The sequence below is a fragment of the Phoenix dactylifera genome, chromosome 13 (assembly GCF_051530095.1).
Source record: "Phoenix dactylifera cultivar Ajwa chromosome 13, Ajwa_hap1_PhDact_Kaust_v1.1, whole genome shotgun sequence".
NCBI lineage: Eukaryota > Viridiplantae > Streptophyta > Magnoliopsida > Arecales > Arecaceae > Phoenix > Phoenix dactylifera.
This window is the reverse complement of record NC_143202.1, coordinates 19553666-19625754: the sequence shown is the minus strand read 5'-3', so window position 1 is coordinate 19625754 and position 72089 is coordinate 19553666. Positions and strand designations below refer to the sequence as shown.

Here is a 72089-nt window from a genome sequence, read left to right as displayed (position 1 = left end):
TCTCCTCATCCGGGACTCTACATCTATAACGAGGGTGGGAGCAAACCGAGCTAACCTGTCAAACTCTGCCTCATACTCATCCACGGTCATAGTTCCTTGAGACAGATTTAGAAATTTCCTCTCTAGCTCCCTAAGGCGACTTGAAGGGAAATACTTGGAGTAGAAGGCTGTACGGAATCTCTGCCAGGTAAGTGCCTCCTATTCGGGTACCAATGTGCGCTCCACAGACATCCACCAATGATGAGCTCGGTCCTGAAGCATATAGGTGGCAAATCTGACCTTCTCTTCATCGGTGCACTCCATTGCCCTGAAGGCTTTCTCCATTTCATCTATCCAGGCTTCGGCCTCTTGAGGACTAGTGGTGCCTTTGAAAGCCGAAGGTGCCATTCTCTTGAATTCTGCTATACTCCTTCTTTGCTCAGGAGGAGCAACATTCTGCTGGACTGGTGGCTAAGGTTGTTGCCTCTGTTGGCGTACAAACCCGACGACCTCCTCGATCAGTTCGAGCACTCGAGTTTGATTTCCGACGGTCGTTTCTGGAGTTGATTGACCCTGGGGCCCTGAGCTATGCGATGCCTCGCCCGCTTGGTTAGTGGGGGCTCTTCCTCGAGAGCCTCCAACCATTCGATTCAAGCTACGATACGGCAAGGCGGCATTCTGATTCAGTGAAAATTTATAAATTTTATAAATTTATCCAAACAGAATAATACAAAATAGTTAACAAAATAAATGAACATTATCCCTTTGTCTAGTTACTACCCCATCTCTCAACCTTTTCGACGAATCCTAGGAATCCTTTCATTTAGGCTCTAATATGACTGTTTTACTTATGGTCCCTAGTGATCTTAACCTGAGCTCTGATACCACCAAATCTGTCACGCCCCGAGCCCGAGGTGCGGCAGATGCCGCACGCCCGCACGGCGGGCCGCGCAGGCGTGCAAGGTATCGGAACACATCAAAGCAAATACAGGTGTTCAAAACTTATTTGAGGATAAATCACAGATGTTTAAAGATGATATAATTATTTAAAGTCATTCAAAAGCAGTCTTACAAAATTCCAAAATAACATATGCCAATATAATTCAAATGTCCAAGCTAATCTAACTAAAATGCCAATAACTGAAGAAATCATCGAAAAATCTAACGCACTCCCCCAATCCCGTATGATTAAGTCTCTGGATCTGAAAAATAGAAAACAGAATAATGAGCTACACTAGCCCAGTAAGTAACAAAATATCCCAGAGTGGGGTCAGAGCATATCAGATTAAAATACAAAATAATGACTGAAAATAAATCACAAATAACATCGTTTTACTGTTTTCAAAACTTATTATCATTTTTACAAAAACTCTGATATTATAATCTCAACATAATAGGCTACGGCCACGTAACTCAGTGGCGTGGGTTGCACACGGTGTCCAAATACCACTATTATTAAGCACCGGTGGTACGGTATCCACTTACTGAGGATGATAGTGTTATTTTGATGATTAATAAGCAATTATCTAGAGTATGTAATAAGTTAAATCGATACTACATGCTTAAGTCTGTTACTCTCAGTATATTTGTTTAAATTGATATAGATACATTTCATTGTTTATTTGAATGAATCTAACCTTGAGATGCAGCAAAGTGTGGATTGAGTCGACCCAAAGGATGATTGGGTCGACCCCGGCATATCAAGAAATCATTTGGCACACTTCTGCAAAAATGGCACAGATGAATAGTGAGTTGGGTCGACCCAAGGAAAGCATGAGTCGACCCAAACATAAAGATCCTCAAAAGAAGACAGAAAATGGTTCTCTGGATTTACTGAGAGGGTCGACCCAAGATATAGTTGAGTCGACCCAAGCTTGAGTCGACCCAAACCCTGAAAGGGTCGACCCAAAGGCAAGACAGAAAAGAAGACAGAAAAGGTTCTCTGGAAACCCTGTTAGGGTCGACCCAAGAAGAAGTTGAGTCGACCCAACTGAACCTTGAGTCGACCCAAAGAAAGGTTGGGTCGACCCAAGTGAAGGAAGGCTGAATTGCAAGTTTCTGTGTTTCTGAGAGGGTCGACCCAAGGAATGTTTGAGTCGACCCAAGTGAAAGTTGGGTCGACCCAAGGACAGGTTGAGCCGACCCAAACACGGGCAGAAGCATAACGGCTAGTTCTGCAGATGTACTTTTTGTCCTTCCAAAAGTGAGTAACGGCTAGTTTTTGAATTCTAACCATTGGGGCTTGTCCAATGGATGTAGGAAGCTATTTAAAGTGGCACTATTCATCAGATAGAATATCTTTTCCAAAGAATATCAAAGAGTACACAAGAAAGAGAAAGTGCCCTAATCTTCTTCATCCAAGTGCTTCATTCAAGAATCAAAGAAAGGGGTTGAGCAGATTCAAAGAGTCATCAAGAGCTCCATCCTCCCTTGAAGAGTGAAGCATCCTTGACAAAGAAGAGAGAAGTCACTTCAAGCGATAAATACTTTCTAAACTCTTCTTTGTAGTTTATATTGTTTTATTTGCTCATCTAGGAGTTTAAATCTTCTTTCTTTATTTGTTAAACTACTTGTAAATGTTGCTTGGTTAGCCCGCAAAACCAACGGAATAGGTTGATTGGTGAACCCGGAAAACCAATTGTAAAGGTTCGTTGGTGAGCCCGTAAAACCAACAAAGGTTCGTTGGTGAGCCCGTAAAACCAACAAAGGTTTTTGGTGAACCCGGAAAACCAAAGTGTAAAGATTTTTGGATTGTGAGCCCGGAAAACAATCCAATTGTAATCCGCGGGATTATAGTGAATTCCCAAGGGGTCGCTTGGGGAGTGGACGTAGGTGCTAAGGAGAGCACCGAACCACTATACTTTGTGTTGTTTGTATTGTGATTTGCTTTAGCTCACTAACCATTCATTTGACTCGAGTAAGATAGTTAAAATTAAAAGAAACCAATTCACCCCCCCCCCCCCCTCTTGGCTTGTCACCTTGGGCAACAAGTGGTATCAGAGCAAGGTGCTCTAATAGTACTCATTGATCTCACAATCAAGAGTTAAAGATCATGACAACCCAAGTGGGATGTTCTATGAGTGAGGGGCAATCCACAAATAGACCTCCTTTATTTAATGGCACAAACTACACATATTGGAAAGCTAGAATGAGGATATTCATTCAAGCTTTAGACTATGAATTATGGTACATCATCACTAGAGGACCTCACACACCCACACTTAACATAGAGGGCACTATCATACCCAAACCAGAAATGGATTGGAATGAAAGTGATAGAAGATTAGCACAGTTAAATGCAAAAGCTATAAATGTACTTTACTGCTCATTAGATGTAAATGAATTTAATAGAATATCTACTTGCACTACTGCTAAAGAAATTTGGGACAAACTTGAGGTCACTCATGAAGGGACCAATCAAGTTAAGGAGTCAAAGATAAACATATTAGTACACAAGTATGAATTGTTTAAAATGAAATCTACTGAGTCCATAACTGATATGTTTACTCGTTTTACTGATATTATAAATGGGCTTAAGAGTTTAGGAAAGTCTTACTCTAACTCTGATTTGGTGCGAAAAATTCTCAGGTCTCTACCAAGAAATTGGGAGGCCAAGGTAACCGCAATTCAAGAAGCTAAGGACCTCAACACACTGCAATTAGAGGAGCTTCTAGGATCACTCATGACCCATGAGTTGACAATGAGGCAAAATTCAGAAGATGAGGTCAAGAGAAGAAAGCCCATTGCCCTGAAGACTACCACCCCTAAACAACAAACTGAATCGGAAGATTCAGATGATGATGAAGAATTTGATGAAGAAGGGATGGCTATGTTTAGAAGAAAATTCAGAAAATTTATGAGAGGTAAGAATAGATTCTATAAAAAGAAACCCTTCCTCAAAGGTAACTCAAGCAAAGAAAAGGGTAAGGACAAAGAAAAGGAAAAAGAAACTCCCATTTGCTATGAGTGTAACAAACCCGGGCATTATAAGATAGATTGCCCGAATTTGAAATGGATGGCAAGAAAACTGAAAAAGAAGAACTTAATGGCTGAATGGAGTGAAAGTGAGGAATCAAGTTCGGAGGAGGAAGATCATCAAGAGACGGCCCAAATGTGTCATATGGCTAATGACGATGAGGTAGATTCTGAACTTGACTGTGATTTTACTGTTGATGAATTACATGATGCATTCTTAAAACTCATGGAAGAACATAAGAAACTAATTAATAAAAATAAAGTTCTAAAAGAAGAAAATCAATCTCTTACCAAAGATAAGTTAAAACTGTCTCATAATTGTGAAACATTAAGTAGGAAACTTACAAATGAAACCAAGAATCTAATTGCTGAAAATATCAAGCTAAAAGAAGATGCTAAAAAATATAAATCCTTGGTAGATAAATTTACACTTAGTTCTACCAAATTAAATATGATTCTTGATAGTCAAAAAGCTGTATATGATAAGGCTGGTTTAGGATATAAAACAAATAGGAAACAAAAATTCTTAAAGAACATTTTTGTAAAAGCTAAAAGTGAAAATATTACTTGTTATTGCTGCAATAAGTTAGGACATAGAGTATATGAATGTAACTATAGAAAGTCCAGTCAAAACAAATTAAGTAATAATCAAAAGATTAAATTCAAGAAAGTTTGGGTTCCAAAAGGAACATGGAGTACTAACCCTAAAGGATCCAACTTAGTTTGGGTACCTAAAGTTTCTTCTTGATCTTGATTGCAGGAGTGTCTTGCAGCTGATAAAGTGGAAAAACGATGGTATCTAGATAGCGGCTGTTCAAGACACATGACCGGTGACGTAGATCAATTTGTCACCTTGGAATCAAAGAAGGGTGGAGTAGTAACCTATGGAGACAATGGTAAAGGGCATATCATTGAAAAGGGTAAAATTTTCATTACTCCATCTATTTTTATAGAAAATGTCTTATTAGTTAAGGGTTTGAAACATAACCTCCTTAGCATAAGTCAATTTTGTGATAAAGGGTTTAAAGTCACATTTGAAGCATCTGTATGCATAATCACAAATCCTAAAGATAATAGCATTGTACTTGTAGGACAAAGGCAAAGAAACATTTACTTAGTAGATCTTCATGAGTTAGGCAAGAAAAATGGATTATGCTTAATTACTAATGAAAAAAAGAAAAATGAAACTAGTTGGCTTTGGCATCGAAGACTAGGACATGCTAGTATGGAATTAATATCAAAACTAGTCAAGAAGGATTTAATAAAAGATGTGCCAAAATTGATCTTTGAAAAGGACAAAATCTGTGGACCATGTTCATTGGGAAAACAAACTAAATCATCTTTCAAATCAAAGAATATAGTATCAACAACTAGACCATTTGAACTCATACACATGGATTTATTTGGACCTACTAGAACTGCAAGTCTAGGAGGGAAGAAGTATGGACTAGTTATTGTTGATGATTTTTCAAGATATACATGGGTTTCATTTTTGGCACATAAGAAAGAAGCATTTTCAGAATTCTTGAAACTGTATAATAATATCATAAATGAAAAGAAACTCACCTTAGTAGCAATTCGAAGTGATCATGGCACTGAATTTGAAAATCAACACTTTGAAAAATTTTGTACTAAAAATGGTATATCACATCAATTTTCAGCACCTAGAACACCTCAACAAAATGGGGTTGTTGAAAGAAAAAATAGGATATTGGCAGAAATGGCACGCACGATGTTGTGTGAGTCAAATCTTCCAAAGTACTTTTGGGCTGAAGCTATAAGCACTGCTTGCCATATTCTAAATCGAGTTTTAATACGACCAATAACCAAGAAAACTCTTTATGAACTTTGGAAGAATAAGAAACCAACTGCTAAATATCTTAAAGTATTTGGATGTAGATGTTTCATCAACAATGGCAAGGAGGATCTAAGTAAATTTGATGCCAAGTCAGATGAAGGTATCTTCTTAGGATACTCCACATCTAGCAGGACATACAGAGTATTCAATAAAAGAACTTTAGTAGTGGAAGAGTCAGTCAATATTATATTTGATGAGTCTGATAGTGAGTCTGCTAGGAAAGAAAATATTGTTGATGATGATACAGGAATTATCAACTTTGAAAAGTTGAATATTGATGACGTGCCAAATCAAGATAAGGGAGATGATTGCGTGCCACCACAATCCCAAAACTTGCCAAAGGAATGGAGGTATGCATTTGGACACCCTAAAGACTTAATCATTGGTGATCCTTCTCAAGGGGTAAGAACTCGATCATCTCTTAGAAATTTAAATGATTATCTTGCTTTTGTTTCACAATTAGAACCTAAGACTTATGAAGAAGCTGAAAAAGATACTAATTGGATAAATGCCATACAAGAAGAATTAAATCAATTCAAAAGAAGTAATGTATGGACATTAACTGAAAGACCAAAGCATAACTCAGTAATTGGAACAAAATGGATATTTAGAAATAAATTAGATGAAAATGGATTAGTTATAAGAAATAAGGCTAGACTTGTAGCTAAGGGATACAATCAAGAAGAAGGAATAGATTTTGATGAAACATTTGCTCCTGTAGCTAGATTAGAGGCTATTAGATTACTTCTAGCATTTGCATATTTTATGGATTTCAAATTGTATCAAATGGATGTGAAGAGTGCATTCTTAAATGGTTTTATTGAGGAGGAAGTATATGTAGAACAACCTCCTGGTTTTGAGAATCATGAATTGCCAAATCATGTGTTTAAACTACATAAGGCATTATATGGATTGAAGCAAGCACCAAGGGCTTGGTATGATCGATTAAGCAAATTTCTGCTTAATAACGACTTTAGAAGAGGAAATGTAGATAAAACTCTATTTCTCAAAAGAAAAGACAAAAATCTATTAGTGGTACAAATATATGTAGATGACATAATCTTTGGTGCCACAAATGATACTCTTTGCAAAGAATTTGCTGATTTAATGCATGGAGAATTTGAAATGAGTTTGATGGGAGAACTAAGTTTCTTTCTAGGGTTACAAATCAAACAAACTAAAGAAGGCATTTTCATTCATCAAACTAAGTATACAAAGAAAATACTAAAGAAGTTTGGGAATGAAAATCATAAGGGAGTAGGCACTCCAATGAATCCTACTAGTAAGCTAGACAAAGATGAAAAAGGGAAGAGTATTGATATTAAGCTCTATAGAGGACTAATTGGATCCTTGCTCTACCTTACTGCTAGTAGACCCGACATCGTATTTAGTGTAGAAATATGTGCTAGATACCAATCGAATCCTAAGGAGTCACATTTAAGTGCTGTTAAGAGAATCCTTAGATATTTAAGAGGAACTACCAATATAGGATTATGGTACTCAAGAGACTCCTGTCTAGATTTGCTTGCATATTCAGATGCTGATTTTGCCGGATGCAAATTAGATAGGAAGAGCACAAGTGGCACATGTCAATTCTTAGGAAATAACTTAGTATCATGGTTTAGCAAAAAGCAGAATTCAGTGGCACTGTCCACAGCTGAAGCTGAATATATAGCTGCTGGTAGTTGTTGTGCTCAAGTATTATGGCTTAAACAACAACTAGAGGACTATGGAGTTAAGGTAGATAATATTCCTATTAAATGTGATAATACTAGTGCCATCAATCTTACTAAAAATCCAGTTCAGCATTCTAAAGCCAAACACATAGAAATAAGGTATCATTTTATTAGGGATCATGTGCAAAATGGAAACATATGTATTGAGCATATATGCACTGAAAAACAATTAGCCGACATATTTACAAAATCATTGAGTGAAGATAGATTCTGCATGCTAAGGAGGGAATTAGGCATATGTGATCCTTTTTATTGAAGAAATATAAAAGGAAGCTATTAGTCTCGTGATACATTCCTCCAATTTCTAAAAACCCATGAAACATGAGTCTAACTTGTTATCTATAGATTCCTTACTCATGTATCATTGTCCCAGAAAGAATTTATAAGGATTGGAAGCAAGAAAAATTTTTAGAAGCAAAAGGAAGAGAAAAGAAAAAGTCTGCACTTGGGTCGACCCAACCCAGAATAGGGTCGACCCAACGTTGAGTCGACCCAAGAAATTTCTTGAGTCGACCCAACGTCGGGACCCCACTGTTAAAAGGGGGACCCGAGAGCAATGTTAGGGCACTGTTTGCCCTTGTCCTCTTCTGAATACTCTAATCCCCACTCTTCAAACTCCTCCAAACTACTCCAAACAGTAGATTACCTTAAGATCTTAGAGAAATGGGACCCAAAAGAGCCGTAGCCAAGAGATCCGGAAGAGTCTCACGGATCCAATGTGAGGAAAGGCAACCTACGGAGCTATCTACAGTGTCTCCACAACGTGCGGCACGTGCGGAGCCACCTCCTCCTCCTTCCCCCTCAGTTATACTTGCAAGATTTGCGGGGAGACCAGTTACAACGGGGAGAAGGATCCATTCCGAGTTCTTTGATCAAGAAAGGTTTCGGTTGAGGGAATGGATCCAAAGGCAAGGTTGGGAGTATCTTTGCTCCCTAGATGTGATGATCTACCCCGGATTGATTCAGGAGTTCTATGCCTTCCTTAAAACTGGTATGGGAGGGCTTGTTTCGGAAGTTCGAGGAGTTCGAGTTCGAGTTTCCGAGGAGAGCTTGAGTGAGCTACTTCATCTACCCTGCGAAGGAGCCACTCCGGAAAAGCCAGAAAATAAAATGAGAGCTCTGCAGTTGATTATGGAAAATGAGGATTTCGACTTTTCAGAAAAGGTAATAGCAAGCTCTTTATCTGCTGAAATGAGATTATTGCTCAGTATCATGAATAGAATTTTATTTCCAAAGACTGGGAGATTCGATCTCATCACAGAGCGAGATCTAGCAGTGATGGAGTATATTATTCAGGGTATTCCCCTGAATCTCCCGGCCATGATACTGAGACGGATGAGGAAAGTGATCTGCAACTCTAGGGTATCACTACCTTATGGTATGATACTCACGTTGATTTTTCGACAGCACGGTATATCTGTCGAGGGGGAGGCATCCAAGAGTCTGCTTCATACTGACACATACACTGCACGGACACTTATACGCATGGGATATGAGAAAGTGAACGGGCAGTGGATTCATACTGGAGCAGAGATTCAGAGTGAGGGACCAGAGGGTGATGCACCAGATATTGGAGACCCTATCCTTGAGGATGAGGAGCATATGGATCATCCTACTGCACCTTCAGAGGCTGGACCATCGTCATCTGTTCCTCTGAGAGATACAGATGAGTTCTGGAGTAGGATGACTGAGATCATGTCAGCTCAGGCGAGGATTATCACTGACGGGCTGACGAGCAGATTAGATAGTATGTCCGTTCAGGCGAGGACTATTACTGATGGGCTGACGAGCCGACTGGACATCATGTCTGCTGAGATCAGTGATCTGAGGCAGCAGATAGGAGCACTCCGGAGAGAGAGACCCATGGACCATCTGTGCCACAGGCTGCTGAGTCAGAGATATCGGCACAGAGTCATCCAGCTCGTCATGCTCCACGCCAGACACAGTCTCACCAGACTCGACCTCCCCTCGCCACGTACACTAGGAGGATGAGGACTAGATCCCAGCCATTAGATTTTTCCTAGGCTGATTTTAGCATTTCTGTTTAGAGCCTAGGCTAGATATCTAGTTCTCATATGCATTTTGCTTTTATCATGTATCTTTAAACTTTGATTAAGGAACATTGTATTTGTTTTCGTTTTGGGCATGAATGTACTAAAATGTTCCTATTTTGATCAATGAAGTTTGAATGTTTGTTATTTATTGCATCTTTTCCCATGTACCTATTTGATGATAACAAAAAGGGGGAGAAGTAAAGAAAGAGTAATAGGGGAGAAGTAAAGATAAAGTAAATAGAGTAACAAAAAGGGGGAAAAGTAAAGAAAGAGTAATAAGAGGAGAAGTAAAGAAAGAAAGAGAAATAATTTGTAAAACAAATTGAAAATCATATAGGAAAGCATATACATCCAAGGGGGAGCAATTTGCAACAATGAAAATGATCAACTCAAAAATTTATATCAAATTTCAGAATTTGGCACATATAATTTCAGAATTTGGCACGCACCTTTCACACCTCGATACATAACCTGATACTCATGTTTTATCTCAAACTTTTGGAGTTTCATCTTTAATGAATTATAAATGAAAGGGGGAGTAATTCAAAAAGTCAAATTGGCAGCATTTAAATGATATAGGGGGAGACTTCACTATTATATATGAAAAGCTGAAATTCAGCAAGTTAAGCCCTTTCAAAAACTGATTTTAAAGACAAGTATCAAAGGCTCATACTCTTTATTTTGTAATCATCAAAAAGGGAGAGATTGAGGATGATAGTGTTATTTTGATGATTAACAAGCAATTATCTAGAGTATGTAATAAGTTAAATCGATACTACATGCTTAAGTCTGTTACTCTCAGTATATTTGTTTAAATTGATATAGATACATTTCATTATTTATTTGAATGAATCTAACCTTGAGATGCAGCAAAGTGTGGATTGAGTCGACCCAAAGGATGATTGGGTCGACCCCGGCACATCAAGAAATCATTTGGCACACTTCTGCAAAAATGGCACAGATGAACAGTGAGTTGGGTCGACCCAAGGAAAGCATGAGTCGACCCAAACATAAAGATCCTCAAAAGAAGACAGAAAATGGTTCTCTGGATTTACTGAGAGGGTCGACCCAAGATATAGTTGAGTCGACCCAAGCTTGAGTCGACCCAAACTCTGAGAGGGTCGACCCAAAGGCAAGACAGAAAAGGTTCTCTGGAAACCCTGTTAGGGTCGACCCAAGAAGAAGTTGAGTCGACCCAACTGAACCTTGAGTCGACCCAAAGAAAGGTTGGGTCGACCCAAGTGAAGGAAGGCTGAATTGCAACTTTCTGTGTTTCTGAGAGGGTCGACCCAAGGAATGTTTGAGTCGACCCAAGTGAAAGTTGGGTCGACCCAAGGACAGGTTGAGCCGACCCAAACACGGGCAGAAGCATAACGGCTAGTTCTGCAGATGTACTTTTTGTCCTTCCAAAAGTGAGTAACGGCTAGTTTTTGAATTCTAACCATTGGGGCTTGTCCAATGGATGTAGGAAGCTATTTAAAGTGGCACTATTCATCAGATGGAATATCTTTTCCAAAGAATATCAAAGAGTACACAAGAAAGAGAAAGTGCCCTAATCTTCTTCATCCAAGTGCTTCATTCAAGAATCAAATAAAGGGGTTGAGCAGATTCAAAGAGTCATCAAGAGCTCCATCCTCCTTTGAAGAGTGAAGCATCCTTGACAAAGAAGAGAGAAGTCACTTCAAGCGATAAATACTTTCTAAACTCTTCTTTGTAGTTTATATTGTTTTATTTGCTCATCTAGGAGTTTAAATCTTCTTTCTTTATTTGTTAAACTACTTGTAAAGGTTGCTTGGTTAGCCCGCAAAACCAACGGAATAGGTTGATTGGTGAACCCAGAAAACCAATTGTAAAGGTTCGTTGGTGAGCCCGTAAAACCAACAAAGGTTCGTTGGTGAGCCCGTAAAACCAACAAAGGTTTTTGGTGAACCCGGAAAACCAAAGTGTAAAGATTTTTGGATTGTGAGCCCGGAAAACAATCCAACTGTAATCCGCGGGATTATAGTGAATTCCCAAGGGGTCGCTTGGGGAGTGGACGTAGGTGCTAAGGAGAGCACCGAACCACTATACTTTGTGTTGTTTGTATTGTGATTTGCTTTAGCTCACTAACCATTCATTTGATTCGAGTAAGATAGTTAAAACTAAAAGAAACCAATTCACCCCCCCCCCCCTCTTGGCTTGTCACCTTGGGCAACACTTACCACTTTCTAATCACCGATGGTACGATGTCGAAATCGGTTCCTCACAGATACAAGTCGACAGGGCCAACGTATAATTCCCATTGGCGGCGCCAGAACATAATAGAACAGACATAGCCATGCTGAGAATGCATATATATAAAAATAGATTTCATAAGTTGCTCCGACATATTTTACAGTTTTCAGAGCATACAACAGAATTTTCAAATTATATTTAATATGCTCGACCCGTTTTTTACGAAGTACAAAACATATCTCAAAAATCAAATAATTTGGAAAACACAATTGAAGTATCAAGTTACTTACCTCTTCTTGCTTAATTCTACTTTAGATAGGCGGATCAGGTTCACCTGTTTAAATTTAATTAATTCCTTTGTTAATTTCAGATCTAAGCAAAACTAAAAATAATATTATTGGACACGGCCTAACAGGGCCCAGAGTTGGCCCATAATGAGCATGGCCCGATAGGGCCCACATCGAACACAGCCCAATGGGCCCGCATACCCCGGCCTAGTAAGGCCCCCAAGGTTGGAATCTAATTGGTTCATTTATGCAATAAAAATTCATTGCAGGGACTAATACTTAATTATAGGGTACTGTTCTATAATAAAACTTGAGTAAAGGGACCAAACAAATATATTTGAGGGCATTTATGTAATAAATATTTCTTATAGGGATCAAACATAATTTACAGAGGGCTCTTTTGTGTAATAATATACTATCAAGGGCTTAACTGTAAAATTCTATTTATTGGTCAAACAGGTTCGGGTTTCGGGTTCCAGGCTTTGGGTCTGAACTGGATTTCGAATTTTGGGTTTCCGGTCTGAACTGGATTTCGGATCTGAACTGGATTTCGGGTTTCGGGTTTTGTTCTCTCTTATTTCTTTCTTTTTTTTCTGGTTTCGGGTTCGAACCGGGCCCAAGTTGAGCCCGTAGTGAATAGGGTCCGCGAACAGGGCCCTTCTTCTTCCCCAAACCCCACGAACAAGGAAAGAAGAAGGGACCGGCTGGGGGGGGGGGGTTAGCCTAGGCGGCTGGGGGTTGTTGCTGCGGCGACGGGCGTCGAAGAAAAACCGAGTGATCTCAATTTGGGGCCAAAGCAAAGGAAGGATATCAAGCATGTTCAGGCTAGATCGAAGAGCAAAAAGGGAAAAGGGATTACCGGCAGTCGACGGAGAGGCAGATCCTGGCCACGGCTGCTCGATCCGGTGGACAAGCGGCAGCGGTAGCAGTGCTCGGAACCGAGAGGATGGAACTCAGAATAGGGGAAGGCCGCGAGAGGAATCCGGATGGCACTCGGTCGGAAAGACACGCCGGTCACTCGGGAGGTAAGAACAGAGGAAGGAGAGGGAGGAGAGGGAGGAAAGGGAGGAGAGGAAGAGGATTCGGAGGTGGTCCTAGGGAAAAATGGGGGTTTTTTATCACCCCCTTGTAACGGCTCTCCGCCGCGTGAATCGCGGCGGCCGAGCAAAATCCGGCCGGGATTGGCCGTGGATTGACTAGAGGGGGGGTGATGCGGGTACCCGCGGCGCCCTTGCCCCGTTTGTCCCCGGAGGAGCCCCCAGCCGACTTCAGCCCGTATCTCACAACCTTAATAACAATTAATAGTTTCATTTCATATACACAACCATCCGTTGCCACAGAATCACTTCAGCAAAGTCCATGATGCAACATCAAGAGTAACTCAACTATGCTCAAACCATAACAAAAATCTTTAAGAATTGATTAAAAGAAATGCTGGAAAAGCAATTTTTACTCGTTTTTTTTAGTTTTATTTTTGCAGTATCTATAATTCATTAGAATAAAAAATAAACATGGAGAGCCATTAAAGAAAGAGTGGTATCTTCCTGGCTTACACAAGATGGAAGTGAGAAGAAAAGACCAATTGGAGAAATGTCAGGGGAAGAGAAAATTATTCTAATCTTGAAACATCCTAATCTAAGCTTTGTGCGAGCAGAACAAATGGGAAAGTGTTGAGATAAAATTATTTACAGATCCCTGTGTATAATAAAAATTACTCAATCTCTAATTCATATGCCTCGTATAAAGTTGGAAAGGCCTGCCATCTTTACCATATACAGTAATATGCGGAGGCAAAGTTACCTAAAATTCATGGTTGATATAATAGAGACACAATTTGTATTATTCTTTTAATTCAAAGAAAAACAGGGGAATATAGGTAGCATTTTTTATTTTTTTTGATACAATGGTGGCTCACATGTGATGGATGTGAATGCGGCCAACAAAATCAGAAAGCAAAATGCTATATAAAGACATAGAAAGCATCTTTGGAGAGACAAATTGTACTATGATTCTACTGGTTGTATTTACACACAATACAGCTGAGTTACAAGTTCATCGGTAATACCGAAGAAAAACAAAAGAAATATCATGCTTCAAAATATGTAATATCTTCCTCAAGCCTTCGTCAACCAGCAAAGCCTTATATCCTGGATGAACCCAATGGACGCTCTTGATGTCTCCCTTCCATGGACCAGGGTCCATCGTGGACCTACGGCGAAATCATCCTAGGTAGATTCATTTCACAAAAGATGAAATTATTAGGTGAATCAATTTCTCCTTAGGTCCATGGTGGATCTGGTCCACCTAATAATTTTTCCTGGTAAAAAGGTGCTATCATATGTTGTATCACTTACTTTGTTCAAATTATGTTGTTCCATCATGATATCTACTGGAACATATTGTATCCTTCGCGTCCATCCACCATTAGATCATTCATTGCTTACTTTGTGATCTGTGCACATAGATGAATGATGGAGTTAGGATCACTTCGAGATCCATGCAGTGGGTGATCCAATGGTGGAAGGTAAATCCTTCTTTTCAAAGGATACCACCGCGATCCTTAGGAGCTATAGGACACAATAAAATCACATTGGATAACTCTGGCAGTAAATCATCCTCTCATGTTCTTCAAGCTATTTGGTCATAGAAACTTACAATTATTAGAATGCATTCCTGATGAGGATCATGTGTGACATTTAGTCCCATTATGAAATAAATGATAGGAGGGAGAAGGATTAAAATGGAGTCCCCATCTCCTCAAAAAATTCCTCTATTATCCTTTTTTTGATTTCTTTATTTTCCTCCTCTTAAAATATTGCATTCCACCAGTTTGCAAGCCCAAAAACAAAGATGAATATGACCAAATGTAAGAACAACCTCGGAAGTTCTAGAGGAACTTTTAATTGTACACAGGTTGATTCAATAGTTCAAACTTCAAACCAAATCCAGATGTCGCCAATTTCTAGGCAATCCTTATCAGCAATTCATTAACCATCAATGCTATCAGAAACTCAAGAAACGACATTGAGTGCGAAGGTGGAGGTCTGGTATGGGGCCAGCATGTTAGGGACACATCATCAATCAGAGCTTGAGACCCTGAACATCACACCATTCAATGCGAACTAAGGATAGCATTGGTTATTCCCCTACCAAAATCAACATGACCAATGGCCACAACGTTGATGAGAACTTGTTCATGCTAATATGTTATTATATAGGTTTGTGAGGGTGTATATTTAGTCCTACAATAGTTATTTATTGAATAATCTTAGATACTTTTATAGGGCTAGAGAAACCAATAATAACTTTCAGATAGTTTTTTTGGATGAGGACTTAGTTGTCACAAATGGTATCAGAGCGGACCTGGCCTATAGTCTATATGGACTGTAGCATGGATTCATAGAAACTAATCACAAGTTGATCGTAGTACTTATGATTAGACTTAAATAGATTTGAACTCTTAGCCTAGCGAGAGCGCTATGGCTTAAATGAGGGGAGTATGTGAAGACCTATGTGGGCATATGTTTAGTCCCACATTAGCTATGCACTAGGTAGATTTTAGGTACTTGTACAGGGCCATGAACTTAAATAATATCTTCTGGCCAGCTTTTTTGGATGAGATCATAAATTGTTACAGTTATGGCTGGAAGTGACTGATAAAAGATGAAGGCAAGAGTAGCCATTCTGGAACAAGAAAAGAAGTAATTATAACATCAAAGATTAGTTGAAGAAATTGCCTGGGAAAAATAAAATCAAACAATTTGAGTTTGAAGTCGATAATGTCAAACCTTGGCAGAATGTTCCCATAACAATCATCAAAATGGCATGTGATATATACCAAGAAAACTAATACTGGCCAAAGCAAATTGAAGCTTCTGATTCTCTGATTGAATATAAATATGTAATTCAACTAGATCAATTGGATCAACTAGAGTGAATTTTGTGAGTTCTGCAAACATATGCATCCTGCCAAATATTTAAGCTCACAACAGAGGTAACATGCACCCTTCCTTATCATGATAACACAGGAAGTCGTGCCCTTCCTAGGGATGCGTAGGCACAATTACTTCTGGAATTATGAGCTTCATCAATTCCAAGGTAGCTAGCTGGTCTTCCAAATTTCTCCCACCGAGGCTACTCAGGCCTATCTCACAGCCGTTTTTTTTAAGCACCAAGCAGAAAAAGAAAAAAAGTTATATAGGAGATTCATCTTTGATAACAAGTAAAATTAAATAATTTAAAATTGGAAAGACAACCATGCCCTTTCAGTAGAGGAAAATGCCACTGAACACAATGCATGGGGAATCAAGGTTGTCATAAAATATTCCTTGCATTGAATATGTCTTACCTACATTTCCTAGTTGTGAGGTGGATCATGTCACATCTTATCAGGCTATAAGTATAGGGAGGAAGGAGACGGGGCGAAGGAATCCTAACTCTCCTTCCTAATCTTTTTAATGGCTAGCCCAGGAAAAGATGTACCACCATTCCATAAGAACCTCCTGCAGAGTGATGCCCTTCAGAAAGTCTGTCATTTTTCCTCCTTTTCTTGTCCCTGAAGAGAACTTTCTGTTCATTTGGAATCTCTTTTTCCTTCTAATTAACTAGCTGTTTCCTTCTTGGCAGTACATCTTAGAAACAAGTGTTCACCCACGGGAGCATGAACAGCTCAAGGGATTGAGAGAGGTGACTCTGAAACACATGTGGCAAGTACTAACTCTTTTAAACACTGCCAAATGTTATTGGCCTATTACCAGCTTAGTTCAAACACAGTAGCATTTGCTGGACGTGATGATAGTTGTTAAATTGTAAACGTTAAAGTGGCTACGTGCGTCGTTGCGAATGCCATGCATATAAAAATAGTTCCATTTACTAGTGGAAAAGCAACAAAGATATAATTATTTTCGTAGAAAAAAAATGAATGGTTCTTTTTATATGGCTGAGGAGAGGATGCCTGTGGTGGGGATTGTGGTTGTGGCTCGTTTGGTTTGGGTTTCATGCGGAGGTAGTGTTTTATATGGCTGGTTCTTATCAGATAAAATCCGGTTAGCTTACTTAAAGCAGGTTAAGGCTGTCCTACCTCTTGGTCCCGGCTGCTCTTAGGGGGATTCACTGCTACCTGCCTCACAGGTTGAGGCCTTATCTCGTTTTTTCCCTCTCTTCTTTTTGGCTTCCTCTTCTGTTATCATTTCATCAACTTATTTAATGGTGGACATCCCTTCACTCTTTTGCTCCCAAAAAAATGGGACATCTTCCTTGTGAGCCAAGAAACATTTCCGCAGCCTTGCCAATAGTTTATGAACACAACAGGAGATCATTCTCTCTCTCTCTTTTTTTTTTTTAGTACAAAGATCATTCTCTTTTAATGGTGGTGTCCTTTTCTCCACTTTTAGATATCAGAAACATGTTCTTTTCCTATTATGTTATATAGATCTGATATTGCTGTTAAATTCTTACAATATCTAAGTACATCGTGTCAAAGTAAGATAAGGGTTCTCCGCTCATCACACTAGTGTCTAACTATGATCCTCAATATTTGAACACTGGACCTTTGTCATAGCATTAAGTGATAATCTCTGCTTCCTCAACTAATTTAGCTACCCAAATCCATATAGACTTTAATTAATCATGGGCAACAAATGCTTAAGAGCCCAACTTTTGATCTATGTTGATTTTAATCTCACATGAGATGAGATGATTATACTTGGTTCTTAACACCTTATTTCAATTTCTTGATGTAATAGGGGTTTAATGAGCTTACCTCCGGAAGAAGGCCAGCTTCTCTCTATGCTTCTAAAGCTCATGAATGCAAAGAAGACAATAGAGATTGGGGTGTTCACAGGTTATTCGCTCCTTGCGACAGCATTGGCATTACCAAAGGATGGCAAGGTGTGCTTCAACCCTTTATTCTTTCCTTGACATTCTATTTCTTATCTACATTATCACAATGCTTTTGTTGCCCAGCTAAGCAGCCTAAGAAGGGGGTGAATTGGGCTTTTTGAAAACTTAAAAGTAACGCAATGGAATAAAAGTTTGATAGGATGATACTAATTTAAGCACCTAACTAATAAGTAAATATGCAGAAAATTAATGTAAACAGATCAAGCAACACAAACACATAAAATTTATAATAGTTCGGTGCCAACTCTGCACCTACGTCCACTCTCCAAGACACCCTTTTTAAAAAAAATTACTATGATCTTTCCGGAACTATAGTCCGATTGTTTTACATAGTCTCACAATCAACCTAGTTGATTTTTATAAAAAATCAATAAAACCATATCGAGCCCATCTGCAGGCTCAACAACCGATTGTTTTTTTCGGGCTTACAATCAACCTAGTTGATTTTTATAGAGAATCAACCAAAATCTCGGCCGAGCCTATCTCAGACTCAACACAATCCAATTCAAGATTTGGATAAACCTTTTTCTAAGTTTCAGTTCTTGAAACTTGTTATAATAGAATATAGAATGAATAAAGTGTAAGCACAATAAAGTACAACTCCTGAACAATAAATTCAAAGTAATAAGTGGAGCTTGACTCGATTCGATTGGCTTTGATTGATCTTGAATGCACTCTACCAACTCTCAGTTATGGAAGATGTGATCTTTTAACTCTTAGTAAATGCTCTTAGATTTTTTCTTTGAAGCTCTCTTTTCTCATTCTTTTTGTCTATATTTTTTTTTCTTCAAGTTGTTGCTTTCTCTTGGTGTTTCCAAGTATTTGTACCATTTGAAAGTGGTTGGAACACTCTTCTAGCCGTTAGATAGATTAAAAGAGCCATTATGAGATAAAAATAATCTTTTTGATTTATAGAAAACTACCCGTTACTGTTGTTAAGTGCAGAGGGATCGACTCGATATTTTCAGGGGTCAACTCGTGATCTCCAAGAGTCGACTCGATATCTTCAGGGGTCATTTTGAACTTATTGTTGCTTCTGCCATGCTCTCTTTCTTCAATGACCACTGTGCGGTTGGCTTTCTCAGTTCAAGGGTCGACTTGTCTGATGACAAAGGTCGAATTAATAATTTTGAGGGTCAACGGACTAAGTTTTATAGCTTTCTATCTTTTTACTGTGGCTATTCTAGGGATCTACTCGCTTGTTTCTAGGGTCAACTCTTATTTGACTAGAGTCGGCTCATATTTTTTATGGGTTGGCTCGCCAAAGCAATGAAACTTTTAACTCTCTGTCTTTTCTTTGCGGCTATTCAGGAGTTGACTCGTTTGTCTCTTAGGTCGATTGTTGTTAGACAGGAGTCGGCTCGTATTCTTTATAGGTCGACTTACCAATATATTGAATTCCACATTTTTCTTATTGTCTTTTGAGATTGTTCTGGGTTGACTCGCTATCTGCTAGAGTTGGTTCATGAAAGCATATCATCTAGAGACAGTGTGCCCGGGTCAACTTATTGCAAACTTAGGGTTGACTCTTGAGATAGATCAGAACGAAATTTTTTGTATTTGCATGTGAGCTTCCAAGGATCGTTTTACGATCTTTTAGAGTTATATTTATTGATGTAAAGCTTCAGATAGATGATCTTCATTAAAGAGTTACTAAAGACTTTTTTCTTGATTTTCTAAAATCAATCAAGCATACTCAAGGCAATAGATTAGTCAGGTTTTTATCCAATTGTTTTGCATCATCAACATCAACCCTTTAGGGTCAAAAGCTTTAGTCTTGTCACTTCTTTGTGTTTAGTAACTTTTATTGACTATCTAATGGAAAGAAAAGCATTATATATTAAATATATTTTTCATTTGTTTTGGCATTTGATAGCTTGTTCATAAAGTTTGTACCTCTGAAAACTTTGCAAAAGATATTTGCCCAAAGTCACAGCATGGAATGACAAAAAACAAGGTTTAATGTTAGTTTTAACCATCAATATTTTTGAAATGTTTGAGGTATAAAAATATGCTTAATTATGTATCCTTCTTGTTCATGCTTTTCTTGTAGATAATGGCAATTGACATTGACAAGTCCTGCTACAAGATAGGACTACCATTTATTCAAAAAGCAGGAGTCGAAAACAAGATTAATTTCATTGAGTCAGAAGCAATCCCTATTCTTGATAAAATTATTCAGGAGGTGAGCTTTCATTGTGTCTCAAAAATAACTAAATATGGCAACCTTTTTGGTGCACAATAAGTTCTTTTATATTTAAAAAGTATCTTGAGAATACGTGTGTCAAATGTTACTTATTTTTGAAAAAGGCTTGACATAGACCAAGCTACATAGATGCCCTCTATAAAGGCATTGTATGATTGGAGGACAAAAATTCATAATTGATTACATATAGTCACATAATATTTGACATTGAACAAGGGTGAGGATGTTTGTATTAATGGTGGAGCTAGGTTATGATGATATAAATTAATATAATTATCAAATTTATTAGATTATGTTTTAGATTGCTCATGAGGAGTGAACTATGAAACAAATCTATCTGTCTCATTTGTATAACAAGATATGTAAGTTCTTGTTGGAAGCAATATTCCTGTACAATGTAGATTCTGATAGTAATTATATAGTTTACTTATTAAATAGTATAAAACTATTTTATGCTCCAATATTAGACCTCTTATCTAGAGGACCTTGCTAATTAGAAATTTACTTTATGTTTAAATATACAAATGATAGTTCAAAGGATAGATTCCATTTAATTAAAGCCTGGATTAAAAGTGCACTAAACCATGTTCAATACCACCAATATAAAAAGTAAAACAACTTAAAAATTATCATTCATTTAGCCTCTCTTCTTATATGCTTTTATCTGTTAAAATATGTTTTTATGTTCTATTGGCGAGCAAAATCTACTACTTTAATGAATGATATTTGACCAATAGAACTTCAGTTTAACTAATGTATATAAGGAGAATTTACAATATTGGTTGTGACTGTGTAACTTCATGGATGAGCTTGCAGGAGAGGGAAGAAGACTCCTTTGATTTTGCATTTGTGGATGCTGACAAGTTAAATTATGAAGAATATCACGAACGTTTGCTAAAACTTGTTAAGGTTGGTGGAGTTATTGCATATGATAATACTCTTTGGTTTGGTACTGTGGCTGCTCCGGTGGATCCTTCCCTTCCTGAAATGGTTATTGAAATAAGAAATTTCTTGATGAATTTTAATGATCTCTTGGCTGCTGATTCTCGAATTGAAATATCACAAGTTTGTATTGGTGATGGACTCACCATCTGCAGGCATATTATTTGATGAGGTAGTTCATGTTTGATCCACAGAGGCAAGGCACTAAAGTCTTTTGCTATCGCTCATGTTAAGAATCTTCACTATCTAAGTGAATCGAATAAATTTTCTACCAGCTTGAAAGTGTATTTTCTTATTTTTGGGGCAAAAACATATCATTCTATTCAGAGGCATTTTGTCTAAAATTTCTATTTTCAATTTTACAAAATCATCTAATTTTTTTTTTTTGCATGATTATGCCAAATTGATTTTGAGTGGATAAAAAAGATGCCCTTAGATATTATCTCACTACCATCATTAAATTAAATTAAAGATAACTTAAGAGAAAAGAAAGATAGGGAGGAAGAGAACCACTCATAATCCTCTTCTTTCTCACCATCTACCACTTAGGTTGCAAATTGGTCGGGTTGACCCGTGACCCGACCCAACCCAACCCATTTTGGAGGATATGCGGGCTAGGTCGGGTTCTAAAATTTGACCCGTTCTATTTTCGAGTCGGATTTGGGTTTACTAAATTCAAACCCGACCCGACCTGAACAACCCGTATATAAAATATTAAAATATTTTTATAAATAATAACTTTTCAGAGTGTGCTAGTTTCAACCTGTAATGTAATAAATGCTAATTCCAACCTATAATGTAATAAAGTTTATGGTTACCGTTTATTACACATAATATAATAAATGCATAGCTGGGCAAGTATAGGGGCATTCAAGACCTATTTGTTACCATTTATTACTATTTTTTCTGAGTATCCTGTTCGATCCTGCTGGAAGATTTTTTCGCTATGGCAATCCTTCTCCCCTCTTCTCTATTTCTAACCTTCTTCCAACTCCCCACCTAGGGAGAAGAGAAGCTGAGAGCAAGAGAAAAATAGAGCTGGCGTCGCCTCTTCTGCCAACTCTCCTCTCTGCTCTTCCTCTATCGCTTCCCCCTCGCCGGCGCCGCTGACATCCCCCTGGGCTCCATTCTCACCCCCTCCAACTCCTCCTCCTGGACCTTTGAGAAGTGGACCTTCTCCCTTGGCTTTGTCTCCCTCTTCCTCGCAGTCATCACCTTCTCCGCTACCATCTGCATCTGGATCGCCATCGGCACCGTCGGCGTCGACCGCGCCCCCACCGCGGTTGACTCTGTGCCTCACTCCAGCTCCACTCTGACGATGACCTCCACCTAACTAATGGCTCTGGCTCCGTCGTCTAGCAGTCCAACACCTCCTGCAAAAGCATCGCAACCACTTTCCTCAGCAAGACTGGCAACCTTATCCTCAAGAACGATGGCAGCTCCGCCGTCTGATAAAGCTTTGACAACCCTACAGACACCATCGTCCAGACTCAAAATTTTACCGTTAAATAAATAAATGTTGTTGAGTGCTCGTTTAGAAGGAGAGGAGTGGGAGAGAGAAGCGATAGAATAGACATTGGGTCCAAAATAAGTGCTAAATGGATCCGACCCAACCTGAATGATCCGTTGGGTTTGCTGTGGATCCAACTTAACCCGACCCAATTTTCTATCGGGTCGAGTCTGGGTCCAAAATTAGGACCCGGGCAAGAAACCGGATCGGGTCGGGGTCACTCAGGACCTAGTCTGACCCGACCCATTTGCACCCCTATCTACCACCACCCACACCACAACCAATCTCTACCACTATCCACTTCCATCGATGATATTCACCACTGCCCACCACTATTAACAAAACCCCAATGTCACCCATAACCACCAAGTATTCCCACCATCGTCACCAACATCGATAACCCTCAACTCGATCTACCACCATCGACGATCTTCACCACCACTTGTTGCCACCTACCACTATCTCCACCACTTACCATCTCCATCACCACCCATCATTACTCACTATTAGTCCACCATCATAGATGATCGTCATAACCATGTACTATGGCTAGCAATATTCACCATCACCCACTATAGTTAATGAGCTTCACCATCTCACACCAACGCTTATAATCTCCACCATTAGGTATCGTTATCCATGATTTTCACCACACACCACCACCCTAACAATTTATAGTACTTCCTACTACCGCTCACTAGAAAATAGAATGGCTTGGCTTGTCGATCTTTTTCTCTCTTATCATCCACCACTATCATGATCCATTGCCACCTACTAACATTAGCAATTTTTATCACCAATCAGTGGAAAAGAAACCACACTAGCCCTATAATTCTCTTTTTGTTAGTCCCTCCAAATTACCAAATTTTCGAGAAGAGGTGAGAATCAACAAAGGGGATCAATTACATTCTTTTAGAGAGAATGATTCAACAAAGTCTTTGAAAAAGAATCAATGAAAACTATGAACTCATTCTTCTATATTCCAAGCAAAGTCAAGCTAACAAAGTTGTTGTGTAGTTAGAAAAGTAACAATTCTTTTATATATAATAGTCACTCGACAAAGGAAAAGAAGCCCACAAATAAAAAATGAGAGGAATAGATTCTACGAATACTATCCCTCTACTACTATAGTTGGTGCTACTTTAGTCGTCGCGAACACCATTCACCAAAAAAGGAATAGAAGTCCACAATCCTTTTTCTCTCTTTCTCTCCTTCAATGGGAAATCACCATCTTGTAGCAACACTACAATACCGATTGTCATTCTTATTTAAAGCCAGCCTCCCCATGATGTGACTTTGATTTCAGTTTCATTTTTGTAATCACCATCATTCATCAAACAAGAATGAAAAAGATATGAGAACCATGATGTCTTCCCTTACTCATTTCCTTTCTTCCTTCTACAATTTTAAGGTTATCGCCACACTAGAAGAAGGCAGGATAATATCAATAATTACCATAGTTACCCTTACTGGAGGAAAGGAGGAGTTTATGTGACTACAACATTCTCATTTTTATATACCTTCTTGACATTTTATCCTTGAAAAAGAAAAGGAGATAAACAATATCATGCACACATTTATAATGTTCAATGCCATATTGAGATTACTTGATGCATAGGTCTAAGATGAGTAATGCACTATCAAAGACTGATACGCATATAAATAATAAGCAATATCCACTTTCAAACAAGTAATATACAAGACCTAGAGACCCATGATCTTAGGATGTATTGCATATATTAAAGTCTTTGCATATTATAGATGTGTGTATCAGTTGGTTGATATGTATGAATTGTTCATCTTAGATATACGCAACAAATTATCTTGATATGTGCATAAACTGTTATAAATGCATGCATAATACTATTTCTGTTATCTTCTTTTTCAATAAAAATATTATTCAAGGCATATGATAACAACAACAACATAATTTTTTGTGTTAATTGTAAATTTTACATATATGCAATGAAGGTTATAAAGTATGCCTTGTCTAGCAAAAGGAGGTGTAAATTAATTAATTAGGTATATGCATCACATGTTTTAAATGTGTATGCATCCCATACTTCAAATATTTATACGCATGTCTCTTAATGTGTATTACATATTTTAAAGTGCACATTGCATATTATGGATGCGCATGCGTATTGGTCATTGGTATATATTTATTGCTTATCTTAGACATATGGATTGAATATGTGCATGAATTGATGTAAATATGTCTATGATATTATATGCTCCTTTTTTCTTTTTTAGTTATAACATGTCAAGAAGCCATTATAGTCACATAAGATGTCTTACACTTCCTCTTTCAACAATATAATAGTAGTCGCAACCATAATTATTAGCCTTTCTTTTTTCGAGTAGATGGTGGTTATTGTGGTACGGAAGTAACCACAAAAATGATCATAGAGAAGAAAGGGAAGGAGGAAGCGAACTTGTCATGGTTCCCACATCCTTCTCATTCTTTTTCAATAAATTGTGATGACAACAATGACATTGATGGTGGTGTAGGAAAAGGAGGAGGAGGGTGGTGAACAATTATGGCAATGAAGGGAACACTAATGGTCATGGAGGAAGAGAGGGGAAGAGGACTGGGGACTTATCTTCCTTTCGTAGTGAATAGTAAGGATGATAATGGTGGTAGCTAAAAGAGAGAGGAAGAGGATTATAGACTCAATTTAGTTAATTTCTTTTATGGTAATTGATGATGAAAACCACTATTATTGATGGGTGGCAATAGATTGTAATAGTGGTGGATGATGAGAAGGAAGAGGAGCAAGTTTCATTTCTTTTCTATTAGGCAATTGTGGGTGTAAAGAAGAATGTTGGAATAATTGAGATTATCAACGATAGTGGATGGTAGTTCAGATTGTCGATGGTGGTGCATTGTGATGAAAACTATCAACAATATTTAGTATTATTAGAGATCATCGACAATGGTGGAATTTATTGTCAGTGGTGGGAGATGGTGGATAGTGAGAAAATAGAGAGCCATGAAAGGTTCTCTTCTCTATCCTTTTATTACTATGCCAAGTTATCTTTAATTTAACTTAAAGATAGTAGTATGATAATATCTAAGGGTATTTTTGTCCACTTAAAGTCAATTTTGCATAATTTTGTAAATAAACTCCTACCTAACTCCATAAAATTGAAAGAAGTGTTTTTATGATTTTTTTTTGTAAAATTAGAAAATTGGATCTTGATGAAAGATGCCCTTTGTCTTAGATGCAAAACTAAAAGAGAGCAGGAACTATTAACTAAAAGTTAATTTTAAAAGCATAAGCTGAGAAAGAATAAGCCAAAAAAACATATTAGGACGAACAACTCTATCATATATGGCTTGGATCATATATACGTAGAGGCTGAAACAAGGCAAGATGATAGTTAACTTAATTAAATAAATAATTGGTATGAAGGAAATTCAAACTCATAACCTCCAACCACTTGAGAGTTTTATGATACCATGTTAATCTATCACCAAACCCAATGCATAAACTAATAGGATGTAATGACCTAGCCCTCGGCCCATGTGGTTAGGGGATATTGCAACACATGCACTTTTGGAGCTAACTATAGGTTGGTCATGGTACCTGTGAATGGATCCTTCTTCCAATAATGAGGCTTAAAGGTGAAAAGTATGTAAAGACCCACATGAGCAAGTATTTAGTCCCATATTAAGTGTATTAGGGAGGTCTTGGTACTTAAGAAAGGCCAAAGATCCTAACTAATAACCTTTTGGTTAGCCTCTTTTAGATAAGCTATCAGATAGTTATAAGTGGCACTAGAGCCAACTTAGTCCATAACTCATATGGTTAGGAGATTCTACTACATAGGTTCTTTCAGAGCTAACTATAGGGCAATATGGTATTTGTGATTAGATCTTTCCTTTGGTGAGGATGTAAAGCCTACACCATATTTTTCATGGTCTATATCATGCGAGTTATAGCAATAATCTACTTGGCAATATATTTAGTCCAACATCATTCCTATTTTAGAGAGGTCCTAGGTACTTCAGTAGAGCCAAAGACCCTTACTTAGCTAGGCTTTTTTAGGTAAGATCCTAGATCATTACATCGGGAATATCCTCGTTAACTCATCAACTAACCTCAAAAGCTTAAGTTTTATAGGAATGAATCAACAAGGTGTGATGGCCTGGTCTAGGCTCGATCCACTCGATCGTTTCGACCTAAGGCCTAGCCCATGGGGAGGCTAAGCACAAAAAACTCTCAAAGAGGGTCTTCTTCTCCTTCGGCGACTCCGACTAGGAGTCGAAATCCTAGGGTCGCCGAGACCTTAGGGCTCCTCTATAAAGGAAGAGCTCTCTCCCTCCATAGCTCTCCATCATGAGCAAATCCTCCCTTTTCCTTTCTTTTTTTTTCGTTGAGTTCACGGTTGCCCGTTATTGAGCTCGCTAGAAATTGGGGTCGTCGGACGCCGTCGGAGCCTAGGTAATGCCCTGTCCTTCCTTTTCTTTTCTTCTTCTTCTTTCCACGACTAGAAATCGTGGCCGCTGTCCGAGAAATCAGTCGAAAATTGATCGGCAAAAGAAGATCCTATTTTTTTCCTATTTTAGCTAAGTTTTTTTTCCTCTTTTCGGCCCACTTCTTAGCGCCGGACCTCTGGTTGGGTCCCATGACCTCCCTACTCTCTTCCACGATGAAGCTGTGGCCGTCGGTGAAAGGGCAATAGCCAAAAATCAAGAAAAGGTCTGATTCTCCTATTTTTCGAACCTTTTCCTTAGATTTTCTCGCCGGCCGGCCACCGCCGCTGACTGTCAATGCTGCTGACTGCCTGCCACCGCCGCTGACTGCCCGCTATCACCACCGCCGCTGACTGCACGATCATCGCCACCAGCCATCCTCTCTTTCTTTTGTTTTGCTGAGGAAGAAGAAAGAAAAAAAAGGAGGAGGAGAGAGAACCATCCCTCTCTCTCTTGTTTTCTCTCTTCTCTCTCTACTTTCTTCTTCTCCCTCTATATTTTCTCTCTAGAAGATCTAAAAAATCCGGTACTGGGTCATGTCGACTTGATCTACAAATCTGAGTTGACCCCTATAAAGGGTCTTGATTCTGCCCTTGTACTCGGGCTGCCTACTGGACTGATCACTCCGATCCTATTGAATGTTCTTGAATTCTTCATTGATGAACTATATTGATTAAACTTGGTCCTGATTGAGCCCATGCCCTATAATTTTTTGATCGAATCGCTCAGGTCTGACCCACCTAGAATCGTCGAATGCTTGTCCCTATGTCATATTATTTTAAATCAATTAAAATTGTCAAATAGATATTAATTTTATTTTTAATATTTTTAATAAGGCTAACTGAATTGCCTAGTAAAATTTGATGGTCTAAGATGAAAAAGGTAAGTAAGCCTTATACTCCTTACTAATTTTTGAACTTATAAGTAAATTTTATACTTCTTACTAGTTTTCAAACTTGTAAGTAGATCTTGCACTTCTTATGATCATGTCTCCCGCATATAAAATCTGCTTGTTAAAATATCATGATTTTCTTAAAATTATGGATCAGCATATGTGTTATAAAAATCGTGCTTTATTCTGAAAAATAGTTATATGAATGTTTTAATAAAAATAGCTTTGTTATAAAATATGGATCTAATCATACCATTTAGTATTTTTTTATCTATTTATATGTATCTTTTAAGAAAGAGATATAAGCTTTCTAAAAGCTCTCAGATAGCTATATATGATCTCTTGAATTAAAAAAATGGATACCCGAAGCTAGCATCCATACGAACACTAGCCCTGCCAACAGGTATAAAGTTGACATACGAACATGAATCTATGTTGATTATGAATATGGGCCCTGTCACTGATATAAAGTGGCCATAGTACGAATATCTGTGAGCAATATTTGAACTATGATTTGAGTAAATGGCTGAAAGATGATTTGTGTATTTATTTGTAAAATGAACTTAGAGCTATGTTTATGAAATTGAATGATTTATACATGCATAATTGGCTTTATGACATGTTTTAATATACTGTATTATAAAATACTTTATTTGTAATATCTTTTTTTTTTATTAAATGATGCATTAACATGTAAAAATTTATGTTTGATCCGGTAAAGTAGTGAAATGTTTACTTCCAGAGCTGCATCACTCATATATCTTTATTTTTTTCTCTCTCCAGATAAATAGGGTCGATAAGAACGAAGAATAGTCCAAGCTTGAAGTTCACACTAGCAGGCTTGGCGATGTATATAGTAGAGCAGAACTTTAGTTCTTCAGTTGAGTATAAAAATGTAGTTAGTGCTTTTCTGAATAGTAAAGATTATGAGTTTGGTTTTTATGTTTGAATTTAGACACTTTTAACCAATATTGGTTTTATTTAATGGCTAATAAAATTGGATTTCTATTTATTCTATTATAATTGAGATGGAATTGAACGTTAAATATAATGTTGGCTTCGTGTTATCATGGGTTGTACCTCTCGGCAACACAACTATGTCATGCTTTAGATCTGGGGCGCGACAAATCATGCTCTGGATTTGGAGCATGATACAAGGCATATAAAACTTACTCCTTTGGAGAGAGGGAAAAAATATGTCATGCATGATATGTTAATCACAATATATATATATTGAACTAAATTCTTCCCTTTCATTTCCTCCATAGTTGATCTTGAATAAAGTTGTTTCTCTCCATCATCATGACTAGTGGGCCCCAATTTACCACGATCCCTTCTCCTCTGAAAATCTTCGAAAGTTTGATGATCTATTACCATCTTCTACCATGATTAAGAAATCCATCAATGGATAGTAAATAAGGTTGAAAAAATGTTAAGTTATTTAGTTTTATATCCTTGAGTCATACCTCTAGAGACATTAGTGTAAATTGGTTGAAACAATAACAACCAAAATACTATATATGTTATATCAATTAGCAACAATAGTTGTTTGTATCGTATTGATTCAACCGAGATAAAAATCATGCCTTAAATCATAGGATAATTAATATTGAATATCAAACTCTCGTAAAGATAACTGTAACTTTTTAATCTTTTCTCAACCATTTGGTAAAAGTTATGAAACCTCATTTGCCAAGCATTCCAATTTAGAGTCACCTTTGATGTTATTTCAAATTTTTCTATATAATTCATCATGACCTCTATCCATATTACCTTACATCCTCTTTTGCCTTTTCTTATAACCTTCAATACTCACTAAAGTATTTCTTTTTACTAGAACCACTTAAGATTTTTGTTATGTATGTCTATTTATCTTATGATATATTCATTTTTAATTTATCTTTTCTAGTTTTACCCTATATCCATATTGATATTATCAATTTTGCTGCAACCAACTTATTTTTAAATACTTTATTTTTTGTCTTGCACTCTGAGTCAGACAACATTGTGAGTCTTATTATTATTCCATAAAGTTTTTCTTAAGTCTACAAGATATACATCCATCACATAATATTCTACTTGTACACCTAGCTAGCCATAGTAAGGTTACATATATTGATATCATCTCCCTATTATTTTGTATAATAAATGCACAATAATAAACTGGTCAATTTGTGGAATCCCTTGTTCATCTAAATTTATATTATATCATTTTTATTCTCACTAAATTTATATTGTATAATCTATTTTAATTCTACTAATTATCCATTGAAGTTTTTCTCTATAAATCTAAGTTATTATTTAATATAATTCTCTCAATAAGACACATTATCATTGATGAATGATGCATATAGGCAAGTTTTTCCATATAAGAAGAGTTTACATGATATCTTATTTCCATAAACTTAATCCAGAGCAGAGTTGCGCAAAGATAATTTGACTAGCATGCCACTGGTAGAAAATTTCTACAAGTATGGTTGTAATGGACTTAAACCTTTTCTTTGAAGCAAATAAAGGAAAGTAAAACAAGTTTAGTAAATATTCAATGTTGTATCAAAAGATATAAGTCCTATTTCTACTCTCACTAGGTACAATGTAGTCCTTGCCATCTCGTTATCAGGAATATATGATTGGTAAGGAAACTTGGCCTTTACTTGTTTGGTGGTCCAAATTGATGGCAAGCAATTTCTAGCTTCAACCTATCAGGATCTCATTCAAATATTGTTGACCAACTATTTGTGCAATTCTGTTAACTGATTAACTAGTTAGTTAAACTTAACCAGTTTGATGTATTTTTAACTTATTGATCGGTCAACTGTTTTATAATTTTTAACTTGCATTATGATTACTTATTTGGTCGTCTTGGAAGCGATGCATGGCCTTTTTTTTTAACTTTTTTTTTTTTTTTAGTGCAACACGCAACATTTGGTGCAATAATTGGAGGTTTGTCTAATGCTGAATTGTTGGATCTAGAAAACTTTTCATGGACACTAGCAACCAATTGGACCTGACCCTGGTCCGTGGCTTGAATAAATTGGGTCCAATGGGGCATTGGGGCCGGACCAAGTGAGGTCCGGGTTGGATAGGAGATTGACCCTGACCCAACCTATTTCGAGGCCTAAGATTTGGCTAGATCCAAGATCCGACAGTGACCGACAAGCCGACTCCAAGGATCACGTGCTTCCCAAATGCCAAAGATTTCCCAGCGATAAGAACAGCGCTGACGAAGCCGATCACATCCGATCTCCGACACAGTCTCGGCCTTGTTGCAGAGAGAGAGAGAGAGTAGGCATGGAGAGCCCGCCGGGGAGCGAGAGGTCGAGCCCGGAGGCGGAGATCGGGTACCGGCTGGAGGACCTGTGGGACGTCCAGGAGCCGCTGCTCAGCCCCTCCGAGAAGCTCAATTCTTGCTTCGAGGGCGTCCTAGTGTCCTCCTTCCCCCAGGCCCCTCCCTCCCAAGGTACACCCCAATAACCCTAACCCTAATCCTTGTTCGATTACTTCTCCTGTACTATCTAAATGTGCTTTCCTTCACTTCTTCTCTTACTCATGAGTGATGGGAAAGTGGACCCAGGGTTGACTAAATCCAGCTCTTGTTGCAGGCTTTACTTGGTAACAGTCGCATAAAATTTCTTTTTGTTAATATGTTTTGTGTTGATTTGAGGAATTTGGAGACCAATTATCTGTGGCAACTAACAAATGGGGATCTGTGGTGTATAAAAAAGTGCCTTTTTTTTTTTTTTGCTTATTTTTAGATGTGGATGCTGTTGCAAGAAAACGAATTGAGTTTTTTTGTGTGCATGCCTTCCTAAATATTAGAATTTGTATGAATACCCTCCCAAAATTGATATTTGCATTGATATCCTCATAAAACACTTATTTTGTTTGTATACTCTTATTTTACCTTTTATTTTTTTTACATATGTACCCATGCCATCAAACGCCGTAATTGATATTTACAAGTATACTCTCATAAAACACTTGCTTTGTATGTATACTCTTATTGCATGTATACTCTTCTTTTACCTTTTTTCTTATAATATGTATCCATGCCATCAAATGAAGTTAGCAGTTTAAAATTAAAATGACAGAAATATCCTTAATAGGTAAACATGCAAAAAAATATTTATAAGGATATACATGCAAATACCAATTTTGGAGGATATTCATGAAATATTTAGTAGGGTATATATGCAAAAAAAATTCTTAGATTTTTGTGAGAAAGCTTGATCATTGCAATCTATCATGTGCCTTTAAGAGATTCTAATCTCTTTCAATATTTTTAATGCATCCCCTTATATATGCATCTATAACAATAAATATTATAAGCCATGTTTCAATGAAATAAGATATGGTGATTATTATAAATGAACAAAAATAAAGTAAAATTATTTTATGATTAGTGAAAGAACTTTCATAACTCTTTTTGTTATCTAATTGTCGAATCAATCTTTTTTTTGAGCAATATTTTTATAGAAAATATTGAGGAGCAGACTAAAATTCAAGTGTTAAAATAAATTGAAATGGACAAAAATAAAATTCAAATTTTTTTGCATGTAAACCCTTTTAAATATATGAAATTGCACGAATAGCTTTGCAATTTTTCTATTTGCACGTAAACCCTTATAAATGTTTTTCTTTTTGCATGTCTACCCATTAAAAGTATTTCAGTTATTGTTAGTTTAAAATTGCTAATTTCTTAACGGCATTAGATGGTGTGGACAAATATGCAAGAAAAAGAAAAAGAGAAGGGTATACACGCAAATGTTTTATAAGGGTATATATGCAAATATCAATTTTCAAATGGTATCGAGGCAAATTTTAAAATTTAAAAGGATATGTACGTAAAAAACCCAAAAGAACTAGATGGTAAAGCTTGAAGAAGCGGGTTAAGTTGTTGGATGGTTAAGAGTGAGAGATCATTTATGGGTCTTGGGCTGGTTATTGGTAAGCCAAGGGTGGTGTTGTGAGGCATAAGCCACAGGGATGTTTAGATTTTGGACATGGTGTCTTGGCTTTGAATGGTTGGTGGGTGCCATTCAGGCATTTAATGCAAGGGAAAGTTAAAGGTGTGATTTTAAAGATGCTTGGATGCTGTGCTCTGTTATTGAATATGAGCAGTGGATAGTGGAAGAAGTATCCTTTATAACGGAAAGTAGTATTAGTAAATTTGGCATGCCTAGAAGAAGGCTATCAGATAAGACCATAGATCAAAATAATAGCATGCAATGGATGAATTTTGGGTGCACAGACACTTTATGTTTTTGATATGGGAAGAATACATGGATAAATAAATCTGATAGCAAGGTCAGAGGTTTGGAAAAGTTATTACATTCCATATTTACTTAATTTTAGCAATTTGCTTTGGGGACTTTTTAGGCAGGTTCTTATCACATGTATATAACCTGTAGTGCACAGAATGACATAAAGCGATTATGATACATACATTTAGAGAGAAAATCAAGTTCATGTCAAATGGTTACTGTACTAATAACTTCCAATTTCTACAAATCTCAAGATATAAGTTCTGCTAACTCACTTCAGTGCAAAGTTTAAATTGCTGCATCTCATATTATTCCATTTCTTGGCAGCAATGGGCTGACATCCAGTTTCACTGGCAAACAGGGGAATTACTGTCAGAACTTTATGATCTACGATCCAGATATTACACTAGATCAATATGACCCTAAACTATCTGAATTTCGTTTTGGGATCAGGATAAGAGGGGATGATAAGATATCGATCTGTATTATGGATCATATCGCTTGAATCATATGATCCAATGATCAAGCTGCTTGAATACTAAACCAATTGGAAAGTCTATTTCACATGATTTATTTGACTTGTTGGCTTTTGGAGTTGTTTGGCTTTGCTTATAGGCCGGACTACATAGTGTTAGCAATCATGTTACGGATTGTAAAAAGTAGAGAGAATTTTGGATTTCATGGTGTGAAAGTCAAGAGACCACTCTTCGTATCCGTGTTATAATTCGTCAAAATGCGGTTCTTGTTTCCTAAAATATTCTACTTTGAAGCATAATTAATTTGATACATTTGAAGCAAGGTACGCTGAACCGGTCGGTTCAGCTTGTACCGAACCGGTGCCGACGGGCACCGGTACGGTACAGCATATAAAAACGATTCCGACCCAAACTGGGTCGGAATCGATTGGTTCCGTGCTTGGACCGGTATGAACCGGACCGGTTCGAGCCAGTACAAGCCGGTCTTTCCCCGCGCGTGGGCGCGCGGGGAAGAGCGCCCACGCGGCTGGAGCCCACGTGGGCCTCTTAATGCCACTCTGTGGCAGCGAATTTTTTTTGGAAAATGCGCGCGGACGCGCGAGCGGAGAACGCGCGCCCGTGCGCGTTTTCCCGCGCAGGAATCGTGCCCGCGCACGATTCCAGCAAGGAATCGCGCCCGAGGGCACGATTCCCCAGCAAGGAATCGCGCCCGAGCGTGGTTCTCCGCGCGGGGCACCGTGTCCATGCGGGCTGCTAGCCCGCATGGGGGCATTAAATGCCACTCTGTGGCATTTGACTCGTCCGCGTGCGGACGTCTTTTTTTTGGGAAACGCGCGCGGACGCGCGAGCAGAGAACGTGCGCTCGCGCGCGATTCACCGCGCAGGAACCGCACCCGCGCGCGATTCTCCAGCAGGGAATCACGCCCGAGCGTGGTTCCCCGTGTGGGGCATCGTGCCACGCGGGCTGACGCTTTTTTTTTTGTTTTTTTTGAAATCCGCACGCTCGTGGCCGCGCGCGTGGCTCCGGTTCGGTACCGGTTCCAAGCCGGTACCGAACTGGAACCGTACCGGTGCCGGTGTTCACTGGTATGCCGATACAGTCGGTCCGGCGAACCTTGATTTGAAGTGACAGTATACTGTCAACGATTGGTGTGGTGTGTGTTTTAGACATGCTATATATAACTATAGAATCATTTTGCCAAAAATTAGACTTCTTATATTTATGTCTTATTTCTTTTTATTAGTTATTAGTTTCAAAGTTTTTAAAAGAAGTCTGGGTAAATTTCTTATGATCCAGAGTATGGTCCACACTCCACAACCTAAATGATCTGAAGTCTTTGATGATTTATCTAGATCCCATTCCTTACTAGATTGTACAAGGGAACAAGGAGGTACACATATTCTGGAGCTTCTTTATTAATTTAAACCATTCTAAACTTTTTTTCTAAAGCTCTTACTTGTTACACTTATAAAAGGGATTAAAATCAACAACAGTATCCTACCATAAGAAACCTAAACATGCAACTGCATTGATTACTGTATAGTATGTTATTTAAGATATGGCATAGTAGGACACCCTATTAACGCATAAGGTCCAAAATTAGACTTTTGGTTAATATAATACATAGCAGTCATTGCTAAAAATATAAAATATTAAATCAGATTGAAAATTAGATTATAAATGCTCGAGTATTAGTACATTATCTCATTAAATTCTAATCTATCCCATGACTACATTAATAACACTATTCTTAACTACCTTGTGAATACCACGAGTAAATATCGTAAATGACAATGCAAATCTTATAAAGCATTGACCTGGTATCAAAAACTGCATCAACCGAATGAAATTTATTGCTCTTTTCATCAGTAAGAAGCTTCCAACCCCCCAAATGAAAAAAAGGGAAAAAAGAGATGGAATGGAAGGAAATTAAGGAAGTTTTTGGCCTATTGACCATATGGAACTAACTTTGTACTGGTTCAATAGGGCCTGAAATTGGCTGGTATGAACCAACTGCATAGGCATGCCAATTCACACCTTGCCTAGTTCCAGTAAAGTGCTAACATGGTATTTGTCCTATAGTATGCACCAACACTAGAAGACATTGTGAACTATGCTTTAAATCTACTATTAAACTCTTCAATAGCTTATGCAGAATGCTCTTAATCTTACATTATTAGGATCAAGGCTTCATCTTTAACTAAATGATGGCATCTCAACTATCTTGTGTTACACCGCCATTCTCTCCTAAAAATATAAGATCGGACCCAACTTTTGATTATAAATTATGATATTCAATATATCATAAACCAACATCGGTGGAACCAGTACCGGGTATCATACCAGTTGCCCGGCAGGACGAGTCGGTACAGGCCCGTGCTGTGCCAGGCCAGGCCCGTATCAACATAGTAGAAGAGACAGGAGAGAGGGAGAACAAGAGAAGAAAAGAGAGAAAGCGAGGGAGGGAGGGAGAGGGAGGGGAAGGAAGAGAGAGGCTGGCCGGGGCCAATCGGCGGAGGCTAGTGAGCCTTTGTGCGGAGGTGGCAAAGGCCGAGGAGACGCAGAGGTAGGGTTCCACCCTAGAGACCGGAGGGGTCCCCTTTTATTTTTTCATTTTTTGGGTTTACCGATTTCAACTTAAAAAATGCAAAAATAAAAGGGGCCTCCTTCAGGCCCTTGTTTCAAACGAAACAGGAGATTGGAGGTGAAGCTCTGCCTCCGCATCTCCCCAGCCTCCGCCTCCTCCGTGCGGAGGCTCCTCGGCCTTCACCAGCCGGCCTTGGCCTTCCTCTCTTCCTCTTCCTCTCTCTCTTCTCCTCTCTCTCTCTCTTCCTCTTTTTTCTTCTCTTTCTCTCCCTCTGGCGATGACGTCTCGGTTTCAATGCCGGAACTGTCCCGATCGGCCACTGGTACGGCCAGAGATGCCTCGAACCGGGCGGTTTGGGACGGTTCCGCAGACCTTGCCATGAACCAAAAATGATGCGCTTTGCGGGTCTTTTATCTATGCATTAGTTGGGCAGAAAATGGATTGTACCGATGGGGCTACTATGCCGATATAAATTGTAGGCTATAGAGATTGAGAATCCATGTTGTTGATCAAGATCTACACATTTTGTTGCTCTTAAATTATAGAACAAATTAGAACATCGTCATGATGTTAAAACTGCCACATTGGGACTGCTTGATGTTGATGTAGGAAATCACAAGAGTAATTGATTTTTAATTTCTTGGCATTTAGATATTGAAGATCAGGTTTCACTTTCTGGATTTTCAGTTTATTTGCTCATATGTTTGTTTGTGAATTCAACACCATTATAGGAACGGTGAAAAGTAATTTATCTAAGTCAGAATAACTTCTAGAAGCCCAAAACCAAAGTGAAATAAATTGCATGTTGATGTAGAAATAATGGAAAAATAAATGAAGCCAATGATAAAAGAAATTTATGAGATTTCCTAATGTTTGGCAGGAATTTGCTTGAAAGTTTGGTCATCTTTTCCCGTTTGATGGAATAAGCTGGAGAAAGAGGAAGGACATATGAAGGTGTAGAAATGATAGCATATTGGGATTATATACTAAAGGGTTACTATTTAAAAAAGGAACCTTCTATATGCAAGAGCTAAGGGTTTGGAATCGTGCAATATTTTCATGTTCAAGAATTTGTCTGTAGAGGTGAATTTCTCATGCAGCATGGTTTCTGTTGCACATCAAGTCTTCAACAAGGCTAAAAATCAAATCACCTAAATTATGATTTGCTATTTCATGGCTAACTGTTGGGATGATAGATATTCTTTCTATGTTGCCGATATTTAGTCTTTGAAGTGTAAGAAGCCTTTAATCATGAGTAGACATAATGGTCCCTGTAACATTAAGCAGATGTATGTTCTGTTTAATGTTGATTGGTAAAAATATGAGAAAAATCCATAGCTATTTCATAAGTTATCATGGTCCTGACTCGAGATCCCTAGGTTGGAGACATGGCAACCGCTGTATGCTCATAGGACAAAGCCCTACAAGCATGCAAGGCATTTATCAGACATACTATAACCAAATGAGCTCATAAACAAGCAGCAGTACAATGTCAAAACAAATTACATTCTCCAAAAATAATAAATTAACATGTCCAAAATCCATCTATAACTCACAAAGAAATTAATCATAAAGTTTTTAACTCAAGACAGTTCTCAACTATTCAGCATGACTACAAAAAAAAAAAAAAAAATCCTCAATAGGTTTCAATAAGTAAACTATAAGTTCAGTCCACACCAGATACAAGGCCTTGCATCTAAACACTCTCTCAAAATCATACCTTGCTAGGCACAACCCTCTAGATCTATAAAAGTGGGAAAAACAAAGAAATGTGCTCGAGGACATAGTAAATAACAACTTACCTTAACTAGTTAGATCATGTATGGATGAAAAACTAGTAATTAGACACTAATTCCTCAAATTGCATTATAATCACATTTGCATACCATTGAGCAGTTACAATCCGCTTTTGAAAATAATCAATAATTTTAAATATTTAACAATCCATATTTTTGTAAAAGATATAGAATAAATAGATAGTAATAAAACCATCATTATGTGAAGCAAAGAGTTTTAAAATAATGCAATCTTCAAATCATGCAAAACCTAACAAATGAGTTCTCCAAAAATACAATCTTTAAAATCATAATGGCCACAACCAATGAGTTTATCCAAAATTAAATCTTACGAAACTAATTAATGAGCTTTCCAACATTGCATTCTTACATATCATCAACTCTCTCTTAGTCTTTATGACTATGGCCACACTTATCCTTGTGATAAGGCTTAGAACCACTTGTAACCCCTATGGTGTAGGTCTAGGACCATATTTAACCCCTGTAGTGTAGGTGCAAAACCATATTTAACCCTTGTGGTGTAGGTCCAGAATGAAACTAGTCTTCTGATAATCAGGTTGCGGATGATTAACCCTCATTGATGGGGTCCAGTTAATAGTCAGACTAAATGGGTGTCTAATACCAAATATAATTTCTAACACCAAATCATGAAATAGAATTCCAAATCCATTTTCATTTTGTAATTTCCACGTAAATGACATTTCATTAACTTTACAAAAGCTTTCCACTTTTCGGTACATATTTTATCACAATGCATTAAGAATGAATTTAATAATTTTTTTTAGTTTCCAAGCTTGATCCAGTTTATGTATGTGCATATAAATTTAATGAGAATGATGACTAGAAGCCATGCTGTTAATTTCAAGAGATGTATTTCATCCACAATAATCATGAATTCCAGTTCAAAAGATTCTCTTGTAAAATGAATTTTGTAGTTTTAGTAGTTATAGTTTATTTATCATAAACATTTTTCATGGAAAATTCCATTTTTTAGGAGAAAATTACATGAAAATTCTAGTAAATGTAGAAAGGTACTTGCCTTGAGAGCACAAATACAAACAAGTCCAATTACTCGGAATCGTCCTTCCAGAACCAAATAAACTACAATACAAAACTATCAAGATATTTCTTCTCTGCTAGATAGGAATGATTTCTAAAATCCTCAAGTTCTTATTAATTTTGTTAAGTCTATTTCTGAGAACCTAGAAGAATTTTTGAGACCTAAGCAGTGCCTAGCTACAGGCCCACTAGATTTCAATTTGCTGTGTCTTAACTGTACAGAATTTTATGTTTCAAATGTTATTCCACAAAAATTTGAGTAGTTATGGTATGCAGAAATTGAATTACAAAAGTCAGAATTTAGTATGCAGAATTTCATTCTTCAGAAATTAGTTAGCATAAATAGAATATTTAAATCAGCAAAACTCAGTTTTCTAGATTTTAAATTTCAGAAAATATTGTATACCTAATTCAGAATTTGTTGTGCAAGATTTTATTTGCAAAAATTAATTAGTAGAATATAGCATATAGAATTTAATAATCAGAAATTTAATTTTGTAATTTTATTGTAGAAAAGTTAATGTGCAGACTTTTCTATTTTGCAGAAATTTGTTTATAGAAATATAATTTCATATCTGATAATCATAAAGTTTGAAACCCGAACATGGATAACCATAAAATTATTTTACAGAAATTTAAAACTGTTTTTTTTGCTGAAAATAAATTCTGGAGAAATTATATCACACAGAAGGTAAATAGTTGCTGCAGAAAATTGTCCCAAAAGAAATAGATTAATATGATTTTTAATTTCTAAAAATAATAGATTAATTATGTGCCTACTATGATATATTACGTCTTCTAACTCTAGGGTTCCTAGATCTTTGTCCAAAATTATGATATTGAATCATAATCGAATGGGATTAGGGTTAGTGATATCTTAATCTCGATTTCTTGTTAAGAATTGAAGCACTGGCTCAACTTCTCCTCGCCATGGTATGATCCCCTATCAAGAACAAGTACTCTAGAGAAATCAAATAGAGATAGGGAGTGATGTCGGGGTTATCACAAAAGTCTCACACACTAAAGGTTCCCAATCTGAATCTGATGCAGGGCAAGATACAATTGGCAGGTATTATGATCAGCTGGACTATGCCAAACTTGTAGGAGCCAACAGCTTCATAATAAGACCCCAACAATTCAATATATGATTTATTCTTTTTTCCCCAATGAGTGGGCATGCGAGCAAACAGGATTCAAGGAGTTGGTCAAAACTCCTGGGGATTTTCCATTAGAGCCAATTTTCTCCATTTTTTTATATTTTCTAGTTGACTATTTTAATGTGTTTCCTTTTATTTTGGATTGAGTTTCCTATTTTTAGGATGCTGCAAGGCTCTTATATATAGGGCAGCCTATGGTTTAATTTGAAGCAGATTTGTTTTGACTAATCAGTAGAATTTTCATGAAGTTCTTTTTTACTTTTCCTTTTCTTGTTCCTTGCGCTTCTCTCGCTATAACATGTGCATTAGGGCCTACTTCAAAACTCAAGCCAGGGAAAAGGGGAAGAAACACGAGGGATATGTGAGATAGAATGGAGAGTGGTGGGAGAGATAGAGAAGGAATAGAGAGATGGAAGAAAGAGAGGCTTGAGATAGAGGTGAGAGAGAGAGGGGAAGAAAGAGATATGTAAGAGGGGATGTGCGAGTGAAAGGAAGAGAGAAAGAGAGGGCAGTGTGAGAGGTTTAAGGTTAGACTGGGTAGAGTCTCAAGTTAAATTGGATCGGTCTCAAGAGAGATTGCAAGAGAGGAAGGCGTGTACATATGCTTTAAGAGAAGGAGAGGCAAAGGGTCGACAGGCGTTACATGATGAGAGGGAGGGGACATGGTGAGAAATCTATAGCATTCCTCGTCCTAGGTCTCTAGTTCTGGTCGGCTTTACTTTTTTCTTTTAAAAGAAATCAACGTATTACACAAGAAATCGAGAAAGAAACCTTAAGAAATTAGTGGACAAACACCATAGTAAGATACTAGAAACAAAATTTGCAAACTTCTACCCTTGACGTATATGAGACCTAGCAGCATCTTGTTATAATACATCTTCACATCTTTAACCTGCAAAGTAGATCTTCCGACAAAACATATGATCTGATGAAGGTTCGCAATCTCGATATCGGAACCTGTATCGCTTCCATGCTGGTACGGTATCGATGCACTGGTACACGTGTCAGTTGGGTATACTCAGACTTGGGACGACTCCCTTCTCCCATACCAATTCTTTGTTCGATATCAGTACAGTTTGGTATGCGCCAATATGGAGCAGTACACATTGGTTTAGCGAATATTGATCTCTATCATATTAGATAACTTGTCAACTACCATCTTAGTTATGAGTCAAGAAAGCTGCAATTCATAAATTGTTTCCCATAAATAACCAAAAAAATTATAAAATATGAAGCTGTTGTCCATGAGCTAAATCTTCTTGATTATCCATTTCATACAAACTCTGGTGCATAAGCTGCTGATCTATGTGGCCCTGGTCATTCACAAAGTAAAAGTGACTCTTTATGCTTTTGCATCAATACTCCTAAAAAACTTGTTCAAAAAAAATATTGCTCTCTTTTAGAAAACTGAATGTTGAAAAATTTCAGGAATATTAATGCAGAAGAGTAATGGGATCATTTTACACTTAAAAATGGTTACTTGTTGGTACTGGCAGCAGAAATTTAACAAGAGGGATGACTGCAAAAACAGGACAATGTGAAGGCATGTATTGCAAATAGTGCTCATAGAAGGATGAATATGTAATAAACTATGTTTAGAGGGGTCTATATGCAAATACCCCTAAAAGACTTGTAAAGGGGAAGAAAAGGGCTTCCTTTTGAATAGCACCGTTGCAAATATGCTATGATTGTTTTCCTTTTTTAGAGAAATATAAATGGTTGCCACCTTCTATGTTGGAACTTGGAACCACTTCCTAGTGAATTGTGTTGAGTGAAGGGGTACCAACCAGCACACCCATGTCCATGAATTTTCTATGCTAATTGATAAGTACTTTATGATAGATGGATCATTGTACTCCTACCCCGAGTTTAAAATGCAGTATGAATCCAACAAAGCATATGGAAACGAGAAACCTAGATATGTTGAGGCCACATTTATTATATTGATGAATAGATTCATTTGGAACATGACTGATACTTTTTTCCTAATTCTTATAGGCCAACCTCTGACTACCTTTCCGACTTTTAACATGGCATCTGAGTCTGAATCTTTATCTTTTCTGCAGTAATCCTACAATAGGTAGCAAAACTGATGGTATTTTTGGCGCCTTAATATGTTTTGCAATATGCTCTTCCAGTTATGCATTTTTTCTATGTTCTTGTGCTCCTCGAGTTTCTTAAAAATTTAAAATGGCCACCATGACATTTTTTTTTGGTATCTTCTGTCCAGTAATTGAGATACCTTCAGACTCCAGCTTGGCTGATACTGTCGAAATTCTATCCAAACACAAGATCTTGAGTGCACCTGTGAGGAATGTGGATGCACCAGAAGATGCCAGTTGGATTGACAGATACATTGGCATTGTAGAATTTGCTGGAATTGTTGTGTGGCTCCTACATCAGGTTTGTGCGGTTGGACTGATAGATAAATTGGCGGTGTTTTAATTTTCTTCGCAGAGGCATCAAACCAGCTCTATTTGACACTATTTCTGTGAAATGTCAATTCTTTGTGCTGTAGTTTTTTGATTTTCTAGGACATTGTTGATCAAAATTATAGCCAATATGCAGTTGAAATATTGATCAGTGTTTAATAATCATGGAGATCTGTTAGATTTCAAATATTAAAAAAATTTCAATCATTCATCCGTTATAACCATGGATGTCACTTAACACTGAAGTTTATCCCATTTACGTCATATATTTCTCTTCTATTAAAAGTTTAACACATATTTATATCTAGTAAAAGAAACTAAACTACGCTGGTACTATGCTTGGGGTAGACCTGAGCATTGGCCTGGCAGGCTAGGTTCAGGCTAGCCTAAGCATAGTCTCAAGGGCATAGAGCCTGTACCTGGGTCAGCCCTGCCTCGGGCCTAAATCCTCCAGTCCAAGCCCAGCTTGGCGCCTAAAATCCAATCCCATGATTGACTCAGCCTGGCCTGATCAAATTAGGGACATAATAATCCTTTTAACGTAAGCTTGAGAGAAGGGAAGAAGAAAATGTGGTGCTAGTGGTGGGAAGGGGGACAAAGCAAGAGGGAGGGAGGGAGCGGAAGAGAGAGGGAAGGAGAGAGAGAGAGGGGGGGGGGGGGAGATAGATAGCAGAAGCAAAGAAAGCGAGCAAGTGGAAGGGGGAGGAGTGCTTTCCAAGTCGGGGGAAGCAGATCTTTATATCACAAACCTCTAGAACTCCATAGAGGAATCCTTCAGATTGCAAGGCATTCAAATGTTCAAGGACATAAGATCTTAGCAAGAGAAGATGCAAATCTTAGTATCTACTCAAGGTTCATCCTCCTTAATAAATAGTCAGTCTACCTACTCCTGAACTCTGTTATTCTTAACGAATAGGCTAAAAAGATCAATCAGCAGGATTGTAAGCCTTGTTCATATATTTTTTAAAAAAAATCTGGAGTAGCAAGTGGAAACATCTCAAAGATATTGGAGATGATTTTATAGATGCTGGAAATAAGGCACATGAACTTGTCCTTAGTTTTCTTCACCTGTACCCTCTTAGGGCTTGTTTGGTTCGCGGGAAAAGAAGGGGAGAAAGTATGGTCAACGGGAAAGTAATGAGATGCCTCTTGTTTGGTTGGAGTTTTCAAAGGAGAGAGATGGAAAAGTTGCATTTCCATGGGAATATGATTCCCACATTTCATGGATAAGTCTTTCCCATGAGAAACATGGGAAAGTAACTTTCCTATGAGGCGGGAATCACTCCATTTTTATTTTTTTCCAAATAGGCCTTTCAGCATTAAAGAAGCATTAAAGAGACATTAAAGACCTATTTTTTTTAAGGGTATAATAGGAATTATACATAACTTTTCCGGGAAAGTGGATGGTTAACCAAACATAAGCACTTTGGAAATCTATCATTTTTCCATGGTCAACCAAACATGCCAAAAGTACTTTCTTAGGCATCCTCTTCCTAGGAATTTACTTCCCAGGAATCATATTCCTATGAGGAAAAATTCTTCCCGCGAACCAAACGAGCCCTTAGAGCAAAGGCTATCAAGTTGACAAGGCAGCCTATAAGCAGAGACCTCCAAATGACACAAGCTTTGTTTTGGTTCCCATTTTCTGTAAGTGATGCTTGCTCTTTTATCTCAGGCTACATGTGCACCCGTTGTTCAATGAGTTTACTATGCTAAGCTGGTGTTACTTGTTTGAAACTGCCAAATGACACTAGCTGTTCATTGAGCCGAATTGAGATGGGTCAGCAACCATTCCATAAGAAGACTCTGAATGCAGATCTCTGGAATACACTTATTTAGCCTTTCTGTTCTAGATGCCAGAATAAAACATTAAAATTTAATAGGCATCTTACTTGTATACTACTTGTTTTCTCCTAATGCCTTTGTTTTGACAGTCTGAAGTTGCTGCTCTTGGCATGATGGCTGGTTCTGCTGTAGCAGGATTAGCAGCGACACTTGGTGCTGTTACGTTGGAAACAACTGCATCTGGAATAGGTGGCGGTGATGTTGCTTCAGCAGCTGCCAGTGCTGGTGCTGCTGCTGCCGACCCTGCAAAATCAGGCCTCGAAACAGCTGCTTCAATGGGCGGAAGCTTTTTTGAAACTCTTACGTCATCAGATTTTTATAAGAATACAAAGGTTGCTTTCCTTTTGATTCGGTATAATATAAATTATTGTTTTAATACTTGGTGTTACTTTTCCTTGTTGCTTCATGACAATTACTAATTTTATACAGGTTCGCGACATCTCAGGGTCCTTCCGCTGGGCACCATTTCTTGCATTGCAGACGTCTGACTCACTCCTAACCATGTTGTTGCTACTATCCAAGTACCGAATGAAGAGCCTTCCTGTGGTTGATCTGGGTGAAGGAAGGATTGAGAACATCATCACACAGTCTGCAGTCGTTCACATGTTGGCAGAATGTGTTGGACTTCATTGGTTTGAAAATTGGGGAACCAAGAAACTTTATGAGCTCGGCCTCCCTATTATGAAGCCTGATAGGCTTATCAAGGTTCTTTGCTGCTAGTCAGTTTCATCTATCCATATAGTTGACTTCTTGAGCCATCTATTTGAACAACCAAGCATAGATGATTGCATTTACAAATTTCATTTCAGGAATCTAGGTTATTCAATTTTGCTTCATATGATTTCTACAAGAAATCTTGATGAGATTTAGAAAGAGAACTTTTGGATCCTCATCGAAAGATCATGATATAACAATATGAGCTAAGCTCTACATTAATATCTCTGGCTTCAAAGTCTAATGTGAATTTTGGAGAACTTAGTATATAGGCCTTCGAGTTGAGGAAAATAGAAAATGCATCAGGCATGGTCGGCGGAACTATCCTGAACCACTCGGTTCGGGGCGTCTCGAGCCGTACCAGCGGCGGACTGAGACGATTCCAGCAAGGACAACGAGACCGGTGACAGAGGGGGAGAAGGAGAAGGAAAAAGAGGAAAAGAGAGCGGGGGAGGGAGGGAGAGGGAGAGAAAGAAAAAGAGAGGAAGGTGGAGGCAGCTTCCGGCCTCCGCCGCCTCCGCATGGTGGCTGCTCGGCCTCCGCCGCCTCCGTATGGCGGCTTTCTGGCCTCCAACTCCTCCGTGCGGCGGCTCTCGGGCCTTTGCCTCCACGTGGCAACTCCTCGGCCCTTTGCTGGCTCTCTGTCGGCCTCCATCAACCTCTTTTCTTTTCCTCTTCCCCGTTCTTCCTCTCCCCCACCCCTTCTACTATGTCAGTATAGGTCCAACATGGCACAATACGGCACGGTACGGCACGACACAATTCCATACCGACATATGCCGCCGAACAACCGGTTCAGAGCCCGGTATCGGCACAGCAGATGATGGCAGCAGGCATTGTCCCAATTTTAAGGTTGGCTTCTTGAATCTTCATCACCGCTTATTATTATCAAAATCCTCATATTTTGTTGCAAATGCTTGCATCATCTAGTTGCTTCACCTTTTCTTGGTACCGCTTTTATGCTTCCTCGATGAGCTCATTGCACTGCCTGTCTATTTTTAATTTACCATACTTTTTTCTTTCTCATTGCTACTTCATTCATGATCAAAGAAGGTTGAATCGGACCGAACTACTTGGTTTGGCCCGTACCAAGCCAACCCGGTGGAAAATCGGGTCGGTTCGGTCATTGGAGTCAGTTCCGGTCCTGAACTGACCGAAACCGTCCAGTTCCATTCGAACTCAGTGCAAACCGTCCGGTTCGCTCCAAGTCAACCCGGTTCTGAACTAGGCCCTCTCCCCTTTTCTGTTTGCTGATAATATGATGTTGAGAAGGCCCGAGAAGGCGTTCCCAACATCATTTCTAATCGGCAGAAAACTTTCTGCCTTTTCCTCATGGCAAAAATCAAATCAATTCAGCACTTCAGAAAAAAGATCCAAGACCAAATAAGGTATGCTTTCTTTTTCCTATCTCATTCTTTTATTTTTTGGGGGGCTTGAAAAAATAGTTTGAAAATTGCAAAATAAGGAGAGATCATGCCAAAATTTTTGATTTAGACTTGATTTTATTATATCTTGTAGATCTATGGATGATCTACATGATGACATAAAACTTTTAATTTTTGGATTATATATAATTTTTAAAAATTTAAAAAATATTTTTGAATAAAAAATATGTAAAATCAGAAGCGTATTTAGGAGTATGCAAGCTACTCTCTTTGTGGTGTCTATTTATTCAAATTTTGATGCAATCATGCGTTGCAGATGATCTCGTATGTGGAGTAGGATTCATAGACGTATCAAGTTCGAGTTGTATGTTGGATCTTATTATCCACAGCCATATGCAGCTTATGATCCATACGAATATGAATATGGATATGGTGCGTCTGAGGCATCTTTTGGTGGCTACTATCCTACGCAATCTGGAACATCTTATAGGTCGGATTTTGCTGTCGGCTTATTCGGATGGCCCCTTTATTGCCGTTTTATCAACCATTTTATCAGCCAGAGGATACCTGTCATAGCCAGAGCTTCAGCGAGAGATTCGAGAGTGCTTATAACTCAGAGCACGTTCTTTATGGGATGAACATACAAAATTACAACGCCACTTGGTTAGAGAGGTGGGTTGATGTGCCTTCTGACTATGTTGATGATTCAGATATCTATGAGAGGCATCGTTACTCGACGAGATTTTAGATATCGATATATATATTGTACTTTAAATATATGTAATTGATTATATTATTTTATATTTTTCATCCCACGATTTGAGGATATTTCATGTTGCTTCTCGTAGCATACAACATCTCACTAATCATTTTAACATTTGTATCATTTTAAAACAATAAGAGGCATTATTTAGGTTAAACCGGAATCATAGAAACATAAAAAAATATCAAAAAAAAATCAAATTAGATTTAAATTATTGAAAAGTTCAAAAAGAATGATTACCAATTAAATCAATCTGAAAAACTCCAAAAAAAATAGGCATGCCTACTGGCACGCCCTACCGTACCGACCTGTTTGCCGATCGGTACGGGTCCCGGTACTGGTTCGGCGGACCTCGAAGGAGATACTACTAAGTATGTGTGAAAGATAGGGTTGTACCTTTCTTGGAACTAATCAATCAACAGCAAGGTCTGCCTACCACTTTGTACTAATTGTACTGTGTCGTAATGTTAAAAGTGCCATTATGTACGGAGGTTTGGTTTAGTATATGAGTTGAACCAGTCTGTACAGGTCCAAACCAATGGGAACCACCCCATACCATCTAGTTTTGGGCGGGCTAGGAGCAAGAAAAAGTATTGGAAGCTTGTCTTGATACGTGATGTGCACCGTATCATACCAACCGTACCATATCGAACTAATAATATGCTAGTTCGGTTCTTGGTACCAGTTTTGCGGTCCTTGATCAACAGTCTGACCAGAAGCTCTTGTAGAGGCACCTAATCACACTCTTCTCCTTTGGTTGATTGGTGGTATAAGTATGCACCTTTTATGAGAACAATTGGAACTGTTGATCTATACCAATTGTCTCCGTGTTTCTTCCCCATAAGAGACTTCCAGGTCTTTTGAACAATATGCACTAGTGTTTTATTTGGTCATTTGTTATGAAAAAAATAGAAGTGATTCTTGAGGATTGATGCCAAATGCCAAGGCTTTTATATGCAAGAATTAAATACTCTCTCTTGCACTCCAGATTATCTTTTTGTCTCTCAATTTTCTTGTTTATTTCTTCTTTGCCACTTAACAGAACTTCATCATAATGCTGGCCTGTTGTAAGATACGTGGATCAATAATTGTTTGCAGATTCATCTTTTGTAAAGTATAACTTTCACCATAATTTGGCTTCAAAAGCATATGTGTTAAGTTGTTAGCAAAGGAAGCTGAAACATATGCAAGCAATGAAAACTTGACTTAAGTTAGTTGGGTGGCAAGTACGCTTAACTCTAAAATAGATTCATATTTTTATATAATTTTAACCTTCTTTCTTCTCCCTCATGTGAGAATATCTATCATGCCCGTTTACTGTTGACAGGTGAATGAGGAAGAACCAGTCCTAAAGGCATTCCAATTAATGCGTAAAAAAGGAATTGGTGGACTTCCAGTTGTTGATGGAAGCGGGAAAAAGGCTACAGGAAATATAAGCATTAGAGATGTTCAATATCTTTTAACAGCCCCTGAGATATACAAAGATTACAGGTCAGTAAATGCAAATTTGATCTTAATACAAAAAAAAAAAAAAACAGAGATGCAATTTTCATCAGTTAATTCACTGTTTGCTTTACATCTGAATTTTAAGTTTATATATTCCAAAGGTGCCTGTTTGCATCTTGCTCTAATACTGTTTTTTGTTTTGGTTTGTTTTTCCTAGGAATTGACCATGCCCATCACAAATGATTTTGGTCTGTTTATATTCGGTTTTGTTGTTTCCTATTAATGCTAGAGATATCCACTTATTGTTCCATACAGGCATTTCCTTTTAGCTGCCAAAGACAAATTTCTTGCTATGTGCATGTTTATTATTGAGTGCACTATTTATATTTAAGTAGCATTTCCTTCTACTGCTGTACTACAAATTGAAATTGCCATTTAAAGTCATTCTTATCCACAATACTAAATCTTAGGGATCTTAACTAAATAATCCATATAAAAAATGAATATTTCACATTTTTGTCCAGGTCCTTCACAGCTAAGAACTTCCTTGCTTCTGTGCGAAATTATTTGGATGAGCATCAAGAAGCATCAGCTATGTTGCGAGGTGTGATCACTTGCAAAAGAGATGACACTCTTAAAGACATAATTCTGTCATTGGACTCTGAGAAGATACACCGAATCTATGTCGTTGATGAGGAGGAGAATTTGGAGGGGGTGATCACACTTAGAGACATAATCTCCAAATTGGTCCATGAACCACATAATTACTTTGGAGACTTCTTCGATGGTGTTGTTCCATTGCCTCAGAATAGCAGGGTTTGAGAGCTAACCAAACTTGCTGAATTCCGAACTCTGACTTGTGTCACACCGTTGTAAACTGCTCGTTGCTCATGTCGTGATGTACTTCCATTTGCTGGTGTGTTGTGTTTACCATGTGTAAATCCTTTGTTGTTTCCTTCATTTCAGCTCACTCTTTATGTTGTTAGCTATCCTTTCTTACTGGGTTGTGATTGGCTTGAAATCCCAGCTGCCGGCTCATGAAGGTAACATCATGGATGCTTCATTTCAAACCTTAGAAAATTTATTCTGTGCAGCTTCAAAAACTGTATGATAAGTGATGAAGTTGCACCTTTTCGGTGATCTGACGTGATTTTTCCGACTCCTTACTAACCATATCAATTTTTGCAACAGTGTGACTCAAGTTTCTTCAGGACAGAAACTGAGATTTGATTTTATTGACATTTTGTGATATCACAGATGCTTTTTGGCACAAAGGTATACCATTGCTAATTGTAACAATTTTGTAAATCTTCACCGAGTTTCGGCGACATGCAGGTAGAAATGAATCGGTTGGTTCCTTTGCTCTGATATTAAACTATGTATAAGTAAGGTGGAGTACCTTTCTGTGGGGAGAGAAGAAAAACAGGGTGGAAGTGTGTTCTTCATGTAGGATGCGGAAGTGCAAGGCTGACATTTTTCTTGATTTGGGTGCCAAGGTGTCTGTAAACAAAGTTGGAGAGTACCGTGGGTTGCAAAACAATCGAAGTTATTTTATCATGTAAATTATACTAATCTTGTAAACATTCATCATCGATTAAAATGGTGATGGGGATGCTCCATCTTCCACATATCTCCGCCTGCATGCACAAATATATCTAGCAAAACTCGATGTAAAATTGTTGCTCCCAGGGGCCTAAAGATTTGTCTTTAGGATCCCATAGGACGTCTTGAGTAACCCATTGATGTTATCTTCATGCATGAGAAAGTTCTTTTAGGAACAAGAAATGGTGGTTAGAAACTTGGGAGAGATTGGAGGCGCTCAGGGTTTCATTATCTGAACTTAAGGGGATAAGTAGTATCATAATTATTTAGGTAATGTTATGCTAGCTTTTTGGGATTGATTGCATCAGCAGCCTCCATCTCTCAAACTTCCCTTTCTCATTAAATTTCTGTTCTTGAAATCTTTCTCCTGCATGCAAATCTTGGGGAAGTATCTAAACATGTCCCTAGGGCTTGTTTACTGCAAGCCCAGGTTATTCCTGGGATTATTCCCACATACAGGGGAAGGTCTGAGATATCATAAATGACAACAAGAATTTTGGAGCACTGGATAGCACATTCCCAAAAAAAATAGGATGTCAGATTCCTTCCAACAAGCTAATTTTCAACAGCTGTTTTATAAACTTTGGAGCACTAAAAATCATCCATGCACCTTACCTGTATAAAGGCACACAAAATACAATTTGCCATGCTGGCCTCAATCAACTGCCTCTACTGGAGGCTATAAACGCTTAATGTACTCAACATCTTCATCCACCACAAGGCTCTGACGGAATCAAGACCAGAGGCAATAATATTTTGTGATTGCATAATCAAATTGCTTCGGCAGATCTATGCAATCAAGAATGCAGAAACACAGACCAGGATATGATGACAAGATTGGTTAAGTTCCAAGATTCAGCTGACAAAATTTCATGATCTCCAAAAAGATGACAGGACTAAATACATGCAGGAAATTAACAAAAACCTGAGAAAACAAATTTCGATTCGAGTTTACATCACGTTGCGCTTTGCACTGTTGAAGATTTGAAGTCCAATTTTCTACCAAAAAGAAATACTTGAACTCCGCTCACTTAACAGGAGCCTTACATTAATTACCCCTAAAACCATCCTCATCTCAGCCATGTCCTGGTTTCTTTAAACCATCCATTCTATTGCAAAGCAACAAATACCATTTAAGTATGCACTCTTTGCATGGGTGAAATCATGAAAGTGATAAGAAGACAGTTGAAAAGGGAAAAAAGTAACTGAATTATCAGCTACTAGAAAATCTGAGTATGATAAGTTTCCTATTATCTTGTGTCTACAAAAACAAAACACAACAAGATGAGTACATTACAAGGAATATAAGCATCATAATTGGCAGAATAAATCCAAGTATCCAACAATATCACTAACAGATCACTGATTAAGAATTTATCCAACTATCTTCTATAATTTATTTGGATAAATAGGCTTTAGAATTACTTATGATATCACTTACAATCATTGAGCTCACAAATTTAGCAAGTCAGATACAATTTTTAACATCTAAAATGTAAAGAAAGATAATGGAGTTTGTCAAGTTAAAACCAAGAGGCAAATATATGTATTTTAATAATCATTCGTTAAAATCCATTTTTTCGGAAAAAAATATTCTACATCCAATGTTAATTAAGTTCATATATCTGGATTGATATATGAACTCACACTTCCATGGATAATTGAGTTCATATAACTGTGCCCACTGCAATCTCCATCAAGAGAAACACATCTCTTCCTCGCCTGCTGGTATACGAAGTCTGGAATGCTTTTCAACAGTGTTGAGGCACACAATACAAGCCTGTCGATAGTTCAATGTGTCCTCTGCAATTTTCACCAGGAGACACATTCACACCTCTTTCTCACCTGCTGGTACGCTACGGAAGTCTGGAACAGTTTTCAACAGTGTTTATGCATACAATAGAAGCCTATCGATATGAAGTCCATACGCTAGCTGTCATGTTGCACCTCCATCTTCTCAACAGGCTGGATCTCATTGACCATTACTATCCTTTGGATACTTTAGAAAGAACAAAATGATCAAATCTTCAACCAATAGACAGAGCCTCCACACCACACTATCAATATCGTGACTGAACTCTTCCTCAACTGGACTAGCAAGCTCAATGGCAAAAAGCAAAGGACATGTCCTTAATCAGAAACTGATTTCTTTTTTTTCCTTTTAAAAAGCTATACCATCTGTACCTTCATTAACTTGTCACTATTTCATCTACTAAATGAAATCAGGGCGGGCTTCAGCCTTTCCTTTTTCTCGATATATATATTCTGGAGTGATAGTCTTCAATAATTTGCAATGATGTTTGTTTCAATAAATATGCTACGTATGGATTAATGATGGTAGATATTTATGGCATTTCTATGCTAATTAATCAATTTTTATAGCTGACATGTTTTTTTATCTTCACATTTCTTTTATTAGTGATGCTGAATCAACCCTTTTGAGTTTTCACGTCAGGGTATGAATTGAGAGCCAACTTTCACATAAGATGCTACTGCATGCTGTAGACACTTTGGACTAGGCATTTTAGTTGGCTCGGTCACTCTAAACTGCTCTCACTTTGTGATTGAGTTCAAAGACAAAGGAGACTTACCTAGAATTTGTTTTACTTTGGCCACTCTTTTTTTCTTCCACTTCAGTGTCACCTAGATTTTGTAGGGAGTGAGCAGGCTTGCATAAGCAGCAACAGAATGCTAATCATGCTGTATATGTGTTTGCAAAGTGCTAAGCAACTTTCACCACAAGATCTGGATGTTGTAGACACTTTATTTGATGAATTGATGTTGTAGACACTTTCAAGCAGGCATCTTAGTTGGTTTGGTCACTCTAAACTACTCTGACTTTATGGTCAAGTCCAAAGTCAAAGGAGACTGTTATCTAGAATAGTTTCGTTTTGGCCACTCATTTTTTTCTTCTGCTTAGGGTTGCCTAGATTTTGTAGGAAGTGAGTGGGCTGCATATGCAGCAACACAATGCTAATCTTGCTGTGTATGTGGTTGCAAAGTGCCACACAAACCCTCTTTTCAGCTCAAATACAACTGACCATAAAGAGTAGCTGCATATAGAGTAGATGGTGTGGTCAGGGGACAACATACAAATAAATGGCTGCATATGCAGCATCCTGCACCACATTTTAAAACATTGAAATTTCAAGTAGTCCCTAACCCTACTTAAAAACTGAAAGGATGGCTCCAACAAGGACATAACAGTGAATATCTAAAACTATGAAAAACTACTAAAGAACAATCCAAGACACCAAATAAAGGCTTAATTAAACATCTAATGGACTAAGGCCAACACTGTTGATCCATAATCCTCTTTGACGTCATCTCTGGTGCATCTTGAAGGTCTTTGGATTTATATCATCTATCAACTGTGTTCGACAATTTCTATAATATATATCCAAGCACATATATTGGATAGTTTGGTCTGTTGAAAGATACTCTATGCCCAATAACCCAACTAATTTAATGCATGGACCGGCCTTAAGAGGGCCGGAACCGAGCCCGTACCTGACTGGTACGGTACGGGGGGCCGGAACCGAGCTGTACAGAGGCATACCGGTGCGAACCGACCGGCTTGTACCGGTGCGAACTGGAACGGTTTGCACCGGTACGCGCGCTCGCGCGCGCTGGGGAGTAGACTAATTCATCACCGGTACGAACAGGTCCGAACTGGTACCGGTTCGGCGGACCTTGATGGAAACAATGAGCAATGGATGTGCAACATCTATCAAGTATAACATGAAGACAGATCATATGGTAAAGAAGATGAGAAAAAAAAGACCTAGAATAACACACATGCAATCATGTGCATGTGAAGCAAAGCAATCGGGTCATGGGCTTGCTAAGAGCTAGTAATCTGCATTTTTGCTAGACAAACATAACTTTGTGTAGACATTGTTTGCCTTTTTAAATTTATTGTGTCGATACTTTTTTCACTTCTTTAATGAATCCGAGAAGATTAATCACAAGATAGTAATTTTTTTCCTTTTTATTCCTAGTCATTTTTCCTTTTTAGTCCTCACTAGATAGTCATTTACCATGCAACAAATAGATGCTCAAAAATCAATAGCATAATATGGTAAATGCCCCTTAGCATACAGGCACTTCTCCAACTGCTCTTCGCCAACAATATACTAATCCATTAAAATAATGAAGTACAGTAACAAGGGCAAACCGTCTATGACTCGTATCCTTCAGAGTTCAAACTCCAGCAATGGAAAAAACAGTCCAAAGTCTCCTGCTCTATTCCTAGTTGCATGACTGCATATGTCAGCTTCTAGATACTCCTCAAGCCTTTTTTTCTATTACCAATACAAAGTTTGTCCTCCAAAATTACTAGGGTTAGCTCACAAACTAGGATAAAAGATTTTTCCAATTGAACTAAATCATGTTTTTCCTTGTTTTCCTATTAACACCCAAAATGAATTTCAGAACAACATAAGCTCTTTTTTTCCCTTTAGACACATGTCCTAAGCCATGACATCTGGCACGGCAGTTTAAAGAATCTTATCCATCACCTCAAATCTTCTATTCACGACCATTACCCAAGACATCCATGTAGTTGTGAGACAGTTATATCACTATATTCTTTGCATGAGGTGGTGGTCTGTATTTTCGCATCAAAACCACAAAATAGATGAACAGCATAATTACTTCAAAATTTATATTCCTTTTTTAGTACTCAGGCCTTCTATTCATGACCGTTATCCAAGATATCCATGTAGTTGTGAGACAGTTATATGACCATATTCTTTGCATTACATGGCTGTGCGTAATTTTCTCATCAACAAAACAAAGCAGCAGCATAATTACTACAAATTTTCCTTTCTTGGTACTTGCTCCGAATGGGGATTCATTTAAGCACAAAGTCCTTATAATTTGCTTTCTCTAACTAATATGGTGAGGACTTGATTATACATCTGGAAGGTAAATAAACTATTTTCCTATTTGGTCTACTGGAATTTCTCATGTATTGATCATGTGAATAATTTTGAACCATTTAAACAAATCTGGTACCCTAAGTCACACTTCAACAACATGCCAATCATTGATAAATGCTAAACTTATGATTTTAGGCATCTGAAAAGGCCTAGTAAGAAACTAAAGCGAGCTAAAAAGCTTAATGAAGAAACTATCATGAGTGAGCGTCATATCCAAAAATAACAAGCTTCAAATTTAAAGCAGAATTGAGAGGAAAAATATGACTACAATAGTATGAGGATGAGGAGATAATCTACATGCATGATAAAATGTTAGGCTCTTTTAATTTAAACGCACATATGACATAATATATCAGTGAAGGAGTGAAAAAAAATAATGAAGGAAAACCATATTCCATGACACCTAATATAGCACTGACTTCTTAACATAATATAGAGGATAATCAATATATTTTAGTCTGAAAATTTTGTTGAATACTATATATAGTTATATCTAAAATTGGCAGTAACTCCAGATTTATCTATTACAAGGAACCACGAGAACAGGGATTCATGAGCCAATAACAAATAGTAGGAGTGTGGTTGGTGGTTATGGTTACCAATTATGCAAGATTAGCATTCTTTTGGGTGTTGATGGAGATAGGAAGCACTTTAGACAAAATATTAGGTGAATACAAAATGATCCCTTGAAAGATAAGCTATGATGCCAATATACTAAACAAGGCGACTAAGATGGTGAAGTCATAGGTGCTTGTTTTAGCTGTTTCTTTTAAGTGCTGAAAACAATATGCCATTCTTCCATTGCATGAACTTGATGTTCTGGCATCTAGTTAACCATAATATCCTATTAAATATTAACAAAAAGCCTCGAATGAGGACTAAGAATGCCCATCAACAATTGATGGGTAATGACATAACGCATTTGAGGATAAGTGGCACAAAATTTGCATCATCCCTATCTATTTGGTTAACAAAAGTGGATTATCTCACATTTTAGTATATGATTTTTATCATATAGTGATTACAGAACACTAAGTGGCACCGAGTAATACCTCTTGTTACACTAAACCTCCGAATCAGGAACTGTTACAACCTCCAAGTGGTTGATTTGATGTATCCCAAACTATAGGTAGTTAAACACTCGAACCTACCCTTGAACTTCCTGGTTGCCAGGATTGTAAAGTTTAGGTGTCCTCAAACTTCCATCAGCGGGTTGTAACAAGCAGCATAAACTGATGTCGCGTTTAGGTATTGTATGATTCTTACTACTCCTCTGATAACGGACCGGAGGGCCCTAAACTGGCAATGATCCCAGAGGAGTTTAGTAAGATGATTGAATCAAACACACTCTTGTCCAGTAACCATTCCGAGTGGGGTCCAGGAACAAGAGGAAGGCTCGGAGATATTAATCGATTTAATGCCCTTAGTACAAGAAGGTTGTCATTGGTACCAGTCAGTGGAATGATTCTCCATACTGCTGGGATTGCCACTCGAGTGTCCCTGCACAGAAGCGATGGGAGACTGGGGTGGTACGCAACTGCGACGATCGGCTCCGTACGTATAGAACAAGTAGAATGAAAAATCTTTTCTCTTCGATAATTTATTTCTGTTGGATTCAAGTGAGGGGATGGTTTCCCCTCCCCCAAACCCCCTGCCCTTCCATTTAAGGAACGTTTCCCCCCTGCCCCCCTCGAGGGGGATTTCCTACAATCCTCATCTAACTTTGGAAATTGGAAGAGGAGGATAGGAAGGAGGGGAGGATATTTTAATCAACAAGTTCCGGGTGGGCCCCATCCCACCCTGTGTCTGGGGGCACATCCCCCCGAACCCCCTGCGCTTTAAACGGGGGGCTTTCATCACAGCCCCCTGCGCCCTCCCTTACCAAACCTGATGGAATAAACTGCCCAGACCTACAAGACAGGGCATATCGAACTGGATTAGACCAATTCGGGCACACCTGCTTCTTAGACCAATTCAGGCACATCATCGAATCGAAGAAAAAAGGCTCCATACTACTATACGGTGGTGAGACTAGAGCTGAACTGCCCTCGCCTTTTTATAACATTGAGCTGAGAACATTTAGCAAGTGTTAAGCTGGGTCCCAGGAGGGGGATCTAAGATTGTATACTTTACCCATTGAACAATAAGAAAATAACCAACTTTCCTTATTCCCTTAGGAGAGATTTCCTTGTAAGACTTCCCTTAGTAGGGATTTCCTTACTCGACTTCCCTTACCAAGGATTTCCTGGTTCTTGCTTTGGTGCCCTCCCTCCCTTATGGTCTATAATATAATACCAAAAGCCTGATAATAGGTTTCAAAAGAAGAAATAGAAAAAAAATTATCATTCTAGTCATTCTTAGGTATTTCATAAATTTTTTAAGTGTGCGTTGTTCGCTTGCCTTCCTGACCACGGATAGGCTACGGGGCTTTGCTCTTCGTAGCGCTCTCACTCATCAGTCGCTTCTGACAAAAATTTCATTTTTCTTTCTTCGTTACTTGACTGTAGACACTCTACAGAAGTATTTCGCAATTGATTTATCTAAGAAGAAGTTTGAATTTGAAATCCATTGTAATTATTTCATTTTTTTTATAATAGAAAAAAATAGAAAGAAAAAAGAATAAAATTCGTTTTTAATCTTTGGCACGATCCGTATTTTTTCGAAATGGATCATAATAAAATAAAATTAATGTATCTAGAGAATAATCACTTCAAAGTAAATCTTTCCTAGATACCTACATCATCGTATTTAACAGTTGAATCCAAGATACGCTGAACTAGTACCGGTAGGCGTACCGGACCGGTTCGAGACCGGTTTGTACTGGAACTGGTCCGGTACAAACTGGTCTATGTTTTCTTTTTTTTGTTGAGGATGCGTGCGGACATGGGTGGAAAAAAAAAATTTTTTGGTTCGCATCCGCGTTCGCGCGCGGGTGGGAGAATCGCGTGTGGGGCGATTCCTAGCGCGTGGAATCGCGCCCGTGCGCCGTGAAATCGCGCCGCGCGCGGTGGAACTGCGCGGGTGGAACCGCTCGCGAGCGCGCACCCGGGGCGCTCTGCCCCAAGGGAGCGCATGGCCCTTTCGGGCCATACTTTCACACCACAGCGCGCGCGCTGTGATTTAAAATCTAGCCAGTACGCATGCGTACCGATCGGTATCAGCCCAAAAACAGCTGGAACCAGTATCCAGACAGCGTGGATACTGGTTCCAGGCCAGACCGTTCCGTATCGGGCCGAACCGGCCGGTACGGACCAGTTCGGCAGACCATAGTTGAAAAAGACCTATTGTTTAATGTTAAATAAATGTCTAAATAAGATATTCAAAGGCTAATTATCTCTTTTCATTATCAAGAAAAAAGGGCCTAATTCCACTTGGTAGATTTTTTAGTCCCCCAAGTTTTGAGGATAGAAGAATGAATTCTTCAATGCAATTAGTTGAACTACAAATCAAGGATATCCATCAACTCTTTCAACAAAGCATATAAGATCTTAACATTTTTTCTCCTATCAACAAGCATTTATGTGGTTTTCATAAGCCTAGATGCCTACATATCACCATTCTAATTCCCAGAGTCTCCATAAACCAAGTAATAAAAGTATGATTAAAATTATAGTTATTTATTTTGGCAAAACATTAGAGGATCATCAATTGTCAAGGATAGTGATTAATTGGCTCTTCAATGCATAAAGCTATGACAACAAGAAGAGCAAAAAAAGAGCATCCATTTTAAAATATAAATGTAGCACAAAAGAAATGTATTCCCACAACCACACATCTTATTCTATATAATGCAAAAGGCATTCTTCTTTATCGAGCCATGGGAGACAAACATGAAGCCTTTCATCATCCCATGCAACGCTAAGGGGTAAGGACCCACACATGGCCGTGAGCCCTTTCCCAACCACCCTATCAACTTGAACCTTCCCCATCATTATAGACACTCGTATCTTAATTGAATGCACCCTCTTGCTCAAACTTTTCATATATTTACCCTGTAACTAAGAAGTGCACCAGTGAAAAGTTGGGCATTATTTATCAAGTCACGTAAATAATAGAGAAGATCTGTGTTTGTCTAGGAAATCAAAATTGCCCATTTTCTCTCCATATGCATCACTCTACAACCACATACAGCATTAACTTAAAAATAGAATATAATATGCTTGAGGTCTAGCATTAGATGAGTCATATCCTTTATAGCATAAAAACAAATAATTATAAAAGAAAAAAAAAGTGTCACTAAGAGTTAGGAAATGCTTGATGGGTACGACTATTTTATGCTAAAAATCTGTATTTGTCTTGGAAATCAAAATTTCCCATTTACTGAACAGAGGGATATGTACAAGTGTTCTTAAGGCACACATTTTGTAACAAACTACTTGCATTATATAATATCAAATTAAATTATAGGGCTTTTTGCGTACATATCCATCCAAATATTCAAATTTGCATAAATACCCTTCCAAAATTGATACTTTCATGTATACCCTTATAAAATACTTGTTTTGCATGTATACCCTCCATTTTTTTTTCTTGCATATATGCCCATCCCATCTAACGCCGTTAAGAAATTAACGGTTTAAAATTAAAAATGATTGAAATATCCTTAATAGATAGACGTGCAAAAAGAAATATTTGATAAGGGTATATATGCAAATAATACTTTGTGAGGGTATTTATGCAATTTCACATATTTATGAGGGTTTATATGAAAAAAAATTATTTTATTTTTTCTATTTCAACCTGTTTTAGCTTTCCATGAGATTTGTTAACTTGTTCCCACTTTAGAAATAAAAAGATACTTTCATAATTTTAATTAATTTTTAATTTAAATAAATATAATTTTGGCTAATTACGTTAGCTGAATTGTTATGTCAAAAAAATTTATATAAAAATAATCTTTTGTGAGGGCAGGCAAGTAAATATCAATTTGGAGGGCATTAATGCAAATTTTAATATTTAGAAAGATATTTATACAAAAATCTAAGAATTGTTTTGCGTGTATACCCTCCTAAATATATGAAATTCATGAATACCCTTCAAAATTACTATTTTTATGTATACCCTTATGATGTTCCTTTTTGCATGTTTACTCATTGATGGTATTTTTGTCATTTTAATTTTAAACTACTAAATTCTTAACGGCGTTAGATGGCATGGGTATACATACAAAACAAGTGTTTGATAAGGGTATACATGCAAATATCAATTTTGGAAGGATATTTATGCAAATTCCACTATTTGAGAGGGTATGTACGCAAAAAACCCTAAATTATATTGTTCTTATAACATATGTGGACACTCGTCTATTTAAGCATCAAATAAGGGAAGAGATAAAGACTGGCATGAGAATATTGTAAATATCTAACATCTAAGACAAGAAACATGTCCCTTGTAACCAGGCATATTACCTTGTAAACTTAGTAAAGGCAGCAACTTGATTCCTAAGCAGGTGTCTGATGGGAATTGTAAGGTTCTTGTATCTAAGGATTGAGTATGACAATGAAAACTTAAGGCCTAAGTTTGATGCCAACCAAAACTTGATATTCTTATTTTTGTTGCATCTTCGCTTATAACGAAACTAAAAATAGTGTAGGCAGTAGAAGCACCTAGGTGGTGGTTTGTGAGTCCTATGAATGAAAAAAGACAGGTTTTTATGCAACTTTAGTGCAAAGTCATCTAAGAACTCAAGAGTAACCACTGCGGTAAATTAGAATGAAAGCCAGCTTAGCAGATACATTAGCAGTGCAATTTACACATAAATGATGAGATCTTCAAGGAAAACAAATTCCTTGACATTTGTCAAAGATACATTGTCAAATTTAACAAATAACTACATGTTCCAATCATCTTCAATATGTCTCCACAAAAACATCAAAACTTTCTGCACAAAACTTCATAATCATGCAACAGAAGTTACGGGAATAAAATTTCAGTAATAATTGGAGAAATAAAATGGACTTCCTGCCAAAAAAAAAAGGAATACAAAAATAAAAGTTGACAAAGAATATAACCTCCAAACTTCAGTGCTCCCCATGCAACAAATCAATATCTTAATGCAAAAAAAATGAAAAGAAAAGAAAATCCAGCATGTTTTGGCATACAAAAAGTACTACTCAATTCAGATAAGCTATAAGCACAATGTCAAATGGCCTATATAGTCATTCCTCACAATGTAGTAAAATTCTTAAAGATTCTTCCTTGAGAAGTAATATACAAATGTATTATTACAGTACATATATGAAGTCAAGGTGGCAAGTATTTGTAATACTGTTACTATATCATAACATAATACAGTAAATTAAAAATGGCAGAACATAGACACAGAATTATCAAGCTTACATCTGAACTAGGCAAGCCCAAGTCCCTAATAAAAACTAGAGCTTACCAGAGACCAGAAACCTGTCACCAACTAAGTTTTCTCCTTGGGAAGTTTCCTGGCCCAGGAAACCCTTTAAACAAATCCAGCAGATGGTTCTCCAAATCCTCTGGAGTGTACTTGATGTACTTTGCTGCATTCCTCCCACCCTCCAGTTGGCCACCAAACCTTCCCATAAATGAGCGGTATGCAGGAATGACCTTCTCTGATATAGATATTCTCAGTTCTTCTCTGAGCTGGGGATCCGGAACCTCCCAAGCTGTTTGGACCCTATATCTTCAAACGCCAAGTTAAAACTCTTGAACCTTTCCTTGAGAGCCATCTTGGAAACACTATTAGAGCTTCCACTCCCGCTTCCAAATCCATCATCCTTTACACAAGACAACACTTTGGTCCAGGAAGTTCTAAGGCAGCTAGTGGCATACTGGCGAATTTGGCTACGGCGTTTATGTATCCAGCGATCACCTAAAAGTCTCCCAAGCTCAGAATCCTTCACTTTCTGAACTATATAAAGTATATTGTTCATCAAAAATATGTATTGCATCGCACCATCTTCATAAAGTTTAGATTTTTCTTCAACATTGGACTCCAAATTGGAGATCAACAGTAGCAATGCCGGCTGAATGGAGTCACACTCCCCAAATACCTGCCATCATCAATCTCACCCCCTTCAGCATGATCCTTATCAGCACAGCCCCCCATTCCACCGTCATCCAGAAGCAAATCCAACGTATCACTATAAACAACTAGGTGTCTCCCATAATTCATCACATAGCATGTCAAGGGATGTCTCTGACCTGCCTGCATTGAATTCCGAGACGCCTCTCGCTGAACTGCATTCTCAAACTCAAAAAAAGTGCCCCTCACAGCATCTCCTAGCCTCTTCAGAATCCCCTCGGCTTCACCCCATATAAGCTCCCTCGAATCTGCAGAGAACAAGGACTGCACATCAGCAAGAGCTTCATACATGTCCAGTATCCCGAAAAGCTTCTCTAAAGAACTCTGACAATGGCATCCCCAAAGTTGAGCAGCTGCATGACACAACCCCTAGCAGTCTCCGTGAAGCATTCCTCCCTTACGTCTTCACAAGCAGCAAAAATCTTGTCGCAGAGCCGGCTCTCCTCCATGAGAAGAACCCTGACAGCCTGACTCTACTTCTTCATCTTGTCAACGAGCATCCACCATTCCATCCTCTGCACCTCCTCAATGCTAATCCGGTCAACACCTAGAATGGAGAGGCACTCATCAAGGATGTCACGCCGGACTGTGCAGTAGACCTGGTGGAGCTCCCTCCCATACTCGGCCCAGATCATGCGGTCGGCGATCTCTTTCAGACTGGAAATGGCTTCCGGGCAGATCAGATCCACGCTCCGATCGTCCAACAGGCGGCTCCCATCTCCTGTGCTCGGGACTGCCCTCCTCCTCCTCCAGCTGCTGCTGCTGCTGTTCCTTCTCGACGGAGTTCTTGAAGTCCTCGATGTTCTCGTCGCCGCTGTCGGAGGCAAAGGAGAGGGAAAGCCGGCGGATGGAGCCGTAGAGACCGTTGGCATTGAGAGGGACGGTGTTCTGGATCATGAGGTAGTAGAACTCCTCCTTGAGGCGGGACATGGCGATCTGGAGCGCGCTCTCGGTGCGACAATGGAGGTCGCGGCCAGCGGCGGCGGAGGGGGATGCCTGCGGGTCGGCGGCAAGGGAGATGACCTCGTCGACGAACTCGGCAATCTCCTCAGGGGGCGCCTCCCAGAGGAGGGAATCGCAGGAGGAGGGGTCCCAGCGGAGGAGGAGCTTCTCGGCGGCGTGGAGGCGGATCTGAGAAGACTTTCTTGATTTATTCCGTCAAGAGGATTAATAAGACTTAATTAGTTATAAATAGGATACTAATATATTTATATCTATATTTATATTATTTGATATATATATATATATATATATATATATATATATATATATAAAAGTTAGAATATATAACAGATGTAAAAATTTATAAGTTAGAATGATTAAATTTTATGGTCATAGATTGAAAATATTACTATTTGAATATTAAAGCAAATTAATAATATGTTAATATAATTATTTTTTAAAAAATATAAATATTATATAAAATTAAAAATAAATTTAGATATTTGAATATTGATTTGGGTGCTTGAATTTTTAGTTATATCTAAATAAATTTAAATAAAAAAAGAATTCAGACCGATATTACCTGCTCCGTTGTGGCGGCAGCTCGTGCTTTTTTTTTTTTTTTCTTGATGGAGTTTGTAATAGTATTTATGTTGGCCAAAACCGTAAACAGCTCGTCACCATACGGTGAGCCGGTGAACTGAGAAGGTCTTCGTAACTTGTATTCCCTTGCATCCACTTATGCTGGCCATGAAGCTCTCAAAGGCACTAATCCAGTAGTTTAAAATATTGACGATAATTTGCTTCAAAGTTTATTTTTGTGGCGAGTCGAAGAAATGTGAACCGAGCACTCAAGTTGGACTTTTATAATAAACTGCTAATCAAAAATGAATATTAAAAAGAACATGGGAATAAGACACGTGAGAATGAATGGGCATTGTTGGGGGGAGAAAGTTGTGTCCGAGTAGGAGGCGACCGAGCATCCCTCCGAGCAAGAGGCGACCGAGCGTCCCTCCGAGCAGGGGGCGACCGAGCGCCCCCTCCGAGCAGGAGGCGACCGGGCACCTCTCCGAGCAAGGGGAGGCCGAATGGATCCCGACTTAAGGGCTTGAAAGTGCCCAAGCGGCTCCTTCGACTAGGAAGCATCCGAGCGGTAGACCGTCATTATCGTGTTCTCCCACGAATCGTGCCCTCTCCTTGCCAACAATCGTATGGCCTCCCCAGACATTCAGCTTACGCAACAATTAAAGCGTATGGTCTCTCCAAACGCCTAGTTCACTCAACAATCAATGCATGTGGCTCATGTGGCTCACTCAACAATTAAGGCGCATGACTCCTGTTGTCTATGAATGTTTAGCTCCACACGGCAAACCTGTTTGGCCATAAACGACAGCATGGTTCCGTAGTAATTCAAAGACTTCGGCCTGATCTCCTACGAAGACAGCATTGATTTACACGATTGAGCATTAACTTCCACTGTACGTCCGACTATACGGCAGTGCCTTCGCCCTGTCTCATCACAGGTAAACCCGTTCCCCCTATAAATAGGGAATTCCTGAGGGGGGAAGGGGGGATTTTTTTCTAACTCTCTGACTTGAGCTCCGCTCTTGCATATCTTGGGGCCATCTCTCTGACTCAAGCATCGGAGGGCCGCGCCGGAAAAATTCGGCCACCGGCTTCTTGCAGGTCTTCCGGAGGACGCCGCACGTCGCCGGATCGCCGTCGTTCGCCAAGCCTTCTCGGAGCTCCTCCTTTCTGGCCCAGTGGTCGCCCCCGGGTCCAAATTCCAGCAACAGTTGGCGCTAGAGGAAGGGCCCGAGTCGTGACCATGAAGCTGAGAAGCAAGGGAGCTTCTAATGTCTCCCGGCGTCTTCCACCTAGCCCTGGACATTCTATCCAGAACTCACTGCCTCCGGCCGATTCGACCCCACAGGTCCGGCCGGAATAGTTTGACGCCCTGGTGCAACAGGTTCAGGGCTTGGCCGCCGCTGTCCAGAGCCTGCAACCTAAGAGCGCCCCGGCAGCGCCTTCCCCTCAGGCCCCGGCCCTGCCGATGCCCTCACCGGGTGGACCGGCGCCCCAAGGCCGAAGTCTCTATGCCTCTTCAAGGGCTAATGGTGAGGAGCGGTGCTGTTGCCAGGAATCGGCCCGAACTTCCTTCAGGAGAGAGCCCCCGGTGACTGGCCACAACCGTCGGAGGTTGAGTCAGTCCCAGGGCAACCTGTGCCCGAACAAACCACAGTGGCGGTTCCTCACAGCAGTGAACTCGACAAGAAGGTCGAGAAGCTAGAGCGTCAGATTGAGGCGCTCCATGGCAAAAGGGCGAGATGTGAGGGTGACTTTGAATTCACCACGAAGTCCCCTTTCTCTCAACAGATCGAGGATGAGCCGGTCCCGCCGAGGTTTAAGATGCTTCAGGTGGAGCCTTACAACGGCAAGATCGACCCCCTCGACCACCTGAAAAGCTATCGGGCCTTAATGGCCCTGCAGGGAGCCTCGGAGGCCATGCTTTGCAAAGCCTTTCCAGCAACACTCCGGGGAGCAGCTCGACTTTGGTTTACCGGGCTGAAGCCTAGTACCGTCTCTTCTTTCGAGCAGCTCGGTAGGCAATTCGCTACCAATTTCGCTGCCAGCCGACCCCAGCGGCGGACGTCAGACTCCCTCCTTGATATAAAGCAAAAGGAGGGAGAATCCCTCAGAAAATATCTGGACCGCTTCACCGCCACCACATGGGAGGTCCGGGAGCTTGACCAGTCGATTGCTATGTCGGCACTGAAGACTGGGGCCCGATCTAATAGATTTTTCTTCTCCATCGAGAAGAATTTTCCTGCTGACTTCACTGAGATGTTGGTCAGGGCGCGGAAGTACGCAAAGGCGGAGGAAGCTGTTGCTTCCAGACGGGGCGGGGCCGAGCAGGCCTCTAAAAAGCAAAAGAAACACCGCGAGGAGCACGGCCGCCCCAGAAGCCTATCCTCACGCCAAGCTAAGGACTTGCCTCGCCTGAAAAGTCCTCCCCGACCGCGGGGACTACTCCGACCAAGGTCCCCGCCTCGTCCGAAATCTCCACCGCAGCCCCGTATACCTAACGGGAGGTATGAGAACTACACTCCACTTAATGCTCCTCGAACCGAGATTCTGATGGAGATTGAAGGCCGAGAATATTTTCGGCCTCCGCCCCCGATGCGGGACACCGGAGCCTCGCGCAACCCCAGAAAATACTGCCGTTTCCACCGAGACCATGGCCATGATACGGAGGACTGCTTTTAGCTCCGGGACGAGATCGAAGCACTCATCCGCCGGGGAGTGCTTAACCGGTTCGTGCGGAACCGACGCAAGAAGAAAAGGCCAATCGAGAATGTCGAGCAGCCTGGAGAACCGTGTCCCAACAAGCCTATCGCCGGCGTCATTAGCACCATTGGAAGAGGGGCCTCGGACGGGGAACCAGTTAAAAGGCTTCTCCCGAAGCACCCCCGTATCTCAGAGGCCATTTCTTTCTCGGACAAGGATCTGGAGGGAGTCGAGACTCCCCACGACGATGCAGTGGTCATCTCCATGATTGTAAATAAATTTGATGTAAAGCGTGTCCTAGTAGATAATGGAAGCTCGGCGAATATTTTGTATCTTGATGCCTACTCTAAAATGGGGATGACAGAAAAGCAGTTGCGAAGAATAAATGCTCCGCTAGTTAGATTTACTGAAGACTCAGTCCCAGTGGAGGGCGAGGTCGATCTCCTAGTTATGGTCGGACCCGCCCCCCGAGAAAGTACCGTAAGGATGAACTTCCTCGTGGTGCATTTGCCCTCGGCCTACAATACTATACTTGGAAGACCAGCGCTCAACGCTCTTCGGGCCGTGGTCTCAACTTCCCATCTGCTTATGCGGCTCCCCACCAACCAAGGGGTCGGCGAAGTCCGTGGGGACCAGGCGGTAGCAAAGCGGTGCAACATGGCGACCTGCGGAGCAAAGCAACCAACCAAGGCTTCGGCCTTGGCGTCGGAACACGGCCCCTCGGTCGAAGCCTTGGAAGCACGAGATGGCCCTCGAAAAAAGCGAGTGGAGCCTGGTGAGTTACTCGTACAAAATCCTCTACGAGAAAACTGCCCCGAGCTAACTGTGCAGGTCGGCTTCGGCCTTGATGCCCGCGAGAGGGATCGCCTCGTCAACTTCTTGCGGGCCAATAGGGACATTTTCGCCTGGTCGCCCGCCGACATGCCAAGGATAAATCCGGAGGTAGCGGTCCACCGACTTCAGATGAAGCCAACCTGCAAGCCCGTGCGGCAGAAGAAGCGAAGTGCCGCCCCAGAACGGCAACGAGCAGCGGCTGAGGAGGTTGACAAACTCCTCCGAGCCGGCTTCATTCGGAAAATATCCTATCCGGAGTAGCTTGCTAATGTGGTCCTCGTCAGAAAGGCTAGCGGAAAATGACGCATGTGTGTGGACTACACCGACTTGAACAAGGCCTGCCCAAAAGATAGCTTCCCACTCCCTAGCATCGACCAGCTCGTGGATTCCACCTCGGGGAACGAACTACTGTCTTTCATGGACGCATTCTCAGGGTACAACCAGATCCGGATGGCGCCGGAGGATGAAGAGAAGTCAACCTTCATCACCGACGGGGGCACCTACTGCTACAGAGTAATTCCTTTCGGCCTAAAGAATGATGGAGCGACTTATCGCAGCTGGTCAGCCAAATTTTTAAAGACCAAATAGGCCGAAATATGGAAGTCTATGTTGATGACATGTTGGTGAAAAGTCGAATGGCGCAAGATCATGTGACCGACCTCAACGAGGCATTCTCTACACTCCGAAGGTACCGGATGAAACTCAATCCTGCCAAATGTGCGTTCGGAGTCACCTCGGGCAAGTTCCTTGGCTTTCTAATTACACAGCGGGGAATCGAGGCCAATCCCGAGAAGATCCTGTTGACCCCCTAATGGATTTTGATGAATACAAAACACTAGAGCATAATTCCATTATATCTTAACAATTTAATTAAGGAATTCATGTGTTTTATCTAGAATATTGTTGAGAAATGTCTAGGCAAGTTTCCATAATTTTTATGAATTCATTGAAGAACATTTTGAGTTAATGAAAAAGTTCAGGGACAGCCGAGACGTCTCCTGATAGTTTCAGAGACGTCTCTGGCACAAACAGGAAGAACTGGCACACTTGGAGACGTCCCCGGCACCTGCCGAGTCGTTCCCGCGTTAGCGGAGTCGACTCTCTCAGTAGCGGAGTCGACTCTCTCAGTGGCGGCAGAAAGGCAGTTTTCAAGAGATATGCGCGAGACGTCCCCACTGTACGCCGAGTCGTCCCCGCAGGTAAAAAGGAGAGTTCCCGAGTCGTCCCCAAGATAGCCGAGACGGCTCTCTCAGGGTTTTCCAGAGAATGGTTTTTTCGGTGATAAGGCAGCGGAGTCGACCCTGAGACAGCGGAGCCGTCCCCATGCATAAAATGCAGACGAGCCGAGACGTCCCCTGAAAGAGCGGAGTCGACTCTCTCAGGGAATTCCAGAGGGCATGTCTTTCGGAGATAAAGAAGCGGAGTCGTCCCCAAGGCAGCGGAGTCGTCCCCACTCAAAAAGTGCAGACAAGCCGAGACGTCCCCGTAAAGTGCCGAGTCGACCCCAGACAACATAAAAAGTAAAATCCTGTAGGCGAGACGTCCCTCGTTGTAGCGGAGACGTCCCCGGAGCGCCTGGGACGCGACTGACAGCTTTTCAGGTTTGGTTTGAATTTCAAATCATTCTCTTTTTGTTTCTAACGGCTATATTTGCTTTTTGGGCTATAAAAAGGGACCTCTTAAGTGGTTCTCAACAACTCTTCACCAACCAAAAAGCTAGATCATTCAAGAGAGAAGTTAGAAAGAAAAGCTCAAGGGAGTGAGTGCATTCAAGGAAGGAAATCAAGTATTCTCAAGTCTCCCAAGCGATTTCAAGCTCAACCACTCTTGTGCGCTCGGGATTCGAAGCTCACACTCAACCCTACGCGCTCCACCTCGGAAGAATCAACATTTCCCACGCTTCCAACGGCAAAAGGATTCTTCCGGGTTACATTATTCATAATTGTTATATTTGCTTCTTAGAGCTTTTATTTCCTTTTGTAAACTCTTTTATTGTGGTGCTTGTTCCAGTCAAGGGACTTGGAACAAGGAAAAGGCGTCCCAAGCCTAAGAGAAATTGGGGGTTTTAGGGTTTGTTGTGAGCCCGGTGTAAAACAACGAGTTGGGTAGTGAACTCGCAAAACTACCGTACTGTAATCTTGGATTATAGTGGAAATTCCCAAAGGCGCTTTGGGGAGTGGATGTAGGAGCGGTGAAGGCTCCGAACCACTATAAAACCGTGTGTTTGTGGTTGTCTCTTCTTATCTCTTTATCTTTATTTTAGTTCACATATTTGTGTGTTTTATTTTTAGTTAGGTAAAAAGTTTTTAAAACACCCAATTCACCCCCCTCTTGGGTGACCATCTCTGGGCAACAAGTGGTATCAGAGCCGGTGCTCTGTGTATTTCTTGAAAGACCTAACCGTCTTAGCCAAAGATCTAGATGGCAACACCCTTTAACAATGTTCCTGCCGAGGGGCAAGCAACCAATAGACCTCCACTCTTCAATGGGACAAATTATACCTATTGGAAGACGAGAATGAGAATTTTCATTCAAGCACAAGACTATGCCTTGTGGAGGGTTATAGTCAAGGGACCACAAGAACCATCACACGTGGTGAATGGCATTCGAGTTCCCAAACCTGAGGAGGATTGGGATGAGAATGATGATAGGATGGCTCAACTCAATTCTAGAGCCATGAACTCATTATTTTGTTCTCTAGATGTAAATGAGTTCAATAGAGTCTCTACATGCAGTTCCGCTAAGGAAATATGGGATAGGCTTGAAGTTACCCACGAGGGTACAAATCAAGTCAAAGAGTCCAAAGTGAACATTCTAGTTCACAAGTACGAATTGTTTAAGATGGAACCTAATGAAACCATCGCATGCATGTTTACACGTTTTACCGAAATTATTAATGGTCTAAAAAGCTTGGGCAAATCTTACACTAACCCCGAACTTGTGAGTAAAATTCTCAGGTCACTGCCAAAAGCATGGGAAGCAAAGGTCACGGCGATTGTAGAAGCCAAAGACCTCAACACCTTGGGGCTAGAACAACTCTTGGGCTCATTGATGACGCATGAGCTCACGATGAAGCAGCATGAAGAAGAGTTGCCAAAGAAAAAGACAATCGCACTCAAGGCTACCTCAAGTGTATGTGAAGAAGAGAGCAGTGAGAGTGAAGAAGAAAGTCAAGATGAGGACTTGGGTTTGATAGTAAGGAAATTTAAAAAGTTCATGAGAAGAAAGAAACCATTCCTAAGAAAGAAATTTGGAGGGAGAAATGATTGGGAAAAAGAAAAGAAAAAAGAAAGAGACCCAATCGTATGCTATGATTGCAAGAGACCGGGACACATTCGTTCCGAATGCCCTCAACAAAAGAGGTATTTTGGAAAGAAGAAGAAGAAGGCATTGAAGGCAACGTGGGATGATAGTGACACATCATCCTCCGAGGAAGAGAAGGAAGAGACCGCCAATCTATGCTTCATGGCGTTCGAAGACGATGAGGTATGTCAAAACCCAACCATAAATTTTACTTTAGAAGAATTATATGAGGCTTTTCAAGAACTTATGGGTGATTGTAGTATGTTAGGAGCAAAGAATAAAGAATTAAAAGCCTCCAATCAAAAACTAAAGGAAAATATTGAAAACCTATTAATTGAAAAGGAGAGCGTTAAAAATATGAACACTACTAACCTAAAAATCGAAAATTCAAGACTTAGCACTGAAAATGAAAAGGCAAAAACACTAATCAAGGAATTAAATCTAAAAGTAAATTCCCTACTCAATAGTAATACCTCACTTGCGCAAACTGTTGAATCTCTTAAAAAAGATATGAAAGAACTAGTTAAAGAAAATTTGAATCTTAAGAATGAGGTACATAAGTACAAGCCAATTGTTGAAAAATTCACACAAAGCTCTGAAAAATTAAATCTTATTCTTTCAAATCAAAGAGCTGTTTTCAATAAAGCTGGATTAGGATATAAAACTAATAAGCAACAAAAGTATCTAAAGAATTTCTTTGTAAAAGTAAAAGACGTAAAAACTGAAAAACCAACATGCTTTCTTTGTGGAAAGAACGGACACAAAGCCTACTCTTGTATTCAAAGAAAAATCCAAACTAACAAGGGTACATTTGTAAAAGCTAAAAACATAACTAAAGTATGGGTGCCTAAGGGAGTCAACTACACTAACCACGAAGGACCCAAGAAAACTTGGGTACCTAAGAGCTTCACATGATCATTTTGCAGATATGCCTTGCAGCCGAAAATAAAAAGAGAATGTGGTATCTTGATAGTGGTTGCTCAAGGCATATGACCGGTGACAAGAGTCTCTTTGTCACCTTGGAATCAAAAGAAGGAGGAGTAGTCACATTTGGAGACAATGCTAAAGGTCGAATTATTGGTGTTGGTAAAATCTCCATATCACCCTCCTCATTTATAGATAATGTATTGTTAGTTAATGGACTAAAACATAATTTATTAAGTA

At 39.2% G+C, this 72089-nt stretch overlaps 2 protein-coding genes and 1 pseudogene across 4 annotated transcripts; 2 read left to right on the top strand and 1 right to left on the bottom strand.

The window, feature by feature from the left end:
• Positions 1-16529: 16529 nt before the first annotated feature.
• LOC103722553 (norbelladine 4'-O-methyltransferase-like) lies at positions 16530-21458 on the top strand. Of its 2 annotated transcripts, XM_088710024.2 has the most exons (5): positions 16530-16629; positions 16730-16809; positions 17848-17992; positions 20058-20189; positions 21027-21458. In XM_088710024.2, exons 1-5 carry the CDS (start codon positions 16561-16563, stop codon positions 21318-21320), a joined length of 720 nt encoding a protein of 239 aa, XP_088566150.2. In that variant the 5' UTR covers positions 16530-16560; the 3' UTR covers positions 21321-21458. The 2 variants fall into 2 exon arrangements, with proteins under 2 accessions (XP_088566150.2, XP_089783129.1); XM_089927003.1 differs by lacking the exon at positions 20058-20189.
• Positions 21459-31249: 9791 nt separating this feature from the next.
• LOC103722552 (SNF1-related protein kinase regulatory subunit gamma-1-like) lies at positions 31250-50587 on the top strand. 2 transcript variants are annotated; one of them, XR_015972607.2, is made up of 7 exons: positions 31254-31494; positions 42605-42777; positions 44741-44983; positions 45081-45356; positions 48841-49004; positions 49484-50002; positions 50295-50587. XR_015972607.2 is itself a non-coding variant. In XM_008813150.6 (6 exons), exons 1-6 carry the CDS (start codon positions 31326-31328, stop codon positions 49779-49781), a joined length of 1323 nt encoding a protein of 440 aa, XP_008811372.4. In that variant the 5' UTR covers positions 31250-31325; the 3' UTR covers positions 49782-50062. The 2 variants fall into 2 exon arrangements, 1 of the variants encoding a protein (XP_008811372.4); XM_008813150.6 differs by lacking the exon at positions 50295-50587 and having other exon boundaries at positions 31250-31494; positions 49484-50062.
• Positions 50588-61683: 11096 nt separating this feature from the next.
• Positions 61684-63716, bottom strand: LOC103722551 (exocyst complex component EXO70B1-like; annotated as a pseudogene).
• Between the last annotated feature and the right edge of the window lie 8373 nt (positions 63717-72089).

Coding starts and splice junctions, on each gene's coding strand:
- LOC103722552 (XM_008813150.6), top strand. CDS start 31,326: ATGGAGAGCCCGCCGGGGAGCGAGAGGTCGAGCCCGGAGGCGGAGATC. Junction 31,495..42,604: donor CCAGGCCCCTCCCTCCCAAG/GTACACCCCAAT, acceptor TCTTCTGTCCAG/TAATTGAGATACCTTCAGAC. Junction 44,984..45,080: donor ATTTTTATAAGAATACAAAG/GTTGCTTTCCTT, acceptor AATTTTATACAG/GTTCGCGACATCTCAGGGTC.
- LOC103722553 (XM_088710024.2), top strand. CDS start 16,561: ATGGCTAGCCCAGGAAAAGATGTACCACCATTCCATAAGAACCTCCTG. Junction 16,810..17,847: donor GTGACTCTGAAACACATGTG/GCAAGTACTAAC, acceptor TTGATGTAATAG/GGGTTTAATGAGCTTACCTC. Junction 20,190..21,026: donor TTGATAAAATTATTCAGGAG/GTGAGCTTTCAT, acceptor ATGAGCTTGCAG/GAGAGGGAAGAAGACTCCTT.